The following is a 68,702-nucleotide window of genomic DNA, read 5'->3' as shown; positions in this document are numbered from 1 at the left end:
CTCCCCCTTTAAAAATTGGAACAACATGAGCTAACTTTAGTGCAGATGGAAACTTGCCCTGATCCAAGATGCAACGCATTAAGTACGAGAAAACAGGAGCGAGAACCAGTGAGCATCTCATCAGAAACTGAGATGTCACGCCATCAGGACCAGGAGAGCTCGTGAGTCCCAAGTCCCTGATGGTCTCTAAAGCATCCTGATCTGTGACTACAAGATCATCTAAACGCTGAACTTGACAAGCCTTGCCAGTCCCAACAATCTCATCAATAAAGCAATGGACTGTTGCTCCTAAACTCAGTGGAGTTGAAAACACACTAGAGAACTGATCTCCAAGTATGTTGGCTATAGTCTCTGCATTGTCTATGGCTTCCCCATCGACCTCAAAAGGTCCAACAGAGTGTTTCATTTTTCTCCTAGAGTTTGCATAAGAGAAAAAAAAATCATTGCTGATAACAAGATAAAATTGGAAAACATACCCACTACAAGCAAATGATGGATCGGATATGCCACTGAAATGATTTGTACTCAACTGGCTGAACGGTTCCCGAGTGTTATTCATGTCGGACATCCGAATTAGCCAGACATTCTATTGTTGTTGTTGTTTTCTTGTACTTTTGGAAAGATCACAGGGTGGACTGAGCAAGCTCTCTGAGTCGGACAACTTTCTTGGGACAAAGCGGAGGATTGCACAGTGGCATCAATCTAGTCAAGGTCCCTCCCATGAAAACAAACCATTATGTTTATGGGGTTAACCTAGGGCTCTCAAACCTTTTTATTCCTTAACCATTTTTGACAATGTTTTCGTTTGTTTATGTTTTATTCCTCTACTATACACGAGACCCTAAATAAAGCATCATCATCATTTGAATGCGATTTGCACGCTGAGCCAAAATCAGAGAGGGTTACAAATGAGTAATTAGTTTTTCTCAGTGTGGATGGTTTGAGCTATTGAAGGAAGTAAACCGGCTACAGAAAACCCTCTCGAATTGCTGCTCTACGAGCAAATCAATTTCAAATCCGCCCTCTAGATATTATCTTGGGTTTAGCCTTGATAATGTCACTAAGTACTTCTTTCATTCGTTTGTCCATATTAAATAGAAAAAACTGAAGATTGTGGATATGGTGCTCGAAAATGTGGATTTACTTAAAATCATCAAAATATCGTTTTTTTTCAAAAATGACCGCCGAAAATATCGCTTTCCCAGAAATGAGCACATGGAACAATAGATGGCGCCAGGGCCGAAGTTTGCTGACACAATCTTGTAAATGTCTATTTTTCCACTGTTGTAATTTTTGAGTTGAGAAAACATTTGAATTATGGTTATTCCCGAATTGTTGACAGTCCTGAAGTATGCGGCGAAAATGATCGTATTTGATCGTCTCTAGTATATTAAAGTAAATATTATCTGAGGTCAGATGAATCAATTTAAATATTTATGACGTACATAATTACCTAAGATAGCAAACGAATGTCGTCACGACATCTCTTTTTTAAGCCAAGCCATTCTAGTCTCTCTATGCGAGAGTGGGTGTTAAAGTATCTGAAGAAAACAAGAAAATGTTTGAAGTGCAATCTTTGCGATTTATAGTCCTTTTCCTTGGATCAAGTGCGCTAACTCGAGCACAAATAGATACAATGTGAGTAATTCAACTTTTTAGCTTGTCATTGTTGGTTTTATTTGAATTATCTTGGCAGCAACAACATTCCCACCATATTTGAGGGTAAACTGGAATGGGCCACGGTTCGTCAACCGGATTGCAATTCCTTTGAAGTGACCATGCGATATGATTGCTTGGAGGACCCCGAATATCCCTTTCCCAATGCTTCGGAGTTTAGCCGCGTCTGCGACGGACTAATCTCAGAAGGTAATGATTCTCTATAAGTTACGAACGTTCAAAGCAATCAACTCATAGATTGCAATTATAGTGAGTAACTCCAAGGCAGAAAGGTGTCATAGGCATTATCAAACATTCTTGGCAAATCCGCCCATAGATGGAGGCACATTAGCTGACATCTAGGCACAAATCATAGGAGGTTTGATGTCTTTGGAACTCAAAAACAAAGTACACTGTAATATTTTGTCAAACGTGCCATGTTATATCTGACCACGAGAGGGCGCCATAGGACATTTCTGGAGAGTCTTTAGACATTTCTAAAAAATCAAAGACAGACCCTTAAGGAAATCAGAACATTTTGTTGCATTTGTACTCCGTGTAAGTTTGATTTAGGCACGATTAGTGCCCTCTTTATTGTGAGTTTGGGTTTGGTGACTGTCCCACAAAAATCATGCTGTTCATGCTTTACAATTATGAATACAATTTAGGAGCCCCGCTATTTTTGCGTTGTCATCGATTTTTACTCAATTGAAGTTTCCTGTTGTTAAGTGTTCCGCTCAATTACGAGTACCATTTATATTCTCAAAATTTTCGAGTCATTGTCATTGCTCATAAAACTAATTCCCGCTTTTTTGCGGGCTTATCTTAATATCATTTGGCATTTTAGTGTTAAGGCCTAGGAGATTGATTGATATGGACGCATTTACTAAAAAGGTTGGCGAATCATTGACAGATGATATTGATCAGTTTTTCAGCCAGGACCTCCAATACAATACACTTTTACGATATTAAACGCAGGAAAAAGTGTGCACTTATAGTTCTGCATGTGAAAGGTCGAATATGTATGCTATAAATGGAAAACACACTAATTGATAGGGTCGCATTTCCCTTTTTGCAGGATTAGCTTTCCATTATGAGCAACCAATTTGGCTTGGCGACCAGAGGTATGACGTCACCGTTGTTCCTGTTAGGGCTCAAGAGGAGATCCAACCCATTGTGCTTCCCTACTCATGTGGGCGTGGAAGTAATTTCTTGATCCTTCCCGCTATTATTCCCTTTTGCAACACCAGTTTGGAATCGCATTTTAAACATACTGTGGCCCACGAATTTGGTAAGTTATCTTTCAGGAGAAATCATCTTTTGCATTTACATTTGTCAGTGGAATTATCACTTGGTTAGACTTTCAGGTTAAAAGACGATGTTTACAAAAATGTGAAATTAACCTTTGTAGGTAGGGACACTGGATTCAGAGACGGGCGATGTTTGACAAGTGGCTCCACTTGAAAAATGTAAACGATCAGTAGCACTAAAAAGTTTCCGAACAGATTTTGAACTGATGCGCTGTATAATAAAGAGCCCTATCATGACAAGGATCAGTGAATATTTTCTTCAAGGACACTGCCAAATTCTACTTGAAAACAAGCTGATTCATGGATATAGCATTTTAAATTGTTACTAATATTTTGTTACTCTCTAAATCCTTTCTGGACCCATTTTTCATAAGATTAGATTGCTATAACATTTCATTAGATCATTCAGATTAACATTAGCACATGTGTGCTTCCTGAGTCCATCAAGAAACAAGTTCCATATACTTTACAATGTAATTTGTTGAATATGGTGGTACTTTCTTTTTTGAAGTGCTTTAATCCAACTTGAGACTGACAGCACGCGAAAGAGCAGTGTGTCAACTACATTTTATTGAGAAATAACAAACTAATACCATTGGAATGACAACAGACACTCTTAACCCTGTGGAATGACTTGGTTGAATCCATGGTGGATCAAGTTTGTCACAAATTATTCAAATCTTTGCCCTATTATGAGATGCAAACGTGCGACCTCTTTTTAGAAGCAACTGACTCCCTGTTGCGAAGGTTTCCAAACAAAGCCCATGTTCCTTGAGAATAGGCAGCCAATCAGATTGGTCGAATTTGATGACGTATACTCAACCTCACGTATCTATGCCTAGAGCATCTATATTTGTAGGTACTGTGTAAAAGCTAGAAAATGTAATTTTGTTGGAATCTGTAAGGCGAAGATAATAGACAATTTGTATTCCGTTGGAACGTTGACAGTTTAAGGACAATGCATAAAATTTTGCTTCTTTTGTCTTCGTTTAAGGAAGATAACGTTCAAAATTTAAACTAGGTATCTTTATTTTGCTTCCATCCTAATAATTTTCATGAATCAAGTCTGACTTAAATCCTGCTACAGGATCAACACCTACATATTCCCTTTTCCAAGGGTGACTAATTTTGTTTTTGCCCAATTATTTAGCCCAGAGAAGTTTGGTGAAATCTTGGTTTCTTTTAACCTTAACAACTAATTTTCCTTTGATAAAAGATGATATAAAATCTCATATAATATCTCATATAAAATCTAGAGAAGGGGCAATTTGGAGTTTTAAATATTGAGGCAGTTGTCAGGTTTACAGCACATAAGACATTTGAGGACATTGGTTCAACATTTATGTACTAATCTGGACGATTTTTCCTCTTACTCAAAGTATGATGCAAATAGAATTCTAATTCTGATTGATTCTGAATCTGCCACAGAAATGTTATATGGTGGTAACATTTTTGGACGAAATCATTGACGGGAGCTTCCAAAACTTTGACCTTGAAAATGACTATTTCCGTTGAGTTTGAATTTCCCGCCTCCCTCGCCTTTTTGTTTTAACACAGATTGCATGGTTGGCTTTGTTTGTCCGCACCTTCAACCAAGGGCAGCTTTTGCTTGCACTAAGCTTTACTTTTGTGACAAAACGCCATCGAATCGCAATTTGCTCCTAATATTCAAAACCACACATCTCTATTCATAGGTCATGCTATCATTGCCACCAGTAAGGGTCTCTACCACAGTCTTACCCACAAAGGTTCCAGTACAATCCTGCAAGACTCCAATGCTCGCGCCCCAAAAGCCATTTGCGATGGATCCCAACGGATGGATATCATGTACTACCATGAGAGCTACGATTCCAGTTGTTATGAAGTCTTGGAGAAACGTCGAGGGGATGCCTATTATGAAAACGGATTTCTAACCGAGCCAGACCTCCAAGCTCTCGTCATGAATGCCCTTTATCAAGATGAAGTGGCGTGGGACGATTGCGGTTTGGGCTTGGGACAAAACTGTACTACCACTTTGGGATATCAAGATTGCTTGCCAGGGCTAGTATGTGGCGAGGATTCAATGTGAGCGAAAACTTTTTTGTTTGTTTGCCCAACGCTAGAGGGCGGATCTGTACATCACACTTGAGATCTAAGTTCTACCTGTAGGTTTTATATTTTCTTGAGTCAGGCCTACACTTCTATTTCCTGATGATCAGGAAAGAGATGTTCTGTAAAATATTGCTTTGATCTATTGACAACAAATGGCTATTTCTTAAACCGACCACCATAATGAGTTGCAAGCCTAAATAGAGATTTTAGTTGGAAAATGGAAAGGCGTTAAATTGTTTTTTTGAAAATTACACTCGGTCTCCACCGATCACTTTAGCTTTTACAAAATGGATAATACCTCCTTTCAACCCCACCACAAGATAATTAATCATACCTTGTATTGATGTATTCATACGTGCAATCTCCAGTTCAAATATTTGCCAATAGAGGGCGGCAAAGCAAAGCCATTACATACGTCTTGAGGTTTTGTGGCTTGCGCAGTTTTAACCTGAAACAGATTTCGAAACTCCACTTTATATGCTTTTTTATCAACATATATATTCTTTAAATGTTTATTTGCGAGAATACATCCCAGAGGACATTACATGGCTGCTAAGCAATTTTCATCATCAATCATCGATTTAGATCTTGGTTCCAACGGGTAGGCCGCCATTCGAGGCGTCAATGTCCACTAAAAATATTGGTTGAGACTTGGGAAAGAACCTATGAAACTGAGCATTGCTAACTAGGGTGCGACGAGTTATTCAACTGCGCCATTCCATCTCCCTAGTCTTCCATTAACCTAGTCTTCCAGAATTATTTCGCCAATTGAGCCGATTGCTCCGTACTCAATGCATATGACAAGAAGTGTGTCTAACTCTTGAATTGAGAATATATTGTGGAAAGGGATAAAAGAGGTTTTACATTATCATATTCACTCACAATTCTAACTTAAAAACTACTTTTTGTAAACTGTGCTATTTTCTACGTTTTCATTTCAGGTGCATCGAGTGTATGGCCGACGAGATGTGTCCAGATGACCAGTACTGTTTTGGCATTCATTCAGACTTGATTCACGTCACGAAGTGCGTGGATAAAATGTTGGGTGGGGCAATTTGCAATCGAGACATGGAGTGCCAATCCCATTCCTGTTCCTCCGAACTATGCTTAGATGTAGACACCGCTGATACATAACTTTCCTCTTAGACACTTATTACATTAAAAGATGCTTTTTCTTAATCTGTCTGCTTGTTTGGTTACTTGACGGTTTCATCTGGAACCAAGGCGATTCGCAGATTGAAAGAGCCCGGAAGGATTTCCATCAATCACCAACCATTTTTGCAAAATTTACTTTGCTCCAATTTCGGGTGTTTTTCGGACATTCATAGAGCAGGAATACAAGAAGATAACATAGAAAAAAAGTATCTTAAATATTCTTTGTAGATTGAATCAGAAAAATATATCATTGCCTTGTTTAAATTGCGGAACTACAGTTCAACCATTACAGGAAATGATGTATCTTCATATTTATTTTTCAACAGTTTTGTTCTGTTTACCAAAGAAACTTTGACGAACAGTTGTTCGCCAAGGATGGCCATAAACAGTGTAGTAACAAATTTGACACACCAATCCAGCAAGAGATAATACGCATATTTCCACCAACGTAGTTATCAGACTATCTTGGTTGCTTTGCCACCACCAAAGCAAAAATACGCAGAAGACGTTAAAGCAGAGACTTGTGAGGAAATAGTAGAAATGCATGTCAAAACCCTCCTTGGACATGATTTCCTTGTTGTTTTTCACTTTGGGAATTCTGACCAACAATAGAGAACTGGCAACCACGCCCAAAATTGTGGTCACCCTGTTTTCCCATCCAGCCGTCGGCTTATCATGATTGGTTCTCTTGGTCCGAAATATAAACTTGAGAATGGCCACAATGAGGGAATTTGCCATAAAAAACATGGCCACTCCTGCAATCTTCCAATTTGCAGAGTAATCCTCTTGCTGGCACCAAGCAAAAATCACACTCATTCGAGCCCAAAGTTGAAAGTGGAGTGCGAGGAAAATAAAGGCCAAGTGCTTGATTGTCATGCTCTGTTTTTTTAAGTGACGGTAGCTCCCTCCAACGGTGATAACAATCGACAAGCAAGACAAAAACAGCTTGAGTACAAGCTGAATTTGAAATGAGCTAACCCCACTGTCAGCATCAATAAGGGATGCCACGATTTGAATGGCACTCCAAATGAATCCCCTTCTCAACTCAGAGGCACAGTTCTCTTGGGAAAGGAGCCAAATCTGGAGTCCGAGCTGCACTGTGGCTTCCAAACACGATTCGCCAATGATTGTCAAGACAAATTGCTTATGAAGGTGGTGCAATTGCTTGTTCAAATCATCAAATTGCTCCAATGTATTTGTGGCAAATACCAGTTGTCCTTTGGTAATCACACGGGCAACAGCAAGGCCAAAGATTATCGAGGCAGAAAATATGTTTGAAGTCCAAGTGAAGCTTAATGTCAAGGATGTGCCCCCAAAAATACAAATTACAAATGTTAATGGTGCAAGTAATAATGACAATATGGGGCAAATATGAGGAACAGTCTTTAGAATGATAGCCACGCCTTTTTGGACCCCACGAGTTTGTCTTGTTTCAGGTATGCCAGATGTGGAAGATTCCGTCTCTTCATTTGGTATTTGGCTCATTTCAATAATATTAGGTCTAGTCACGGATGTTGATGAACCTGTTTTGTTAATGAATGATTGTCTCACTCCACCTGAGGTGGGACCATTAGCATCAGAGTTTTCGCTATCCCTGAATCTTTTCTTCCAAAGCTCCTTCAATTTCCAAATACAAATTGGGATCGAAACGAACAAAGTTAGAAACTGACTGGTCACGCTGATTTCAAAGGCTAGTTCAAAATCGGTCCCAATTTCTTGGACTGAGTCATCGTTCCTCCGACGGTTCAATTCCTTGGTCAGGTCCATGTCTTTCCAGATATCCACACATATCAGCAATGTCTCAAGAAGACATGGTATCACGTAAAAGAGCACAAATTGGAAAAAAATCGACTCCACTGTTTGAGGGTAGAATGAACTAAAAGTGTCGATAGTGTAGATGACGTCATTATCGTGCACCAATTGATTTTTCAAGCAGAGAGTGCCTTCCAATTTGTCTGTCTTGTGACAAAGATATTCCTGGTGCAAAAGCTCGCCAATGATTAGCCTGAAAAGATAATCTTAAGTGATTGAAAACCTGCCAATAATTGCGGGTTTTTTATTTATTTCACCTCTTGCCAGAAGTGACAGCTAGTTGCAACAGATTATCCGAGGACGCCATGCAAACAACTTGTTTCTGTTTGTTAATATCCAAAGTGGCCAGAGCGTTGGTGACTTGGTGAAGGATGGAATGGTTAAGAACTTGCACCGCCCATTGGCGGTGCTGTTTTAAGAACCATATTTGATTTGTTTGAGAACAGGGTGCGCATTTATATTTGGGAGAGTGCAAGCTCCAAGTTTTCTCACTCTAGGCAAACAAAATGAGGTATGTCAAGCCTTTTACTTAAACCTTTACGTCACGATAACCAATACCCTTTGATCTATTTAAAAGTTAAAAAACTGCAATTTTACATTTTCCGCTTAAAAATATATCTGCCCACCTTGTTTCTAAGGCAAAAATTGTAAAAGGCTTTGCTGTACCTTTTTCATTTCGATTTCTTTTTCGTCAGTGATCTGTTTCTAAAATCTGATAAATAATCAAAATTATAGTTTCATTTAACCTTGATTGTAGTTTGGAAATGCGATGCAAAACATTAACTTTGCAAACTAGTTGCTGAAAAAATGCTCTATTATTTGCAAGGGGAAATGGCTTTTTTCGGCGCATGAAGATACATTGACGTTATTGCATTTTCGACACTCTCAAGTATAAATGTGCACACCAGCTCAGTTTTTCGATTTTACGATTCAAGGGCGAGCTTCGCATTTGAAACTCAAAATAATATTCTAGAATTTCATCTGATGGTTTTCTTGATCCGAGGCAAAGCTCCACGTGTTGAGGCTCTGCAATTTCTGTGGCATGATGAGCTCGGACTCTTGCTGGACTGATTGTAGAATTTATGGGCTCTGTCATGAGATACTTCCATTCGATTTCGGTGAGGGCTTCAGTCCTTAAAATGTAAAAAAAAAAGAAACGAGAATTATTTTTTTCTCGCCACTCAACAAACACAAGGCTGCATTCTGACCACGGATGAGAAATTATGAAAGACCTATTTCGACCACCTAGCAGAAAATCATGCAAAAAGGTGGCAGAAAATGGCGAAAAAAGATATTATTATTTTTTTATTCGTTTTCACGTCTGAGTGTAGCCATGGCATTCTGGGAAGAGGGTTTAGTATAGATGCAAGACACTGATTAAGAAACCTAACCACAACAGCTTTGTAGATAGCAAAAACGGTAAACTAAACTAAAACGTGTAAAGGAATAGGGGATGTCAAGTAAAGTAAATTCAAGGAAAAATGTGGTCCGGCACCCTGATTTTGGGCATTTTGGGGAGAGAGAACTAAGACAAACATCAGTCAACTCGCACTATCAGGCTGACCAGGTAGCATTTTTCGATGCTAATTTTTGAAAATTAGCATTAATTCAAAGCCGCTAGCATTGCAATTTTTTTATTAGCATTGTTCTGTTTTTTAGCACCAAACTGCATATTTGCATAGTCCAAGCATTGTGAGATCTTGTCTAGCATTTTAGCATTTTTCTAGCATTATTTCACTTCATCATTTCAAAACATGACCAAAAGGGAAGAAAAAGCAAAAGAAAAAAGAAAGTGAACTACATTTGGCGGTGTTAACAATGTTCTTTCATAGGATCCCTTTCCCGTTGAATGAAATTGATACGCTGTAGCCAAAAAGCTAATTCCACTGTTTACTTTACATGAAGGATGCAAAATGATTTATTCTAATTGCTTCTCAATTCAAAATGAGATTTAGCCTAATTTTTGTTTGTAAACAGATTTTTGGCCCACCAAAAGATTTTGGGTTGGCTAACACAAATTAAACAATTGATTAAAATGGTCAGTGAGTGTTTAATGAAGAAGTACCAATCATTAAGTAAATGTAAGTATTGGTTAATTTCACTATAAAATTCACAAAAACATACATGTTTTGGTTAATGACATTGTTCTCCGAAAAGTATTCCCCCCCACATTTGAGGTAAACCAAATCACAAGATTCACAAATAGCAAAAAAATTCAAAATAGAAGAGATTGACAATAATTGAGCTCTATGGATAAAGAAACTTATTGCAGCTCTTCCGCTTTGAAGCATGATGCACGATCAAAAAACATTTTATCTTGTTTTCTTCATCTAATCTCGCCCAAGATGAACATTTTTTGCCGATAAGATCAATTTTAATTGTGTGTAAAAAAACCTTGTTCAAATCCTGAAAATACATTTTTGCTCAAATAAAACTTGTCACTTTTTGGTGTCCCCTTCTAAGTCTCAGGGTTCAAAATTAGGAGAATATCATAAACGCAACTGAATCAATTTTCACTGCCAGGTTTTTCTTTAGATTTTTGCCTTTTTCAAATGCTTTTTTTTCTAAAAGTATAATTTTCAAGATGTCGCCTGAACATATCCTGTCAAAGAGTGCCAAATATAATTGAATTGTGAAACTGAAGTTCTTTATGAGCACCATGAATACTTTGCTTTTCTTATAAAAGAGTAGCATTTTTCTAGCATTTTCGAATTCCAATTAGCATTTTTTTAGCATTGATTTTGCACGAGCTAGCATTGCTGGCCGAAAAAAACCTGGCCAGCCTGCGCACTATCCGCCCATTGAATTTTCAATAATCTTGTGATTGCGAGCAAGTTGTGTTACAAAACCCTACTAAATGAGCATGTTTGGTGTTAATCAGTGAACGCACTTTCAAATTGGCTCAATACCACAATGCTCATTGCCTAGACAAGCATGTAAAATGGAAAAAATGTCAAAATCCAACGCATGCACAGTGCGGTTTGGCTGGGCATGTTGTCTTTGAGTTGACTCCATGGAATAACGTCAGTTGTCCATGAACGCGTTTACTTGACTAGCCCTATAGGCCAAAATCTAATACCAATCCTGTGTTTCACGATTCAGAGGAAAACTAAACTTCAAGGTGTGGGGCTTTGAGACAAGTCTTCGTTTCTTCATTTCTTTCTGAGCCGTGATGTAAAATAACTCTACCTCTAGGTCTTGGAACAATTGTTCTTTTGTGAGGTTGATTTTTGGTGTCTTTTGCTATTGTTTGGTAACATTAATGAAAATCAACGACTTTCTAGACTAAGGATATTTTGAAAATATTTCAATATCATTTACGGCGCCAAAATGCGTGAGCTAATTACTAACTTATGCCATATATTTGCAAGGTTCAATTTTCAAGCTAACCGAGTTTCTTTTTTTTAATTATTCAGAACCTTCATTTCTGAAAACCAGTCATATTTTTGCAAATGATTTACTTGTACGTGTAAATACCTTGATTCCATATTGCAGGTTCAAAAAAAATATTATGAAACAATTCATTTTTGAACAATAAATTTTATAGCACTAGGGGTTACATTCCTTGTACCGGTTAGAAAAGCCCTCGACAGCTAAACCAAAGATAGATTGATGTCTAAATAAATCCTTTTTTTTTTTTATCATTTGAGAATACAATCACTCCTACAGCTCACAACTTTGCCAATGGCGACCACCAAATGCAGATTTATTTTTCCACCAATCCGGCTCTATCAATACATCTCTTGCTTGGTGGGGCATTTCTCAAGTACTAGTAAAGTGGACATAATGCTTTGAAGTATCAACAATTTGTCATTAAACCAATAAAGTTATGCGGGAGTTGCTCTCTTGTGAATGCCTTCATATAGGCACAATGAAACTTACAAGCTTGGAAGATTCCTTTTGATGGTCATCACCAGGGGAGTCATTGTGTGATGGTTTCTTTCAAGGCGTGTAGTACCATCTCCATACAAAGCATAGACAATGGTCCTCATGTTCTTGATTTGTCGAATTTTGTCGCTTTCACAAAATGTCTGATCCAAGCAATCAATGATGCTTTGGGCTACCTCTATCATATCCTTGGCAATGGCCAAGAGAATATGATCTCTTAGATATCTTGCCTTGTTAGCAAGCGCCTCATAATCGATATTGGATTGAAATCTCAGGCATTGTTTCATTCCAGAAAGCCCGATAGCACCAACACTTTGAGAACAAGAAGAACGAATTCAATGGAATTAAGATCTCAAGAATCATTGTGATTGCAGGATTGGAAAAAGGCTAAGTTGCTTGAGTTGAAGGTCAGAAATGCTTTTGTGAAACAAGTCATTAGCAATGGAGATCAAATGGTTTTGACCAAATAGAGCTAAGCGCCTGGCCGGGAGTTCCTATTTTGGAGCTAAAAGAACTAGATTTTTACCTTGAAAATACAGTCTTTGTGTCAAAATTTCAAACTTGCCACGGATTTCCAAAATTCACATAATTACAGCCTTGACAATGTTTTGTTTGGGGTGGCAGCATACGGTAGTGATGGAATCCAAAAAAAATCAAAATCAAGGTTGCCATAAAACTTGGAAAGTGAAAGCACCAGGTGATAACAAGTTAAGTTTGAGCCAACCCTGGTTTGACAGAAGAAAAATCAGGGTTCCTTTTGAGGCTAACTGGTGTTTCTGACATTCCAGTAGTGATGTCATATTCCACTGAAATTGTAAATTTGTAGCCCTTGTCGCAACCTCCCGTGATTATTTTTCTTGATCACCTCAGTTGTAGACGGGGAAAGGTGGTTCAACTTTGTCCCCTTGGCGGTCTGACAACCTCTCCGATGACATTCTAACGCCGGCCTCCCTAGCATATCCTCTCTGTGTATCTCTGTGGTCAGAGCTGGACCGAAAACCTGCTTTGCTAACAATCCAAAATTTCCATTTTTGTCGACGTCAAAGTTTAGTGTTTTTCCTTGCCCAAAATGACGAATCTAGACTGTCGGCCTCACAGTAGAGACGATTTGTGCCATTGAATTTGTTCTTTCTTATTAAAAATCCCTGGTGGCCCTATCAATTGTCGAATTTGACAATCATTTAATTCGTGGTGCATTCTTGCCCTCTCTTGATTCTGCACAGAAACGTGAAACTTTGCAATGTTCTTCCAAACTGTGATATAGTGTGTCTTCAAATCCTCTGAAAAAGTAAAATAAGAATGTGAACACGCTTAGCGTTGGTCAGCTGAAACTTAATCGGTCAAGAGTTCCTTCAAGCTTTCTGTGGCAGCAATTGTTTTTGGAAAGCAATAGCTCCTTAGCTTTTTTTTTTCAATACATTCCATATTCCCATCTTTTGTTATGTGTGGTATTAATGAAATGGTTAAAAGACATCCAAAAGAGTTGGCAACACGCAGCTTTGGCAAGGTTTCAATTTTTGTTCTCAAAAGATTCTACTGGGCATTTGGTTCACAATGTCTTGGATTTCCTCTTAAAGTCAAATGCACATACATCTAGGGCCGAAAAAATTGCAGGATGCCAACTAGGCACACACGCCTAGCTACTTGAGGCATTGTTTTGAGCTATTTTAAACACAATTTGGCACTTTGGGAGAATTGTGTCGGACCGATCTACTTCTACTAGCCATGTGAAGTAAACGAAAAAATTGCAAGAAACAATTTAGTGTTGCACCCTGATTTTGGGCATTTTGTGGACGGGTATTTTAGACAACCAATTTTTTCCCTCACTTTTCTTTACTTCACATGGCTAATAGCCATCTTACCCTGCACGAAATATGGTTTACGTTCTGCACTTCAGAGGGCGCTTGTTGAATCAGCCTCAACCAAATAAAGGGCCGATTGGGCTGATTCCTCTTGATTGAACTGTAATGCGTTTGAGTTGTTTACGGCGAGTTCTTTCAAAATCTTATGTATAATTAGTGACCTGGCTGGGTCACATACTGTCAGGAAAAGAGATCACTTTCATGGCTTGTCACGAGTAGTTCATTTGGCAATCTACCATGCATCTTCCCCAATTTGGTCTTTTCAAATAAGGGCCCTTATGGAAGTGGATCGGGCCAACGCTCACTTGCCAAAGTACCAAAATGTAATCAGAGTAGCTCCAAACAGTGCCTCCAGTGGCTTGGCCGAAGTGACGTCTTTGTACCTAGAACTCTGTCCACAATGATAAAGAATGAATCTGCCAACCTCTGAGGTGATTCCATGCCACTGAGATGATATCAAGCTCACCACAATCCACCAAGTCCGGGACTATTCCCTCAATCAAAGACTCCCTGTCGTCAAAGAGGTCTTCGGCTGCAAACAACAACACAAGTGCCTTGCTGTCTTTCACTCGAATGGCCTCTTGAAATGGGCTCAAGCCTGTGCCAGACGTAAGAACAAATGGCGATGCCTTTTTTCGTCTATGCCACTCAATCAGTTCTTCTAGTCCTTTGTGAAACTTTCTCCGTATTGCAATTTGCAGCACTGGCACTCCATTAAAGTCGTTCTTCTTTAGCCTCCACAACAACACGCTGGTGGCTATTTCGTTGTTGTTAAAGCTGCTTTTAATGATCGGTGATTGGTCCTCACTATTTAGGGGCATCCATCCGTGCCCTAATGTTTCCCACCAGTCCTCGATTTTAAAAGCGATTTTCTTAATTCTGCACAGAGACAAAGCGTGAAGGACAGTATTACCCTCGGTATCAGTCTCGTCCGCATTCACTCCATTGTCAACCAGATATTCGACCACATGCAGTAATTCAGACTCAACGGCCATGTTTAGGATTGGCACTTGTCTGCCATCGATGGACTTGATACTGACTCCCAATTCATGAATGGGCTCAAAGTTTTGGTCTTTGTCGCACTTGAAGAGTAGTTCCTTCAAATTACAATAGGTTTGCCGCTTTAGGAGGTCTAAATCTTGACGAGATATCATCTTCATGGCTTGGTCACTCATTATTTGCTTTGATCCGTCGAGAACAACTTTGTTAGGACAATTGGTACATTTTTTCTGATATTTCTTCACACGTTATTGTCTTCTCGCGATAAAGCAAGGAGCTTAAATTGACTGCCTAATACGTATATAGGCTACTATACTGGAAGATAAGGTTTGACCCTCAAAACATTAACAATTGTTTACCTTTGGATTGTTGAAAGACGTGCGATTAAGATGTGTAACATGGAAGTGGGCGATACACTTGAAAATCCAAATGCTTTACGAATAGTGGTAGACATTACTGGAGCATAAAAATATGTATTCCTTGATTTGGAGATGGGAGTTAAGTTGTTCAAACACAAAAGTTCAGTTGAATCTTTATCAGAGCAAACATGAGTAACAGTTTAACCTGATATCTTGGACCATAAAAGGAGTTTCAATCAACTAATTGCCCTCTTATTTGATCATACCGGTATATACCTACAAACAGATGGAGTCAAATTTGTCAGACCGATTGCGCTATTGCAATTATACATGTGACCTTTGCTATCTTTTTTTCAGTTTAGTTTGGTTTTAGCGGGCTTTTCTAACCGCTACAGGGAATGTAATCCCCAGTATTATTAAAATGAAAGGTTATAATTCGTCTATTTATTACCTTTCAATCCTTATATGATATTTGGTCTACCAACGACTTTGAGTTGGCAGACCGAGCTGGCCTTTGAATGTATTTCAAGATGAAAGGAAATCGAAGACACGTTTTATCTACCGTGTTATTGCCCTGCCCTCTAAAAGCCGGGCACCGAGTTTCAAAAAGAGGCAGGTCAAGTCCAAAGAGGCCAATAAATAAGGGCTTTTAGAGAGGATTGCAACATTTGTGTCTGTCCTCTTCCTTTTTTTCCGTGGGTAACTGGGCGCATAAATTCAAAAAACAATCCTGTACTCTTTAAAGGCATGAGTGTTGTTTGGGTATTATACTGAAACAAGTGAAAGCACTTGTTAGATGAACTTCTTAAAATTCATTTTTGCTAGTTTTCGAGTGTATTCACCATGTCCCATTATAATTGGCAGATGTGATTTAAAAGGTAACCAAAAGTTGAACAATTATAGATGAATTGGTCAATTTGTCAAACGGAGGAAAGCAATAAGTGGAGATGCGGAAACCATCACGACCTTACCTACTGATGTGATGATGTGCCTAAACTGATAGCCCATCTGATAAGAGGGCAACTACTTATTTGTCTTTTTGTATTAAAAGGCAAAATTTGGCGCGTTTTTCGATTATTATATATTTTGTGATATGTGATTTTTATGATAATTTACCCTAAATGAACATTATGATAATAAACTTTACTGCGACTCTTGATCAAGTCAGATTGCAAAATGTATAAAACTGCATGTATAAACATCATATACAAAAATCGATACAAGAATTTAACAAAATCAAGTAGTGGTCAAAGATGGCTTTTTGGACCCATTTGATCCAGAATAAAACCATCATCCTAATCAATGAAATGAAAAAAATGACCACCCTACACCTTGGCCTTGATTCTTGCCTGAGCATTTGTCATCAGAGGCGTCCTTACTTCTGCTTTTTCTTTAACGGCCGACCTTGTATCCCACGCAATTATCAATGTTACTTCATACGATCGGGAGACTTTGGATCTTCTTCTCGGTAGCGGCGCAAATGCAAATAGCCCGTGAGAACGTCAATTATTCGTCAATTCCAAACCGTTCAATGGTCGATGGTTGTTGGATGGTTGGCCGATTGGCTGGTTGAGTGTCCATGATGCTTCCATCTCTCGCCGAGCTCGTTCTCTCGGTCCTCGTTCTCTGTCCGTCTCTTCCGTCTTCCCACAGTCTTCGTCCGCACGGAGACGAATGTGCTAATTGTTATATGATAACCCTCTCAAAGGCCATTGTTCCCAGTTCCAATTCGGCTCTTGAGCTCGTAGTATGAGCATATTGCTTTGATCCATTGAACCCTCACATTGGATATGAATCTATATTGGGTTTTTAGCCTTGCATCGACCCTCTTTTTCTTTGCGGGAAGTGTCCGTTCCTGGACGGTGTCCCCATCTGTTCATCTGGTCAGTCTCCAGTCCACACTCCTGGTTCTTCTCAATATTCACAATTCCATGGCCCGACATTTAGCGGGCCAAGAATCGGCCGAAGCCCTAGAGAAATTCAGACGCACCCTCCAGGCCCCCCCACATAGGCCCACAGCCAATCCGGTTCAGAGTGTTGTCGACTTGTACCACACGGAGGAGTCAAACTTCCACTACCAGAAACACCTCGACCACCTAAAACAGTATCAGTTCCATAACGGGCAACTGAAGAACCGGGATGGTGGCCAACAGGACGCCGTTGTGCCCCTTCCCAAGATGGCCGTGACCAAAAAGCTTCAAACCCACCAACAGCAGCTGTTCCACGAGTCCTTGGCCTCCTCTCATCAGCATGATCAGCATGAGGGGGTCGAGGCCAATGAGGTCAACAAGGAGTTGTCGGACCTTGAGAAGAGCCTCGAGCTTCTCCACCTGCTTGGTGATTTCTCTCCACGTGATGACACACCATCCGTGCCTTCCACAAACAAGAGCAACAAGCATGTGGATCAGCCGACTGATCTGGCCTGCCAAGACTTCATTTGCCTCTTGGCCAAATACGATCTGCTCAAGACGGACAAGGGCTACGTTCTGACCTTGGATGAGCGTCCGTCAAGGTCGAACGCCACGGCGAGATGCGCGGACTTTGCGTGTTGGATGAGCCAGTTCATTGTCAGGAAGAAAACCTATGGCTTTGAGTTGGTCCAGAAGGGCCACGTGGGGTCGGACTTGGCCGCCAAGCAATTCAAAGCCGACCAAAGCGAGGCGGACTTTGCGAAGATCTTCCAACTGGGTGCCCTAACGGGATCCGTGGCGTCCACGCCCACACCAGTCATGCCCCCAATGACCATTCCAGTCCCCGAGTCGGACGACTACTCGGCAGAGGGTTTCTGGTCGTTGTTTGACCAAGCTCAATCGTCACAGCTGATACCTGACAGGGCACCACCACCCAAGGCCAAGACGCCGCCTCAATCGGTGGTAAAACCCTACAAGGTGGACTATGGCTCTCTTTTTGGGGACTATGACTATTCGGAGAACTATTGAATTTCCTGTTTTTTGATAAAATACCGCCTTGTTACATGAACGATTTAATATAATGAATCTTTATATTGGAAATCCATTCTGGTTTGTTTGTCGCTTTGGAAGTAATTAAAGTTCTCACGGGAAACCTTCAAGTGACTTGTGGGTTTGCAATCTCAATTATACTATCAAAGAAAGGTTAACATTGAGTTTTGGGAAAAGGGATCTCGCAAATGTTCAATATCTCAAATTTGCAGTACAAATGGGCCGTCATTTCCTTCAATACAAAGACCATATGTTATTGTAGAGACTCAAATTAGTTTCGTGCCACTGGAGACTTATCAACTTGATTAGCCCTTTTTGTTTCCCTGTCGTGAGATTAGTAAGACAATCTTCTCCCATCCCGGCAACCACATTTCTAGAAGAGTCGACAAAACTTGGGAGTTTCATTCTCACGTTTGGAATTGACATACAGAAAGTGGCAGTACAGGGACTTATTCTCAAAATAGAAGCCTGCGAAATATTTGAGATGAGAGGAATGTACACCAATTCGGGACCTTTGAAGCAAACCAAACCGTCAAAACCAAAGCACGCGAGCCTTGAAGGTTGGATTGGGAAAGGGAGGCTTAAGCAGATCGCATTTCAAAATGATAGGGAAAGGTTCCACATGATGATCATTAAGTGGTGACAAGTGGTTGTTAACAAAATAGACATATCGTACTTATTAAAGATCCAAAATGAAGTGTGGAGGAGGCGGAAAAGAGGAGACAAGCTATTTTTCGATTCATGGAATTTGATGCCAGATATTATACTAAAATGAGGAGGAGAGGGGATTGATTACCCTTACGTTTACGGTTTTAAAAGAAGATTTCCCTTAAGTACTACCATGTCTTAGGATAAGTTTGTGAGTCCGGTTGATGATGAAGATGAAAAAAGAGAAAGGCAGGGACGTTTTATGTGACTTGAAGCGGTTTGACGTGAAAAATTCCTTCACTTGATGGAAAAAGTGTGAAAATTCACCATAATTCATTCATCTTTTGCTTAGAGCTTACTTTGTTCCTTTGGTCTTGGAGATTGCCAAGATTAGTAAGCATGAATTCAAACTCTCCATGACATGGGGTCGACGATACAGTTTTAAGGCAAATTTATTGTTTGTTTTATCTTCCATTTCTTACAAAGTCAAGATTTGGTTCCTTGCAAATGTGCGATTTAATTGCAGTTTTAATTGTTCACTCTCATAACTTATTATTTCTCGCCCTTTTTATCGCATCCCGAGGAGAAAAAGCATTCCATAATTGTCTTATTTGACTTGAAGTAGATCTTCTAAATGTTTTATTGTTTCCTGATTTTCGTCCATTATGATACAATCCGAAAATTTAATCTGGTATTACCTTTAAAATGCAGTTTTTGCCCTAATACTTTCCCCAAGTTTAACTATTAAAAGACTTTTGAGACTCTGATCACATCATTGTCTATTAATAGTAAGATTTGAGATAGTTCGTCCCCGTTGGTTCTTTCTCTAAAAAAGGAATGTTTTTCTAAATATGTGTATGTTACGTTGTGATATTTTCGCTCTGGCTATCCAACCCTTTTCATTGAACATTCATAAAAGAAATCACGGCACAATTTTGTTGTTGACTTTGAAGGCTTTTGGCGCTTTCTCGTGAATGAATGAAGGTTCTCTCAAATGCAACAGCTAGACAAATACTTGACTGTTTTGTATTCGGTCACGTAATTCCTATGGAGCTTAATCAACTCTCTACCCAAGACCATAAAGCCAACTTTCACAGAACTTTCATGAATACTCATTACATGGTACATGTTGTCGTTAGCCAAAAAGTGCGGGCAAAATTTCGCACAAAATTAAAAAGGCTCTTTCATGGAATTGGAAAGAGCTTTAGATAAAGTACTAAACCATTATCATTAATCTGTAATAAAGTGCAAAGTGTGACATTCCATGATTTCAATTGCGGTTGTTGGAATTGATTGTTAATGAAGGTGATTATCCTCTCAAACGTTTCCATGTTTTGACAGAACTGGTGGTTTCTCCAATTATTATTGTAAGTGAAAAGTAAAAAAGTAATAAATATATCAAAAGACAGGCACCTATTTAGAGTCCAATACCAAGTCCCTCAACACTTCTTATTCAGAAAATTTGTTGCTAATAGCGGAAACTTTCCAAAGTGCAAAATTGACACATAACTTATAAATATCTGAAGTACGTGTGTTTTTTAATTGTCTTCCGTAACAGTGCAGAAATAATCCATATTTTTCATTCAGTTCAAAATTATCCGATTCTAAGACTCCAGATTCTTACGACACATGAATAAATAGCACAAAATGGTATTTTGGTTTTCCAAAATGGTTTCTTCTATTACCAAAAAAAGCTTAGCTTCACCCAAACCCTGTCAAAGTCCAATTCATCGCCTTGTAGCCTTATTCAGGCGACCTTGCCCATCCAAAACGAATTCTGTCCTTTTTTTTGGACCAAAAATGTGCTTCAGACTTCCTACTTATGAATAGCTGGTTTGGATCAGTCTAGAAAACTTTTGTCGTGCAAAGACTTGGAAAATGGTGCGTACAGTAGAAAGTATCTATCTGAGATTTTGCCACTAACGCTCACTCCAATCAAGACTGTAAATTGGGACTTAAGCTTGAGCTTACCTCGGTTCTGACAACCTGAATATGTAGGGGTTTAATTGACGGAAACCTAAAACGGTAATACCTTTCCAAGTTGCATATATCTTCTGATCATCCGCGCATCAATCTGATTTGGACATAACGGTCCTTGACCTTTCTCGATCTTGTTTTAACCAGTTCTTGTACGAGGCTTTGGTATATTTCAAATATTTGATACTGCACAATGCTTTAATCATTCTGGATTAAAGGCTGATCTTGGCATGATATTCATCTTATGTAATGGCCACTTTTTTCGAGGTTATCTGTTGATCACTTGGATGGAGTGAGTAGTCCTAGCCACTCATCTGTTGTTCCATTATAGATTCTTGACTAGGTTGGACCAGGGCTTGACATATCTACAAGAAAACAAACTGATCATTCTTTTTTTTTTTTTCATCTTTATTGCGAGTTTGGTGCTCGGTGCTTCAAATCCAACAGGGAATCCGTGTTGTAATTGGAATTCGTCAAGTTTTGCAAAATCAAATCCGAAGGTCAATGCGAAAATTATAGCGTAATCCAATCAGATCCAAAAAGTGAAATCCAATACTCGGCCCTTGGCTATAGCCGCAGACCCTAAATAATTGGGCTTGTGAAGTAAATAAAGACCTGAAGAAGAAAAATTAGCATTGGAATTGTTTTTGCTTCTTTGATTTGCCTTGCTCTCCTACTTATAAAACACTTGACTTACTAAAAAAAATATGAACTGAGCCCCTTTTCAATAAATATGGGTGCTTTAAACAGCTGTCGGATGACTCACGGCCATTTTTGGGGGAGGTCACTGGCCTAATTGTCAATACAATGAAGGTAATAAAAAACCAAAATACAAGTCATCAATCGAATTGGGCAAAAACTTTCCTCCGATTCTGTAAAATATTTGTCAGAATAGGAATGTCAAAATAGAAAAAATAAGTCCAGCTTTAAAACACGTTTTTGTATACTTATGACTAAATGTATTCTTAATTAAAATACACTGTTAGTTGAATTGCTCCTTTCAATAATAAATGATCCGGAACTGCAATTCAATCTCTTTACATAGATTTATCAAGCCCCAGAGATCTAAGTTCTAGTGACCTACCCCAAAAATTTTAACGACCTCGTGAACTTACCATTAAAGTCCTCAGAATACCGTGAACTCCGTTTACTTCCTTTACCCGAACTGGATCGAATTGTGGTAAGTTCCATTTGACTCAATTGCTCGGTGGTTGTGATGGCTAAAGCCGGGAGTTTGGATGCCGGTTGCAGGATGAACCTCTTGGTGACTTTCACCATGCCTTTGAAGCAGATACTCCGTAACACATTAACTCAAAAATTATGTCCAACAATATCTTCTTACCTGGATAGAGACTGTGACTCAACATGAAGATGTAACAAAGATTTTTCACCACGAATAGGGACAACTCGTAGTTGAATACCGTCCTATGAATACAAATAGATGCCTTCAATTCTAGATCAAGACCATCTCCAAAAAAATTGAATGTATAGGACCCCCAAAAAACAGCAACCTATGTCTCCAACCCGAATCATAAAAGTACTTATTTCCACCTGAAGTCTCATTTGCGGCTTATGATCATATTCTTGAATACCTTTTGGTAAAGAGGATGGATTGCCAACCAATTAGCTCTGTGTACTACTCAGAACCTACTTTTGAGATCTCATAACTTGGCTGAGATGATAATTGGTCAACGTATTCTTCATGAGAAAGTGCTTAGCTCTTGAGATGGAAAACACAAATCCGTGATTGGAAATGAATACAAAATGCTCCTTGTTAGGTAAAATTGTAATAATGAAATTCGTTTTCTTTTATGAAAACCGGCTTTCACGGGCAGAATCTTTTGACTCTCCACAAGGAAAAGGAATCTCATTGCCACTGCTAGAAACTCTATTTCATGGCTGTCTGTTCACAAGCAGCCGGAGAGTAAGTCTCCAACCAATTGTCAATAGAAAGCAGATCAAGATTATCCCTTGAAAACTCTTTACCACAAAAGAAAACTGGCCAACACTCTCTATGAGCGAAGGTAAGGCAAGGTTGGATTTTGAAAAGTTGACGTGTTTTAGGGCTCAAAAGTCTTCTGCTTTTTCCTGCCCTCTATTAGAAGAGAACTCCAGGCAAGCCTTTGCTCTTTTCTTCAAACTCAATAGTATGAAATGGCAACATCACCATGTCAACAATTGTTTTTGAGCCTCAGTTTCATAAACTTCATGTCAGGAAAGTAACTGCCATTGAATAAATAGCCATAGCCTACCAGAGATAGATTCTGACTCCGAGGAAAGGAATGTTGATCAACAGCAAGAGAATAAGTTGGTGTATGACTTTGATTGGAACAATCCGTTCCAAATTGCGTCCAAAGTCGCTCATGGACAGTCCGTACAAGGCAAGTGTGGGCAAGATGAGATTCAGCGACGAAAGTACAATAATCACTCCGTCAAAGTTCCAGATCTTGGAGAAATGCGAGTCCTTGTCCTGGACAATGATCAAGCTCAGCAACGTCACCTTAAAAATGAAGAAAAATGCGCGCTGAATAAGGGCCTTACTTCGCATATCAGGCCTATTTAAAAGTAAAGGAACCACTCCAGTGACATTTGTCACGGAACGTTGAACGATTGACCTAACTTGCTCATATTTGTAGGAGGTGAGCACATTGAAACTTAGGGCGGCTTCGCACTAGGGTGGAAAACCGAGATTGAATCCGGTTTAAGGATGGAAGTCGGACTCTGACTCGAGTCAGAGTCCATTCTAACAGTCTCAAGTCAAAATTTGTGAAAAAGATCTCATTCCCAGCACTAGTCTTACCGGATTCAAATTTGGTTTTCCATTCTAGTGTAAAACCGCCCTTAGAAAGCTGAGAATCTTAACCGTCTTTTCGGTCAGAGATGGGTCAAAAAAATGGCAATGGTGATACTTTTATTAACGAGCATGAGTAAAAAATTCGGTGTTAGAACATTAAGGCAGGCACTTTAGAAGTTGTAATCCCCAAATAAGGAGTCATAGTCCAATTTGGTCAAGGACTTTTGAGGCGGTTCCTTCACACTTTCGTCCTTGAGGTTGTTCAAGAAATCCTCGTAGGTATCGTGTGGAATTGGTTGAGGTTTTGTGGTCGAGACCGTAGGGGCCTCCTCGTCCTCGTCCTCGGACTGATTGAACTTGAAGGACGACCAAAAGTCCTCCGGCTCGTCCAATGAGTCCTCCGTGGTCTTGTCCCAATTGCCAAGGGACAAGGGTGACTGAGTGGACTGAATCGATGACGAAGGCGAACCAATGTCGGGGACCGAATTGGACGGTGTGGCTCTCAGGCTTGAGGTGGGCATTCCCAGTCGGAATATGTCGGTCATCTCGCTCAAATCGGACTTGCTGGCCGGCGGCAGCGTCACGGACTCGGGATCTTTCCGGACCAATTGAAACCCGAACGATTTGCTTTTAATCTCGAACTGGGACAACCAACACAAGAAGTCCTGGCACTTGGCGGCAGCCGAGGAATCCTCGTTCTTCCTGCCATCTGTGGTCAGGAGATATCCTGAGTCGGTCTTGAGCAGATCAAAGTTCCCCAACAGGCAGATGAAGTCGTGGCAATTTGGGCCCGGATCGGGAGCAGTGGTGGCAGATGTGGTGATGTAAGTGGTGCTGGGGGGCGTCAATATGGAGGCCGTAGGGGTTGGAGTGGAGGCAGAACTGCTCATTGTGGAGATGGGTGCTGCCTTGGATTTTCGTACGGCCTGCAGCAGACTGGCGTGGTGCACCTGGTCGAGGTCTTTGTCATTGACCACCTTGGCTGGTTCCGGTCTGAAGGCCGTCTCCACTTTGGATGTGGGCCGTGTCCTGCCAATGTTTACCATGGCCTCGCGGTGCCTTTGATGGCGTAGATGCTCGTGTTCCTCAATTTCCTCAAACTGGTCCGAGAACTCGGGTTCGTTGCGGGCAATGCTGAGCCTCTGGTGTTGAAGGTATTGTTCGTAATGCAGGAGATGTTGTTTGTAGTGGTATTCAGACTGGATCTTGTGGTAGTAATGGCGTCCCTTAGCGTCTGCCATCGTGGGGAATGGGCGAGTGAGGTGAGGAAAGGCCACAGGGATTTGGATGGGATTGGCCACGGCCAACTGGAGCAGTCCTAAAGTCCACAATATTAGGGTACGTGTGGGTACTTGGTTCATAGCCAAACTTGGACACAAGGGGTACGTTTGGTGGGAAGTGTCTGCGTATAGACCTTCACTCTCGCAACCATGCAACTCGTGGGAAAGACTTCAGTTGTTGAAGGCTCTGATGATCAAGTGGTACTGAGGAGCTGCGGCTGCAAATCTCGCTTTTAAGACCCAAAAATCCACCGGATGAGCGAGGCGTACATGTTTAACAAGCAATGGCATTGGAACCGTATGCCAATTAAATTGCCTAAGTAGTGCGGGGAACAAGACGAAAGTGGAAAAGAAGTACAAATTGAATCATAGCCACACAAGCGGTGAAGTGGTTGTCCGGCTGGTTTCCGGCCAATTTACTATTTCCACAACGCTCACCCAATGTCCGTACGGCATTTTCTATCCTCAAAACCGTTGCTCACAACCCCCACAGTACAATATGAATACGCTCAAAATATATATTAACCATATAAATATCGAATGTCTTTCAACGTCGCATAACGAGTGGAATGTCAGCTAAAGATCAAAGAAAAGGGTTGTATTAATTGGCATCAAGAATGACGCACGAGTGGGTGAATTCTCAGTTACGAAAAGATAGGAACTCCATTAGCCCACTTCAATCAGGATCGACGTATTTACGATTAGTTCAACAAATGGGAAACATTGAATTTCACTTTTTGGACAAATAGTCATAGTTTATGCATTTTCGTGCTATAAAACTCCCTTGTAAGTGGTCCTTTAGGTTGTTGTGGTATTTTGATGTCCAATGTTCAATGAGAAGGTTGGGATTGGAACCTCATTGATTTGGATCATGTCATGGGTGTAAAAACTGCGTTACAAAAAATGCTGAAGGTCCCAAGTGATGTTGGGTACTAGATATTAGGCAAAACGCAAACATAATCCCATGTAAAGGCACTTTTTACAATTAAGAGACCAAAAGAAGCACGTTTTTTTTTGGCGACATGTTCTATTGTTGTTAAAAATATGACATAAAAACTATTAAAATTTTAGCTCCAAGTTTTATCATGGGCCCTTGTTGCTTTTAAGTTGCTAAAAAATGTTTTAATAGCATATTGTGCTTTTTTAAATTGCAAAGTTCGTATTCTTGGTCCTTTGGTTTGATAAAGTGTCTCAATTTATCATTTTGATTTTGGCCCAGAAAATTTCCGTTTATCCCAATTGTCAATAGATTGGTCGTTCTTTCATGGTTCAGTAGGGATGGACTTGTTTGACTTCCTCAAAAAAGAACTCCATTACTGTAATTTCGTTGCAAATGCCCTACGACTGTCTTGTTGTGATGCGCGTGTCATGCGAGCACTCATAATGGCCAAATCATCTGTCACAACAAATCAATTATCTGCTAAAAACTATTCAAAATGAGATGTTTATGATCGTGCACCAAACTTATCACTGAGCTCTCAACAACGTATATGGCCGATTCTAAACAGCAATAAGAATGTACCCCGAAAAAAAAAATGAGAACTGATTATTTGACAAGAGCCGACGATATTATGAATGAATATTCTTTGGTATTTGAGTGTCCGAAAAAGACCCTCTGATTAGCCTTTCATAAGCTTTGATGCCCACAAGGTATCAATCATTCCTGAAGGTCCAGCAAAAAAGTTGTGGATCAAATGCTTAAGAGTGAGAACGGTTGAATCCAGTATTGTCCAGTTAAATGAGGTTTAACGGATTAAAGTGACATTCCTTTGATGGTGTCATTCCTCCCCTGAGTTTATTCTGATCTTGAGTACGTTGGATAAGGCAGGTATAAGCGAGTTTCCGGGAAATGACGAGATTACCTTAACTCATCTGTTCCTATGTGACATTTTCCAGTAAGATTCTTCGACACATCACCAAAGAGAGGTGTAGCTAATTTAGTAGTTTTAACCTGAAGAGTCATTCCTCCCTTTTTTCAGTCAGTTAAAAAGGAATTTTCTGAAGTCACACTTTTTTTCATGTTTAACCATTGCTGGCCGATTTTTCAGTACTGATAATTACTTGCAATGTTTGGGCAATGGATTATGATACGAAACCAGATGGAGAAATGTTCCACTCAACCAAGGGAATATTTGACCACAATGAATAGCAAACCAATGCAGATTACGGGACACAAAAGATCATTCATAGTTAGCAAGGGGTTAAATCGATATAATGATGCAGGTCTGGCGCACTCTGTCTCATTTAAGTGTGGGCAAAGTAAGGGATTCTGGCACTTTAACCTTTCTTTTATTCGTGAAAAACCGAACATTACGCTCATCTCAAGGTTGACGTGAATTGGCGCATTGCCAAAATATATTTTTTGTAGGTTTTAATTGCATCATATCAGACATATATATGTTCAAGGATTTCTAGAACCGTGCTTGGTAGTTATCAATGTTCATTATTTCATTTTAATTATTAATTAATAGCATGTCATTTCCTTAACTTTGAATTAACCAGCTTTTTTTAGTATGTGCTTATCAGGCAAGCTTTTACCCGTTACCTTTGGACGGTTTTAGTTTTAGGTGCTATTATTGTTCCTTAAAAAGGTGTTGTTTCTTGAGATGTCTTATCTCAGAAGACTTTCAAAGTTGGTGATAAACAATTTGATGCAAATTTGATGAGAAACTGATGAGTCCGAACTTTCACGGCGCACTTTCAAGCATGCAATGTATAACTCATTGTTTGATTCTTATTTGAATCGTACCTTTGTGGGAGTTTAAAAGTGTCCCCGAACACTTGGAGATGTTATTGATGTGTTAAAATGCTGTTGATGAATTAGTTGCTCAGTGAATGATACCTTGATTAAGTCTGGCATTTTAGAGCGTATTTTATCGTTTCTACGCTTGTTAGTCTGACCCTGGACCAGATAGAGGGCGCTACCTCCGCCCAATAACAAGGGCAATTCACCTCGAATCCATGACCTCTTAGTACCCCTCCAAAAGTGGACTGAAAGGTCATTTTGGACGCGAATCATCGCTTTTGGTGTTCAATTCAACCCTAAAATGTGTCCTCTATTGTGATTGTTAAAGCGCACCAGATCCTTGAAAGATAGATGACGGTTTTTTTGACTTAAAATGAATGCAAAAAGCATGGGAAAGAGCTAATGTCCACTCACAAGTTGTCAAAAACTGCACTTTGGGTACAATTAATTTTCAAAAGAATCAACCCACCCTTCTGTTTCAAACATTGAGAGGGTCCCTTTCAGTCAATTAAAAATGTCTTCTCTGAAGTTATATTTTTTTATGTTCAATCCTTGATGCTTTTTCAGTTATTGAATTAATCTTAACTAAGTTTATATTTCCCTAAGTTTAATTTTGCTAACAGAACTCAATTCAGCTTGAGTTTTAATTTTTGATGTACTGTACATGTATCAACACTTGTTGTAAAACTCGCACTTTGACCGTTAGATAGCGAACACCAAAATTGGGAATGAACTATTGTCAAAAATTAGAAATGATCGTCTCTTGCGTTTGTCTTGAAGTAACTGACCATCGAGAACAGAGAGGATCTTATTGACTCTCCTGTTGCCTAAATTAGCATACTTCTTCCACTTACTTTGTAGATATTAAAAAAAGTTACTCTAGCAATTTTACCCTGACCAAAACTCACCGAATCGAACACTTCCACCGCAGTGTTGTGACAGATCCCGGAGATGTATCCGCTGTGCGGTGAATCTGGGTCGTGGTTGTGATGAGCCTGGAGCATGATAATGAAGACCAAGGCTGACAAGCCAATGGTCACCTTGAGAAGATTCGAGCCCAAGTTGTTGGCCGGGTCATTGGTGAAGGACACTGAAATTGGAGACCAATACTTCAAGCGATACGACACCGGATCCAGGTCACAATACGAAGCAATCCACTCGAACTAATGGCAGTACAAATAGGGAATCCCAGTTCAATTGATGATCCATTGTATGGCATCAGCTTGACCAGAAACACACATCATGCCACATTAGGTACTCATGCATCGGTCAATCGGTGATGCGATGAACCACATTGGAAAGCATCATTAGGTAGAAGTGAACTAGTCCGGAATCAAAGCCCCGTTTAATCGCTTCGAGGATTATGAAACACACAAACACACAATGAAAGAGGAGAACTTGAGTAGGGATAGCTCGAAATTAAACCGGTTGATATTTGCTGGTGACGTTGAACAAAAATATTCACCGGACCATTGAACTAAAACTTGTCAGCCCATTTTTTTCTTTGGTTTTAGCAGAGAAAATATTTTTTTCTTTTAATCAATTCTCATATAGCATTGAAACTATTATTGAACATTGACTATGAGCTAAATGATTGTTAATTTCTCATTTGGTCTCTCAAACAATTGTATGGTAAAAAGTAAAAGAACAAAAATATTTTTCGTCAACATCCAGCGAGTCATGATGCATTTGACAAGAAAATCATGCCCACTCATTACTAACCGCTTTCTCTGTATCCCTAGTTTAGAGACAAGAGAAGCAAATGAATGGTGTGGGCGGTTGGTTTCCCTGATGTCACTTACGTTCAATCGCGGTGAAATTGGTCATAAAGGCAGGGATCTCAGAATTGAAGATCACCCCCACTTTTCCCACCAAATAGACGGAGTAAGCGAGCCACGAGAGGAAAGCAAACGGAAGTGTCCCACAGTAAACGGGAGATAACCCTATTTTAGTCGATAAGTAGAGCAAGAAGAAGAACATTAAAAGTGCGATATATCTGAAGGCATAAGCTTGACTAAACACGAATATTGAAATACATTGGCCCAGAGACCCAGAGGCCCTCCTGGACTGTTGTCATGATTGGCTTCAAGGCTTCAAGACATCCTGGAGATTAAGAATACTCACAAAGAACGTGCTTGTAGATGGACCGTCGAATTTTTTGCTGAATATTCTTCTCGGATAAAGTACGGTTGCCTGAGAATTTCCGTCTCATGTGAATGTATCTGTAGGCGGTGGTGAAGCTAATAGCGAAGAGGCACACGATGAAAAGATCTCCCAGGAACCAAAAGTATGTGGCAACCTGTGAAAACCAGACTCTTGAGACACCCTAGTCGTGCGAGGGGAGTGTCAAAATAAACGTGAAACTTCATAACCTCATCCTTTGTTAGTCTTTCTCTGGGCTTGAAATCGTATCATTGATCCTATTGTATAACGATCAGAAGACATTGACGCTTTATTCTTACTCTGCTTGAAAAAATGATACTCCTCTAATTTAAGATATTTCGTTGACTTTTTTCTGTGATGGAAATATGATTAGATGGGAAAATCGATATTGACAAAGAGACCTTATCAATATAAATATTTCTTACAGTGCAACTGAACAGCCTTATTGGGGAATTGAATATGATCCTAGTACAGGGCACACGAGTTTTGTTTTTGAGGCTCATTGCAATCAACGTATCGAATGTCAAACTCAATTTTATGTAATTAATTCCATGAGTTTCCTCGTTTTTTTACGCAAATATGGCAACAAAATGTTCATCTTGAACTTCTGAGGGATCACATTTGCAAAAACAATCAAAGTAAAATCTGAAATGAAGTAAGCTTTAATAGACTATAGAAAAATAAACAGATGATCATAATTGCAATGGATTAGATTTAAATTCCAAAAGGCAAAGTGGTTTAATCAGTAACAGCAGTGAATATAATAAAAAATGATTCAAATTCGTCAATATCAAGGTTGTGCTGAATTCACCCGCGTAAAATGGTCACACGTGATTTTGATGCTTAAAACATTGTTTAGAACAGTGATGGCCAAACATACAAAATTATTTCGACTACATCAATAGCAATAAAACGGATCACGCTTTTCATCTATTTTAATTGATTAGGATCTGAACAAGGGCTTCCAAAAAAAAGGTTCAGAACCTTCTTTTTGCTCATCAATCCGCGTTTCCAGGCGATTGATCGTCAACAACCATTCAAAGAGCGACGTTTTAATAAAGCTTGATGAAGGTTATATTCCACGCACGAAATTGCATGGATTCCCACTATAAGCACTATGAGTAAATAATCATAAAAATGTTGACCATTGTACGAGTGTTGATCCATTCACTCCAACTCATTAGCTGAAGAGAGCAATCATACATAAACATAACATCAATTATTGCCACTTTTTTAAAGAACTCGTGACCATTTTTGTCTTCAAATTTTGCGTCAAAACTATTCAAATCGTTAAGATTAAATATAAAAAAATCATAAACCTGTACATCGCAAACTGTATGTATTTGTAAGTAAAACTTCATAATTTTACCGAGACAGTCTCTCATCAAAAAATCTCGTAAAAGAAAAACTAGCAATTAATAACCCACATTCCAACGCCAATCAGGATGTCCCTCTTCTATAAAAGGGTTGATTAAAATAGGAATCAGGATCAAATATTAACATCTAACATTCACGTGTCCAGCCAATTCCAGTAAATCCCTGAACTACCAAACTTCACCAAATAGATAAGACCCCATTATATGATCTGGATTGGTAAATGTCAACAGAAACACACTCAGTACTACTCAAGAGACTTCGTATTTACATGATGACGGTATCCCCTGAAGAAGGCAATGATGTAGAAGTTGAGGATGGTGGCCTGGGTGATGATCACGCCAATGGCAGAGACACAGAGCATCCCATGGTACAGGATCTCTCGATCACAGAGCACAAACACCGAATTATCTTCGCCTTTGGGAGCCATGCCTCGTTCAACATGTAACCAGTCTTAATTTGGCCACCCACACATTCCGTATTCAAGGATTAGTAAATTAGTTGTTCTCAAAGGAGTCCCTTGTTATGACAGGCTTCGAAGGGGGATCGTCATTACACATCAGCTGACTTGGCCAATATACACACACTCACAGGTGGATCCAGGTACTTGAGAGGGTATCCAACTTATATGCCAGAGCACCTATGCAATGCTGATCTGGCCAGAGGGCTTGGTGTGCTTCTTCAGGACACGAGACCCTCAGCCTTCCTGCGCCATCTCTGGGCCGGATTTGACACCGAGATTCATAAATGACCGCCAGAAGTTAGATAATATCATTTCTATTATTATTCATTTTTTTACTAAGTTCTTTACGGCTACTGGGAATGCTGTTCCAATCGAAAAACTCACTTGTTTTACTGAACTTTACATTCATGTCATATCTGATCTAAATAGAACCTGAAATAAAGTGTTGGCGACCAAATAGTGTTTCAGAATTAAAGCTCTTAATTCATTTGTATGTTCTTGCAAAAGTAGACATGACATTTACAAAAAATGGGAGCAAGCCAAAAGAAATGCCTTTGGCAATATCATATGATGCTTTTTTTGGACTTCCTTACCTCTGCTGGGATTGGAATCCCAGTAGTTCAAGACAAGATATTTATTCATTTATTTATAAATATTGTTTGATCGACCCACAGATTAGAGTTGGCGTATCTAGCCAGCCCTTGAATGTAGGGTTGATCAGGAATCTTGGTCAAAAAATTGTCCAAGTCTGACTAGAAAGATGCTAGTGGATCAATACGTACATATTAGCAAATTGATCAATGAAATAGCCCCAGAAAGAAGAGAGGTGGACGGACTTAAATGTTCTGGCTAGCTTGCAGTACTGAGGCGAGTCCTTTTTTCCGAACTCGAAGCCGGATTCGCCCCCAGAACTACTAGCTTGGATGCCAAAGGGCTTGAAGGGGCTCGCAAAACGCACGGTAAGGCTCCACAGTGACAGCGAAGATAGATTTAGCTAATAAATAGTGCTATCTCTCTCCTTGGAAAACATCTATGAATCTTGGTGTCAATGTCCCTAGTTCCGCCCCACGAACACTAGGGTGATGTGTATCTAGGCATTTCGCAGCTTCTATCTATGCTCTGGCTTTCCTGGTCTGCTTTCCTTAGTCTCCTGGCGGTTTGCTCGGCCAAACACGGCCTCTGTGCTTTGAAGCGAGGAGGCGCTCCTTCACTTGCGTGCAAGTACTTATGTTGACTCATGCCTCATTAAGAGCACGCCTTTTTTTCACCGTCAAATGGAAAATTAGTATGGTACAAACAAAAAATTTGTCCTTTTAGGTTTTAACAAACAATGAATATCGCCCATCGTCCAGGCTCTCAGTTTAGGAGTAAACAGTTATTGTTCAAAAAAAATCAAGCGTTTTCCTGAATTTGTAATATGTAGAAAATGTGCGAGTATTTCTAGTAGCAGGTTCTTTTAGACCTAACACCATTTATTGAGTTGATTAAAAGACCGAAAATTCTAGAGGGATATTCTTTTGCAATGCCGGATTTCATGGCAAAAATATGAATGGCAGGAATGATTTCACTTAATGCAACCTGATGCCATCAATTAAGACACTAAACCAGTAACTGTTAGGCTTGCAGTTGTTTTAGGCATTGGGCTATGATAATAATGGCGTGTACGCTGACTGCTCTTCAATAACATACCGTTTATCTCAAGAAAGAAGTCAGCCCTTGACAATGAATTTTCTCGCAATTGGAAGTGGTAGGCTCATTCAAACAATAAGGATCAAATATGGTATTGTATACAGAACATCCCTCCGAAATGCTGAAGAAGACCAAAATCGGCACTTACGGAGAGCGTGAGAACATAACGATTGAGTGAACAATAGTGAGAAGTGCTGCACTGGCGATATTAAAATACCCTTCGTAAAATTCCGTAAAAAGACCAAGATGGTCGCATCAACTACATTTCTGGGGGAGTATTAACCTTCTGATCAACGGCTCTTTTATGATCTGAGAGGACAGTTGAATCAGCATCACAATCATGAGATGAGTCTAAATAATTCATTGAGAACAAGAGGGAACATCGTCTTTGCTGAGTGGTGCAGAAGTTCGAAAGATTTTTGTGTTTTGGTTGTTCACGGGCTTTTACAATCGCCACAAGAAACACAATCCCCAGTGCTATTAAAATGAAAGTTTGTAATTCGTCATTTATTACTTTTCAATCTTTATGTGATATTTGGTCTACCAACGAATTTAACTTGGCAGACCAAGAACAAACCAGTCCTTGAATGGAGGGTTGATCTGGAATGCTATCTAAAAAATTGTCCAAGTCTGACTTGAAAGAATCTACCGGATCAACAACAAGGCCTACATATGCCCTACGAATATTAGAAGGAAGCAAATTGAACGGTAAAGAACAAACTTTGACGAATTTGTCTTTTCATGCTTTTGTGTTTGAGGGTTTGCCCGAGCTCCTTTGTGAACAAGCGGGCATGTTACGGCAAATGAGTTAAAGATGTTGACCTCTCAACTCTTTGAAATCGGAAATAAACTTTATACAACCGCAAAAACCAATGAATTTATAACGATCCCCTTTTCCTGGGTTTTGAACTATTGTTTAGAAAACGATTATTTTGCGACGGAAATTGGTGTTACAAGTCATAATTTAATCTAACCTGTAGCCAATTTTTTTTGTCAAATTGTCCGTACTACTTTAGACCCGACACTCATTGAAAACAACTACAAATAAGATACTACATAAAACTATGTATTTCATTAGGAAAAAAACAGAAAAGGCAATATATCTCTGAGGTAATAATCCACTTTTTACCCTATGCACCAAATTCGAGGTCAAATGTGATAAATTGCGGTAGCTTGGAAATAGAAAAGCTATCTAGTATGATAATTTTATTTTTTTTGTGCAGTGGTGCACATCAAAACTATAATTTTATGAAAGAAGGTGGTGCGCAATGTATCAGTGCAATTACACGTAATGGTTAATTTCTACAATTAAATAAAATTGACATGAGTTGTGACGACTCATCGAGAAATTTTCCCACAAACCTCATAATTGGTCTAAGTACAGATCAGATCATTCCGGCAAATGAATTATAATTTATTAGTCATTTTATAACTTTATCAAGGTTATTAGACAATAGGTTATGACCAGGATCATTCTATTGCACACCTCCGCGGTTATTTGCAATCAGAGGTTCATCGATCATCTGCATCAATGGAATCGGTCGAGTTAGATCTTCTGTCCCATGTTCCATTTTTCATCTTGAACCTCCCCATCAGCGGTCTTGAAAGTGGCAGATCCATGCCAGAATCCATTCTTCCTCGTACCACGCCTTTGTGCTCCAGAAGCTCCCGTCAACACTGAAGGGCCATTTTTGTTCCCATTGTCGTATTGGAACTCCTCTCTGGAATCAGAGAAAGTCATCTTCAAGTGATTGTATGAAAGCAAGTGACCTCCCAATGATAGAAAGATTGCGTGAGCATTAGCTCCTTAAGAGGTTATGAGGTCTTGACATTATGAAATCCAAGCAATGAATAAGGGATGTCGCCATTAATTTTGTGAGGAGGCTTCTTTCACTACTCGAAATATGGTTCACGCACTGAACTTCAGAGTGCGCTTTGTAAGTCAGCCTCTACCAAAAATTGGGCTGGTAGGGTCAATTTTTATTAATTGAATTGAAATGGGTTTGAGTTTCGTAAATAAACTTTTAGAAGCTAACCACACCCACATACGGCGAACCAATCTGATGCGGACTACTACTCTGCCTATCGGAACTACATACGGATGATGGGACGGCTAACTTCACTAGCCGGGCAAGGTTCACCACCTCGACCTTAGCACCATAAATACAAAAGAGTTGTTTAGGCTATTTTTTTCAAAATCTTAGGTGACCCAGGTCACATACATAATCGTGGCATATTACGAGCAATCTATTTAGCTCCGTGCCTCTTACGCATTTCGTTTGGCCTGTCTGACATTGCAAATAAGGATCCCCATTGAAATCATTTGTAATGTCGAGAGCTTGAGTCGGAAGAAGCCTATTGTATCTGCCATAACTTTAGATAAAATAAAGATGAGTCACTAAACATGTATCAGAATTCTCCACGTCATTGTCATGATGAAGAACTTCCTAAGTTTAGTACTTCAATTGGAACCTGAAATGACGTTCTTCGATCTTCGTTAAAAATGATTTGCCTTCTGCTAAAAGTGATTGAATTTAAATTTCCCGCCGAATTCGAGTCAATGGGCAGAATAGAAAAAGAAACAAAAAAAAGGAAAAGTCGAGTTTGTTCTGGCTTTTTACTGCGCCTGAATCGGTAACTGGAACAGTGCACCTCCAGCCGATAGAAAGCAGCGCCTCTACAATCAGAAACTATACCCTAACAGCCGGTCAGCTTTCATTTATTCGCTCTGAAAACTAGTTCATCTGGCTAGACATGGAGGGCTAGATCGCAGGGAACTCTGTAGGTTTTGCTTCCTCTATAGAGACGTGTAAAGTACCGGATCGGATTTCAGCTGTGTGAGCTAGCCACATCCGCGGAAAGAACTAGCATGATTTTAGCACATCCAGTGCTTCCAAATTTTCAGTGACAAAGTTGTCCGCCATCTTAGGATACCGTTCGACAATAATTTTGAACCATTTTAGTCCAATATCTATTTGATAATGTTGACATTACATAGCAAGTGACAAAAAAATGCAGAAAATGAGAAAACTTATTTGGTGCCAACTTTTTGTCATCAGTAAGAAATGTGGTGACACTTCCTTGATGCTAGAACCAGAGGGCGCACTTGTATGAAATCCCAAAGCTTTACACTTCTGTACAGTGGGCAGTTTCGATAAGCGTACTTTATGAAATAAGTCAGAAAGATCACGACTTTCCTTCTAGTGAGACAATTTCATAGATTCAATAGCCTCAAAGCAGAGAGATCTAAACAACCCGGAACATATTTTTTTAAAAGCCATTTCAAGGCACTAACTGGCAAATTATTGACTTCAAAAGAAGTTTGCTTGATTAAACCAAGTGGTTTGCACGGTCTGTTGCCGTCACTATCCTCTCCCTTAGTAAAAGAATTAGAGGATGTTATTTGTAGATATTTTTCTTGCCTGGAGCCCAAGATGCAGATATATATTCATTGATTATCTAAATGTCAACGATTAAGCAAACAATGAGTGGAACAGAACTCAAAATTGTCGTTTCCATGTGATTAGATATCTAATTCACGCAGGTATTTAGTCACCAATTATTGAGTCTATTTTTACTTCCCCATGGTTTCAATTTACTTGTATGAAAAAATGAATAGGCCCACTGATTAACGTTTCGCAAAAGGCAATTTGAAACCTAGACACTCCAGGCATGTATATAAGTAGGCTGGCTGCCACATGTTTATTGGATCCTCAATGAATCTTCCTTGTCTCAATGAAGTGCAAATAGAAGTGTCCCCAAGCGAAAAACTCTCAATATTTTTTTTTCTGTACTCTTCGAAAGCTTGAGCGCAAATACATTTTCTCTTCTTTCGAACAAGCATGAAATCCAACCCCCATTAGTTACGGTCTCTGCTCTGACGTGCGGATTCTCTTCTAAGGTTTCAAGAAGCCTAGCTTCTCCCCCGTGTAAAGCTAGCCAAAAATAGAACCATAATTTTGTCTGATTATCCCAGGTCCGGTTGGAGATCTATCATTGCAAGTCAGACTCACTTGTTTCAAAGAACAAGTAGAAGCGTTATCTTTATGCATGAACTACGGTTGTTATAGGGGAAAATTCATACAATCAATCCGAATGCAAGAGTTGTTGGCTGGGTTGGTAAAGTTGCTTTCTTGGGCTTTAAAGATTTCTTTAAATAAAGGCCGTACAAAATAATGATGGGCAGAAAATTGCGACTCATTGAAACCTTCAGCGGATAGTCATTTTGGAGAGAAATTCAAAATACAAGTGGAAAAATCGTCTCCTCGAACTTTTTTCCTCCACGAAAAAGGGCAAGTCACGTCTTAAAGATTTAGGAAAACTAACCATCAAATGAGAGCATACATTAATGCCAGTTTACGAAGCATAATAGAACTAAACACCTCATTTTCATATTTTACGTGACTTTCTCTTACTTTTACTTAGATACATTATTGAAATATTTTTTTCTGGCAACAAACTTCAGAAACTAGATTACGATAATATAAGAAAATGCAACTGAGATAGACACTGCAACATGCAACACTTTGTGCCTTTCGTCATCCAGATGAAGATCAAAACTCTTAACACATTTTTAAGGGCAAGGTAGGTGCATCTTGTTTAATTCGTATGATAATCATATTTTTATCAATCGTCCATATAAAAATGAATAAGGACAACCAACTTTTTATATCATGGGTTTGCGGTTAAAAATCTATGACACGCTTTAATAGTCCGCAAACTAGTAGCATTACAATTGTATATAACATGTCCAACATTGCAAAACTAACTCATTACTTAACGATTAAATGGTTTCAAAAACTAAATCTCGTAACTAGTACCCAAAGTCAACTGGTNAAACTAGATTACGATAATATAAGAAAATGCAACTGAGATAGACACTGCAACATGCAACATTTTGTGTTTAATTTGTATGATAATCATATTTTTATCAATCTTCCATATAAAGATAAATAAGGACAACCAACTTCTTATACCTATCATGGGATTGCGGTTAAAAAATTATGACACGCTTTAATAGTCCGCAAACTAGTACCACTGCAATTGTATATAACATGTCCAACATTGCAAAACTAACTCATTACTTAACGATTGAATGGTTTCAAAAGCTAAATCTCGTAACTAGTACCCAAAGTCAACTGGTTCTCTAGGATGGGCTTTTCCATCCCATTTTTTGCGTCTCCAAATTGGGACAAAGGGCCAAACTTTTGGTTCAATATCCAAGGGAATAAAAACGCCTCGAAATGTCCAAATCGTGTCTGAATCCCTGATTTATGAGTGACTCTTCCACTTTTAATCATCATCGTCATCATCATCATTATTCAAACACATGCATTAACCACTCACTTGTGACCTGCTTTCCAGATGTACGTGGCGGGTCCGTGTTTTACTCCACGAACATACGTGCAATGCTCTTTATCTCCATTGGCACCAATAATAGTTGCTTTGCCACTTGGAACTCCATCTTGGTAGTTAAATTGGACACGGTCGCCTTTGGCAGCAAACAGGATGGCCTTTCCGGTTAGAGCATTGTTCTAGATGACAACATCGAGAATGATCATTCTTATATATTCAAGGTTCCTTGACAATCAGGGGTGGATCTTACTACATAGGTCCTAACTTCCTTGGAACTATCTGGGAAAACCACGGTGGCTTGTCCCTGTATTTGTCCGGACTCATACATGCGATCTTCACAATCCCCATCTTTGGTTTGAATCACAGCCATTCCTAGAATCATAATGAGTGGAAGTATGTTGGTATAAAACGATTTCATCAAACTTGTACTCCATTTCCTTTTCGAACCGACCGACCACCCACGCCTAAAGCTCTAAAGTGAAGACTGACACATGTGGAGTACTTCAGCTTACTTCTTAATGAACTCATTTAAGGCTATCAGAAGTTGGTGGTTGTTGTTGTTGTTATTATGGTTGAAATGTTTGCTTACCATTTGTCCGCAATACTAGTGCTAAAAGTGGCTTTTTATCCTTCTTTGATAACTTTGATTGACAGCAAAGAAAAATAAAAAGAAAGCTGAATGCATTCAATTCTCTTCAATTAGAGTTTGATCCTAACCAATTGACACGTAAAAAGTAAATTGCATGAGTAGGTCAATTGGCCACACTTGACAGAATCAAAACAGTCATTTAAATGTACAATGTTGGGAATCGGTTTTTGTTTAGAGAAACAATAGAAAAGATTTCAGTCTTTGATGCCCAGCGTGGTACTTCCAGATCTTATTATGTTAGCTTTGATACACAATCAAGTACTGGAAATGAAAAAAACAGCAAAGTGCTGAAGTTTGTTACTTCTCTTCGTAGATCTCTAGCCCCTCGTCGAAAATACTCTGTGTCTAAAATAAGAAGATCCCTAAATAATGAAAGGAGGGATTGGAAAGCCTCTTCATTTGACTCGATATGTCAAGGATGTCTCAAATTGTTTTGAAACATTCCTTGACTCCACAACATCTGTGATCCAAGCTTTTTGCTTAACTCGCCTTGTGGGTTTTGTTCAAAGGATCTCAGTTCAATGAAATTCCCCACTTATAAATATCGTTTACGCGACAGAAGAAAAACACTTCCAAATAACTGACTTATACAACTCATTACAAGTGTTCTATACTACTTCTAAGATGAAGGAGACTTTGGGAAAAAATGCTGGTCATAAGGTTTTTTACTCAGCTTTTAACAATGGTCAAACAATATTCAAATGATTTGTTGACACGACATCATGTCTGGAATAGGGTTGATTAGATGGGATAAATATTGAATTTTGGCTCAATATTAAGCATTGAGCATACCATTTCATGGTATGTATTATGGCTTCATCAGAAACCTGTAATTACACCTTTGACTCATTTAAAGCTCAGACAGACGGTAAACATAGACCACCTTCAGAGTCCATGAATCCAAAGTGAAACGGAGTCTAGCAATGAAAAAGCCAGTGACGGAAGATATAGAAGAGAGAGATTTTTCTACCTTGTAAGACCCCTTGCTCATAGATCCGGGTTTCCACCGATCCTGTAGGATAGAAATATTTGGCTGGACCATCTAACCGTCCATTGACGTAACAACGTTCTTCCCTGTAATTAGAGGACATAATCAGGATCGATTTCGGAAAATAAGAGTCGCTTTCTGGGTATTAGTGGGGAAGGTGGAAGAATTCTCTTCGTCACTCACTTTCAATAAACAAGAAAACGCAAAAACGTTCCGTAAAAGCTTTCATTTATTAAAATTGAACACTGGCCAATTGGCAATTCATGAAATTGCTTTTTAGCGCATTTTAAACAATTAGTTGAAAATGCCTACTTGATATACCCCAAGCACATATTGGCAGCTACTTACTATATCTTAAAACCTTTTTTTTGCATGGTCCAAGTCTGGCTCCGACCAATAACGTACAAGGCTTTGAAATTTGTCAAGTCAGCAAAAAAAAAAAGAAATTCAAAGAATAATGGAGCACGACACCTTAATTTTGGGCATTTTGCAGAAGGAGAACTTAAACCAAGATCACAACCAACTCGCACCGTGATACAATAGGGGGTGATTTTGAAGGGTTGGGTGATTCCATTATCTTCTTTCCGCTAACAAAAAAGGCGTGTTATGGGCCATTTTGGACGGCTGGGGCTAGTTTGGACAATTACTGATGTTTTGCTTTTTTGGGCATTACCAAGGTCTGAATCAGGAATTTTATAGTTTTGAATCAAAGCATAGACATCCAGACATAAATTTCATTTAAAAATTATCAATTACTTGTTATAAATATTATATAAATATTTTTGTTTCAAGGTGTTGAATCAATTGATCTGAAAGTCCCTGGCCCGTATTATCTCAAGCTGCAAAACTGAACTCTATGTCGTTGATAGTTCCGTTGATTTAACAAATTTAAAGTACATTCATGGTTTAGGCCTTGGTGGTGCGAAAAAGAGCAAAAATTAAGTAACGGCCCAAACTAGTCCCAGCTACCCAAACAGGCCAAAGGGCCCATGACACGCTTTTTCCCCTAGGGAAAAGATGAGAATGGAATCATCTAAATCTTTATGAGCATCCCTGATTGAATTTTCTACTATCGAGTGATATGTGCTGCAATTCTCAAAAAAAACGACCTTTTTTATTTAGTTGCATCAATATCTTGACCCAACATCATGTTGCTGTTTCCTGCAACTATCCGGCAAATTGAACTAAATGACAAATTCGGTCTTGTCCAGGGTCAGGTTGCTTGTGATTTTTGTTTAAATTCTCCCCTCACAAAGTGCTCAAGGGTCCTGGTTTTTCAATTACTCAATTTGCAATTGTTCTTAATCAATTGTCTTTAATCACTTTGACATCAAAAGTCTTTTAATCCCAATTGCAAAATTAGAATTTCAATTACGATGTAAATCTGACTTGGGTCAAAATCCAGCTAAAGGAAAAATGTCGTGTACCTGTCGCCACTTCCACTGATAAAAGTGGCAATACCATGAAGAATCCCGTTCTCGTAAGTGCGTTCCTCCGTGTCTCCATTGGGTAAATGCAGCTTGGCGGGGCCTTGGGGAACACCATCCACGTATGTCTTCTCCTCCCAGAGGCCCTCTCGGTTCTGGTAGATACCTGCTCCACTGAACTTGCCGTCCACGTAGCTAAACTCCAATTTATCCCCGTTCACACCATGAACAACTGCCGGACCACTCAGCTCACCATTGCTATAATTTCTTTCCTCTTTATTGCCACTAAAAGGAAAACACCAAGTGTTTTGACATGCTCATTGATATAATCGGCCATTTGTGGAATCATGCTGACACCTTGAGGACAGACAGGAAAACAAAACGCCTTGGACAAATGTCATGCTGCACCACAATTGCTTCAAAATTGGTCATGTTTGAAAACTAAGGTGTGTAAAAATAGATAGCCAATTGTATGAGTTACGTGTCAAATTGTGGTGAAGAGGACAATTCACAGAGACACTCTTAACACTAAACAAAATTTCGAAACAAGCTATTTTTAAGTCACGGACTGTCAGAGATGTGAACTGCGAACGGAAATGAAAGTTCCTCGTATCCTAAACCGTTCTCTTCATTCCAAACAGGCACTTCATACGACATCATTATCTGGTTAAGTGGATGAACTTGTCCAAGTTTGAGCCCAAAACTATTCTTAAGGAATTCAGGAGATACGTCCACAGTTACGTATATAGGAAACAAAACATAAAATTTAAATTTTCTATCTGCTCTTGGTCAGCTGAACAAGCTCTTGACTATTTAAATTTTGAAATGAACACTTTAAAATGATCCGACTTTAATTGAGAAGATCTACATTCCTAATTCTATTACTTTAATTCGAAAAGTAGCTCAGAGCCGCCATGACGCAGAGCAGGCCGATTTGTCCGAAAGCTCGTTCACAGTCAATTATTTCTAGCAGTTCGTGACCAAGTCTTGACATTGGCGCTAAGTTTACCTTGTGAAATGAACAACAGATGGGCCATTTTCGTAACCCTCAATATAGGTGGCTTCTTCTTTATTGCCATCAGGCTTGAAGTAAGTGGCTGGACCATGTCTGAGGCCTTGATCCCACGTGGCGATATCATAGTCTCCGGATGCAAAACGATGCTCTCCTTGGCCAACCTTTGAAAGAGATTTCATTAGGGAGTGAGCTTGGTTATGTAGTATGAAAAACCTTTGAAATTGTTGGACAAAAGTCATGCATTCAAAGCTCACTAAACTCATCTGGTAAGTTGGTCGTCAGATGTAGACTTCTTTTTTCGAATTTTTTTTTCAAAATTTATCAAAAACTGTTTTTTTCCACTTTTTTTCGAAAAAACAGTCTTAACCAAAAACCGAAAAATTATTGTTGCACATTTCGAACTTCCTGCCCATTTTGACAGGCTTCAACGCGGTGCATAATAAGTTAATATCATACTAGAAATTAAAATTTGAAAAAGGATTTAGAACATGACTAAATGAACATGAACATATGAGCATTAATATATGTATGGTTTTGCTACGCAAGCCCTTACAAGACAAATAAAATTTATGTTTCCCAAAAGTATATTTCAGTGCCCGAGCTTAGTATGCTTGGCAAAAATATACGCTTTCAAGTTAAGGATCTATGAGAGTAGAGTGGTCTTTTATACCCAATAGAGGGTGACATAGTTCCCCAGAGGGCATGGGTTCAAATCTCGCCATTGGAAGTCACCCTTATATGGTCAGCAAAGATTTCTTAGATGTGAGAGTTCCCGGGTTTGATTCTCTTGGAGACTTTGAGCCGCTGACCACGCTCACAGATGGAAAATCAAATTGGAAATAGTAAAAAGACGTTGTTGATGGCTGGCTTCGCTGGACGGGCGAGACTCAGCCCGCCTACCCCAGTACTCAAAGACACTTTCACCTACTTTGGTCCATTTTTCGGTAATTTTTCGAAAAATTAAAAAACGCCCCCTTTTTGTTTTTTGTATTTTTCGAAAAAAACTAAAGGTCTTGTCAGAAGTAAGGAAATGGTGACCAAAACAAACGTATAGAATGCATTCCACAGTTTGCAGTGTTGCGGCCTTCCAACAGGACAATATATGTCTGCAAAATCCTTAAACTAGTGAAGATTGATTTGTTTCAGCTTTTCAATTATTCACATTTACTTTCAAAAAAAGTTGTTTTACAAAATAATTTGAAACCAATCTGTTAGTCAAGGGTCCTGTATTTGTTTTTTCGTCCTTTTAGATCCGCTTTTCATGAACATCTTGATCATAGTTGTTTTCCTGTTAATATTGATCGTTTCTCGTTGCTATTCGAATTATCGTCACGATAGAAAAAACATTAGGGTAAGATTCCAAGCTGATCTAATCAAAGTCACAGTTGCAAAGGCCAATTCCATTGTTCTCTATTCAATGCCTCAGTCTTCTAAGTTGATATAATACTTTCCTCCCATCCGTAAAAGGGTTCCTACTCTCACAACATAGTAGCTCTCACAAAGGATATTTTTAGAACAAAGTCGTACTCTGGCGTTAAGTTATGGATAAAGGAGCACTTGGGGTAGGAAAGGGCAAGAGTTTTCTCTATTTGTCTTCTACCTGAAGGTTGTCCTTCCATTCTCCGTTGAATTCCTCGCCCGTGTTCCAAATCATGCGACCAGGTCCATTTCGTCTTCCATTGGACCAAGTTCCTTCGAAGTATTGGCGGCCCTAAAAAAAGATTTCTTGATAAGTTGGTTTCTTACGCAACATTTCCTCGCGATATTTTCGAGTAACATGAGTCCTAGTAAGGCATCAGCGCGAGAGCTCTGGACAAGTGTGCGCCGTTTGGTCAAGATAGATAAGCAATTGACTTGCGACATCTGTTGGCCAAATTTGGGTTTTCATTTTGGATTCACGAGGGAGTTAAGCTTTAGAGTGAGACTGAAGAATTAGCGACACAATGATATCGTCAAAATATATTAAAAAACTCCCTCACATTGAAGAACGTGAGAGCTTAAAAATCTGTTTTTTTTTAAAGTGAACCATAAAGTCCTGAAAATGTTATTAAGTTTCAGAATTTTTATTTTTCTAAAATCAAGATCTTGGGGGATAAAATTTTGGGAGATGCCGGAATAGTTTTGACTCCCAAAATGATATATTTAGGTTTTTTTGGGTAGAGCCATTGCCTTAGAAGCTACTATGATTAGAACTCATATAGTTTCAACATTTTTCTATTTAAAACATATGATATAAAGTAAGTGAAGATTGCTTATTAAAAGGGAAGTATTTCTATAAATTCCAGGAAAGCTTAAGACAGGGATTAACATCAATTACCAATAACTTGAATATCAAGAGTGAAAACTGGATCAAATCAGGATTACAATGAGTTGGATATTAACACTTGCGAACTCATTGATGAGCAGCATTGGTTTTGAGTTATTTCATGAATATTAGTAAATGCCAATTAATTAACTTATGGGGATGAACATCAAACTTATCCTAATACTTGATTAATGTCCAAACCAATTGTTCAGCTTTGCAACTTGTAGTTAAGATGAAAAGTGATCCTAAATTCAGCATCCCACCTCAAGCAAAAGAACAATAACAAATGCTGTCTTAGTGCTAAAATGTGGTGTAGACACCTGGCAAAACGAGAAAGCATGGCAATATATGGCATATGTTGCTCACTTGATTGATGTCTTTACATTCTCAAATCTCTATTTATTGCTTACGTTAAACCTTTTCCTAAAGTTGATGCTTCCACATAGTCTCCAAGCCTAAAGTACCTTAGCAAATTACTGGAGTCTGTCTAAAGAAGAATGATATTTAGACTTTGACAAAATATGCTGTTTCCACTTCCATCAGAAATTGCAGAAGTTTGACGATTTGGAGGTGTGAAAAACACTTAAATTGACGAAGGAACTGGGAAGGAACCAGTAGGTGCTTGAATTTCTGCTCAACATATGAGTACCATTTTTTGTTGGAATCTAATAAGGATTGGGGTGAAGTTCGTGAGTCTAGAATGCCCAGATTGGTTGGACTTGTGTGGTTGGTCTTTAATGGCCTATTCCATAAAGAAAGTGATATGTATGTTGAGCAATGTATTGTTGAGGAAGGGGTTCATAAGCCCTTTCCAAAACCTTTGTTTGAGCAGATTCTTCATTTATGTTGGCCACAGATCAGTAGAATTCTCTTAATTTGGCTAAAACTGGGAAACAGGATTGACTCAAAAGACAAGTGTTTCTTCAACTTTCTTTTCACTATTTGAGTATTGGGTGATGAGATGGTTTGTTGCATCTTTTTCATTTCTATTTTCCAAAGCCTACATACACGCTTTTTCACACCTTGTGCTTTTGACCGGAATTTACAAAATTACAATAAGCATTGTTAGGTCTTGATATTCAGTGAAAGTTTTAAATTTAACAATGAATAATCCAATTTGAAACACTTGCAATATGAATGAAAACATGAATTGAGCCAAGATTCGCTCTTCGGAAACTGTAATTGCTTCAAAGAAATTGAGAAAAATGTTTGGTTTCTCACAAAGATGGCTCTCCGAGGAGCAGAAACTATCTGCTTTTCTGTATCACATTACGTACAGGTATTGTTGCTCCTTATTTTTGGATCGAAGCATGTTAAGAATCTAATTACTGATACGTTTAATTATTTAGTGTTCTCCAGAAAAGAGAGAGTATGATTATTAGCGGTGGCTTTAAACACGTGTTACAAATGTCAATTTTAAGACCTCCTTTCCCAACGATCTCTTGAGTTGACAATCGTACCATGTCATATGTGATCAAGATTTTACGATTTTAACTCAATTTCTATTATAGCGGTTACCTGATTAACATTTGTCGAGAAATGGTTTACATCCCTTCATTGAGAGGCAACAATACAACTTCTGACTTTTCTTGTTTTTCTTCCAGTATTTGTGCTGACTTTTTCGAAGACGCGGGTTTCATGGGAAATCTATCTCAAAATATTTTCGTTGTAAGAATACAAATTGAAGTACCATACATTGAAACTAACACGCAAAATGATTTTTTTTTTGAACGTATGTTCGTGTTTTATAGTCTATGACAGGATATGTAAAAATAGAGAAGTTTTGTGGTATCCTTCAAGGATTTTGACAGCACGTTTAATTTGTCCTTGTTTTAAGCTTAGTGTTACGGGACTTTTCTTCAATAAAAACCAAATATAAAAGGTGCAGAAGAGCACACACAGCATGTAGAAAAGCACAAAAAGGGGGAGGAGAGGGGCCAAGATGACGCGGGAGATAACCAAAAGGGTAAGAGAATAAAATAACGTTTTCGAGCCTGGGGCCAAGATTTGAAATAACAATTGCGTTAACATATTGCGACTAAATTGTCCCAGGGTCAATCTTCATATTTTAAGCGTCTAGAAGTGGATGATGGACGACCGACCGGTTGCTGGGTTGACTTTATAAAGAGTACCATCGGCTTGAGAGGAATGCCCAGAAGAGCATCATCCATTGTTTTGGGCGACCATAAACCACTGAAATATAGACGGGGATGCAAGGGTTGTGTTGTACGATTTCGGATTCGAAAGCACACAGAGTAACCCATGTCAAATGCCCTTAGCTTATAGGATACCCTCATTTCGCCATATTTGATTTATGCTCTCTACGAACAATTTCAAATTTGCCGCCTGAGTTTTCTCTCCTGAGGGAAAGTCAACCAAGAAGAGCAAGGTCAACCTAGAGACCCTGGTAGAGAAGCGCGAGGTTTGACATGTGGCTCCACTTCAAAAATGTAGGCCATTAGAAGAATTAAAAAGTTTACAAATCGATTTTGAATTGATGTGCTGTATAAGACGAAGTACTGTCATGACGAGCATTTTTGAATATTTTCTTCGAGGACATTGCGAAATTTGGCTTGAAGACAAGCCGATTCATGGACATGGCATTTAGGTTATTGGAAATAGTTTTGTTATTTTCCAAATACTTTCTAAACCCACTTTTTCATCGGATTAGACTGCTAAAATATCTCATTCCATTATTCACATTAGCATTATGGCATGTGAACTTCCTGAATCTCTCAAAAAAGGGTTGTACTCTACCTTATGTAGCGCTGTAGTGACTAATATATTTTATTGAGAAATACCATACTGATGCAATTCTAATGGCAAATGACACTCTAATGTTGTGGAATAAGTTGGTTGAGCCCAAGGTGAATCAAATTTGTCATAAACTATTCAAAGCTTTGTTTTCTTATGCAATACAAACGTGTTAGGTCTCTCTGGAAGTGACTGATTCCCTGTTACGAAAGTTTCCAAACAAAGTCAATGTGGCAGCCAATCAGATCGATCGAATTTGATGACATATACTCAACCTCGCTGGTCTCTGCACCCAGTTCCCAATCGAGATTATTTACAAAATTAAAACAAGAGAGTGCCTTTTGGTACAAAAATCTGTTGATGTGTTGGAAAAAGGCGGTTTCCAAGTTTGTTGCCGTTTCATGAGCTTCTAAGCACTCTTAAAATATACATTCAAAATGGGCCTACCTGAACACTGCGTTTTCGTGAAATGAGTACGCTTATAGTACGTATTCAAATTTTCATCTCAATCAAAGGTTGGGATCAAAATCCATACCTTCTCAAAACTCATAATCATAACTTTGCAAAGATTGAGTTAGCTAGCTCTCTTGTGGTTATTGATTACCACAAGAAAGCAAATAGATATTCATTTTATACCCTATGTGACATGTACTGCGCTTTATGAGATCATAGTATTTGATCCAGTTGTTTGATTGAGCTGAAATTTGTAAAATGTCTTTGGAGTGACCAGGGGTCTGACACACTTGAGGAAGATTGTAATGAATTAGCTCCATTTGGAATTGATTATTTTCAACCTCAGCGTCGCTGCCTTTATTCTAGTGTTTTATGGTTTAGCCAACCGTCCCGTCGGTCGTCGGACAGGCATTCTTTCTTCTGACACGTGACTGCAAACCTATCAGGCCCATAATAGATGAGCACATTTTTTGATTGAATAACATATTACACAATTGTCGGTATGGTTATTTTTGGTAAACATTTGATTGACAGGAACGTACAAGGGAAGCGCCTGAAACTTGGGCTGATTTTAAAATTAGAAATGCACAACAGCTTTGTATAATACCTCAGCCAAACTTAGCAGGTACATAGCGGAGCTTTCGGTATTCACCCACGCTTCATTTTGTCTTATAAGATCCACCCACACTCGACCTTTAATCCAAGTGATCAAATTTGTTTGATAATTACAAAAAAAGATAATTTGAAAGCACCTTAAGGCTCTTTCAATTTCAACGACCTTGACCTTTTGTCAAATTCCATACAACAAGGTTACTAGGTTTGCGTGAGTTCATACTGATATTTCCGGTCACATATTCACAACATTGACAATATTACTCCCCCGAACCTAGCTTGAGTCTCTCAGGTAAATAGGGACCAGCATAAAAACCATTCAAATATTGAATATGTGATAGAAAATTAATTCGATATCAGTACCTGCTCATCCTGTGATTGGAATTGGACCTTTCCATTTCCATTTGGTTTCCCATCACGAACTTCACCTGAGTAAACTCCATAAGGCAACTCAATTTTATCCTGTTTAGTGGAATGAACCATTTTTTTCAATGATCACTGGAGCACACCTGTTTTAATTCACTTTGTGATTGTGTTAAAACTTTTAGCTTTAATCAGGAAATCTCAGGACTTGTGATGAGAGAGAATGGTCAATGTTTCAAGCAAAAAACTCTCACTCTCTTAACCTGAGCCAAACAAACGCACAGTTCCGTAAGACAGACTGACAGAAAAGTGAACTAAAACTGTGCCTGCCCATGTTTGCTAATATTCTCGTCAGATCGTCACAAACGCCTAGTCCTAGGGTCACGGTACCAAAATCTTCATTGTCGCCATAGTTTGATATAATGAGTGGATTGCACCCAAATGGGAAAATGAAAATTTCCGACGAGAATCCGGTTTTAAGGCCTAAAAGAGAATGCATGATGTCAGATCTCAAGGTGGAGGGTGTTCTACTTGAATCGGTACATCAGGATAGAGACCTGTAGACTGTAGTTGTACTCAATCCCTCGGTTCGCTCGCATCGTGAATCTTGAGAGTTTACGTGGGCAGTTCCTTGTGTTTGAACCACATCTGGACAAATAATGGACATTTTTCGTACCGTTCATTCTAAGAGGGAGGCTGCAAATGGAAGAAATGTTGTTTTTTCTGTGTTTATACTGCATGCTTTTGGCCTTGAATTTTAAAGATCAGGAGGCTTCAAGGTCTGAGGGCGCGAGAAATGTTGGCAACTACTTCGTTTTTAGGCAAGCCAGTTGCTTTCGTTTGAAAATTTTAGTCCTGTACGTAATGTAATTGAATCAAATCACGCAACCTTTGAAACTATTGTCTCAAAACGACCTCATTTTTTCAACTTACGCTCTTCTTCTACTTTCATGCAGAAGACAACTCTGTATCATCTGGTACTTTATTGGGTGTGGAGATGAGAAAAACGTATTTGTGTTTCTTTTCATTACCACCCAAACCATCAATTTGTATAAGGATATGAGTAGGGCATTAGTAACGAAATTACAAGTGACGAAATTACAGTAATTAGTTCCTTTTTTCGAAAAAGGAACTGTAATTCAAATACAAAATTTCAAAATTTAAAATGCTGTAACTGTAAAGACCCAAAAACTAAAAGAATTACTCGTTACTAGTTCCTTTTTTAACTTCCAAATTGACCTTTAATTTTCCGTTTATCTTATGACCGTTGAGGAAACTTAAGGCTCAACAGAGCCTCCATTCATCTAGAATATTATAAGCAATGGAAGTCAGAGTTGAAAATTGTGCTGGCTCTTAACTAATCTGAGGGTGTTCTTGGTTTCAATCTTGTCGCATTTGCTTCTACTTTATTGTTCACATATTCGGACATTTAGGCAAGCGTTGGTACTAGGGACCCTGGATGCAGAGACCCGCGAGGTTGACTATACGTCATCAAATTCGAGTGATCTGATTGGCTGCCAATTGTCAATGAACATGGGCTTTGTTTGGAAACCTTCCCAACAGGGAGTCAGTCATTTCCAAAAAGATCTAACATGTTTGTGTTGCACAAGAAGGCAAAGCTTTGAATGATTTATGACAAATTTGATTCACCTTGGGTTCAACCAACATATTCTACAGTATTAAAGTGTCTTTTGCCATTAGAATTGCATCAGTATGGTATTTCTCAATAAAATATAGTTGTCACGCTGACTTCTCGCATGCTGACAGCATCAATTTGGACTAAAGCACTTGAAAATAGAAAGGACAACCATATTCAATGAATTAGATTGTAAAGTATAAAGGACTTGTTTCTTTAGAGACTTGCATAGAGTTTGCATGCCATAATGTTGATTTGAATAATGGAATGAAATATGTCTGCACTCTAATCTTATAAAATAATGGGTTCAGAAAGTATTTCGAAAGTAGCAAAAATATTTTTAATAATCTAAAATACCATATCCATGAATCAGCTTGTCTTTGAGTAAAATTTCGCAGTGTCCTTGAAAAAAATATTCAATGGTGCTTGTCATGGCAGTACTTTTTCTTATCTAGCGCATCAATTCAAAATATGTGTGGAAACTTTTTAGTTCATCTGATTGCTTACTTTTTCGAAGTGGAGCCACTTGTCAAACCTCGCGCGTCTCTGACTAGGGTCTCTAGTTGGTACCAGCAAACAAACGAACCTGCCAGAGCTTGCCTAAACGTTCCCATAGCAGCATAACAAAAGCGCCAAAGAGGCCAGATTATCGTGTTTTCTTTTCCCCTTGAAGCCATAAAATGCTGCCTGGCCAGCCTGATTGCATTACATTATAAATTTGTGTAATTGTAACGACCCAAAAACTACAATAATTACTCGTTACTTGTTCCCTTTTAAGCTTCCAGAATGGCCTTTAAATTTTCGGTAATCTCGTGATTGCTGTGGAACCTTACGGCTCAACAGAAATTGTCATTTATTGCTAATTCCATTTATCATGTTACTATCAAGGAAAGTCAGAGTTGAAAATCTTGCTCTTAACTACTCTGAGGGTGTCCTTGGTTTTAAATCTGATATAGTACTTGCTACTTTATTGTTTACATTTTTTTCAATCAAATTCCGTTGGACTTAAGAGTTGATTCAGTCCAATTGTCAAGAAAGGAAAATCTCTCCGTACATTGACGATGATACATCAAATTTCCAAGGCCTCCTCATTTCCACAACTTAAGGCATAGACCTCTTATAGGGAAGCTTTACCGACTTCATAATGTCTAATACTGGTTTTCCATCATGACTTTTGAGACATTGTTTCAAACCTTCAACCATCATTACCCCATCAAGGGTCCCAATCTTGACTTCTCAAAGTATTATGGTGCAATACACTTTGAACAATTATGCCAAGATTAAATGCCAAGGTTCTTCGTTACTAAAAAAATGCTGAAACGAAATCTTTAGATGATACTCATTAGGACTCCTTGAGACAAAAACACTTTAGAGAAGAATGATGTTGATGGGACAAAAACCATAAAATATTGGTTATATTAAATTCGTGTAAAAGTAATTGTAACGAGTAACGCCATTACATTTTTTTCGAGTAACAGTTGTGTAACGAATTACTATTTTTGACCAAAGTAACTGTAATTATAATTCGTTAATTTTATTGAGGAACGAGTAATGCCCTGTTAATACTGTTTTTCCATCTTGACGTTTGTGACTTTGTATCAACCCTCAACAATCATTTCTTTAGTGAAATATAGTCGCAAAAACCATAAGATATTGGTCACCTCAAATTTTAGTAAAAGTAATTGTAACGAGTAACGCTATTACATCTTTTTTTGAGTAATGGTTGTGTAACAAATTACTATTTTTGACCAAAGTAATTGTAACTGTTATTCGTTCCATTTATTGAGGAACGACTAATGCCCTGGATATGAGGAACCCAATCTCTGTGTTATAGAGAGTTCCCTTAGATTCTGTTCATTTTGAAACTCTGTATTTCACTTCGAAAATTCACCAGTCCTGAAGGACTTGAACCGATACAGAATTTGGATTCCCTGAAATAGTTCAAAATGGTAAATGTGGGCATTGTCGAATAAAGTGCAGCTTCAGTAACATTTATTTCGCGAAATTTGTTGAAATACCAAACATCAACCACATCCAAAATAACTGGACAAAATATCCGTTTCTAGAATCACTTCCCATCCTTGTAACGTAAAAGAGTGAAAAAGGTAAGTAAGTATCAGTTTGGTCAAGAAGCAAAGTCACCCACCCTAAGACATATTTGAGAGTTTTGCTTCTTCGAGGTTTCAGAAATTGTTTGACAAATGCGGTTCGCCTAAGGGAGGAGATTCAAATCACCAATTCATTCAGCAAAACGGCCCTCCTAAATGCGTCCCTCTTGAGAAATGTAAAAATTGTATCACCATGATGGCAAATTATTTGCAAAACTGTTGGTTTTGTTCTCACGTTTGACCTTAAAGCTCAACCCTTGAATTTGCCTGTCCATAATTAGGTCAGTGCTTCCACATCTTGCATATTTGCGCAAATTTTTGGCACTTTTTCCCGCCAACCATCAGGAAGCACTGACTAAGATGGACAGGTCTCCTACAAAGCTAGATTTTAAGGCCAAACATAATAACAAAGCTTACAAATGCAAACAACAAAGGAAATATTTTATCATATTTCTTTAGTAAAGCAATTTATTCAACAATGTGGAGCAGTTGCGTACCCCCAAAACTATTACTTCACGGGTTTTGCACTTCGCTCCATTGAATTTTAAACTAAGGAGTGAAGTTTAGTTACAAGACTCAAATAAAGTCATATTTTGATGCATTCTGCCATAATACTGCCCTACTCTTTTGGCTCAATAGTAGAATACTAATTGCTAAACAAGCCGCTAAATTAAAATTTTATTTGAATTGAAATAAATGGCAAATCAAATATATGCATGGTCCAAGTTGACTAGACATTTTGCTTATAGTTTTGGCCCAATGAATGGCGACAGCTATTTATTTTCCCTATCTCTTCTCAAGGGGAAGGCTCCAGTAGCTGTAGCATGGAGTCCATGGCTGAAGTGGCCCTCGTTTCCAACGTCAGACAACCCAAACGAAATGGGGAAGATGCACGGAAGATTACTAAATAAACTACTGGTAACATGTCATGAAAGCAGTTTCCTTTCCGGACATTATGTGACGCAGGCCACTAGTTATACATAAGATTTTGATAGAATTGGCCCAAAATAATTCAAAACCATTATGATTCAATAAAGAGGAATCGGCCGACGCCCTCTGAAGTGCAGAACCTAGACCATGTATTGTGTAGGGTAGGAAGTTTATAATATGAAGGAGAAAATCCATTCCCGAAATCAGGTTTGCAATTCATTTCGTCAACGGTTTGTCACTCGGCCATCTGGGTGCCAGATTACGTGAGCTCATACATTTTGTAACCTTTTGTTAATATTTGTAATAACAATTTTAATCAACAAATTAACGATGTTAGCTCTCTGATTACCCATGCCCAACATGACCAATCAATACAAATACTATTATACAAGTTCTTGTAACACTACAGTTAAATAAATGGAACGGTCCAAGAGAAGAAGAGTAGCCGAATAACGAACCAGAATCCGGAGTCCATTACTGCTTGAAGGTCTTCTGTCCGCCGCTGCAATTATGGCAATGGCGGCATGACCGGTCTTTGCGGAAAGGATTATGTTGCGATGGATTGCCGCTATGTCCTGTGGCGTAAGTTGAATTTTGCCGAATCATTGCCATACGATGATATCTAATGTCCTGGACCCTAGATATCTTCTTCCAACTCTTGAGGAGGCCCAAGTTTGCGTCAGAATATTCAGCATTACCGCCCGAAGTTCCAGGACTGCCATTTGGTACCCCTGCAGGTTTTGCAGATATTTGCGGTGGTGTCATTTGCTCAAAAAAGGTGGCCAAAATGCTCCGGGTTATTGCTTGTTGACGTTGTTGATGAAGTATGTTGAGAATGTGAGCGAGCCAGACCTGGGTTTGATCGAGTTTCTCAATGAGCTCATCAACGTGGGCAATAGAGACTGATGTTGCAGATAGCAGAGCCCTTACTTGGCGGAAACTTGTAATTGTAGCGTCTATTGAAGAGTACACCCACTTCGACATATTTCCAGTCTGGTTTCAACGAGGTCTTTTAAATGACTGGTAACCTTCAGTGTTGATAGATAAATCCCCGTCTAGACTAGTCTTCATTTGATTGAAAGCTTTTCAGAATTACTTCAAAGAATGGCTTTTGAAGGGCAACAAACTGTGCTTCCCTCGAATAACATTTCATGAGCAATCGACCCATGAATATTGAACAGGATTTAAAACATTTCTAATCTTGTATTTAATGGCCATTGATATTTTTTTCATGAGATTGATAAAAGTTAAGATAATTTTTACTTAACGTTATAAAAGAATGGGTAATAGTACAGCAGGGGGGGCAGGGGGGTACCAGGGGTGGAATCACCAAAGATCAGAGAGAAATGTTTTTGGGGCCACTTGATTGCTATAAATCTTTGAATGATAAAATGCATGAAATGGGGAAACTATTGATACTTGCTCAACTTGGTGTGAGCAAGTAACAGAATGATACCACATTTTTCTGAAAATCCTCAATTTCCAAGGCGTCTAGAAGAAAATAAGTCAACAATCGAGAACTTCTGCAATTATTCCAAAAGGCTACAAATTTAAAGAATGTTTAAGAAGCTTGGGGCAAATATATGTTTTTGATTTGTTCTGGTAAATTCCTCTTTAATAAATGTGCTTTTGTGGCTTGCTCTTTGGCCATAACAACTTACGCTTATTGAGTAGCTATCATGGACTTACAGTATTTCATAAAAGTACAAATCCCAACAACGATATTTCCAAGCAATTTGATTGGTCAAAAGTATGCAACCGTTTCAGGGCAAGCTGATACCGTGTAACAAAAAAGCCTCAGGAACAACCTGATGGCTGGGATGGTTTATCTCGAGGATCCCTTTCTTGACCATCTCTTGTCTCATGGTCTCGTTGTCAATACAATAAGCATGAACCTACAACACACACACACACATAAGAAAAAAGTGGGGATTTAACTTTAAAAGAAACTTGTCCTCATCAGCGTTCACAGACTCACTTTTGTAGTTGGTGATCGGACAACTCGACCCAACGGACAACTTGACTCAGCGGACAACTCGACCCAGCAGCCAACTCGACCCAGCAGCCAACTTGACTCAGCAGACAACTCGACCCAGCAGACAACTCGACCCAACAGACAACTCGACCCAGCAGACAACTCGACCCAGCAGACAACTAATTAAAACATTATCAAACTTGATTTTTACACCTTGATTGATGTAAACATAACTTGCTTTTAAAGATCAAATGGTGAATTGTGTAAATTCTTTAAAATTTTGAAATGTTTTACATCACAGTTCCAAATTTTAGATATTTATTGTTCTGTTGTGGAGGTATTTATAGTAAGGGAAAATATCTTTGGCGAGTATGATGGGGGAGTATGAGTAATGGTAAAAGTAAATTGATATCGGTGACTAGAATATGATTTGATTTGAGTTTTTTTGTTTCAATAATACTTCACAATATCGAGAAATCTAGCCTTTTTCATTACGTTCAAGAGCATTGCTAATAAATGAAATTGACAATAAAAGGTTTGTTATCTCCAAAGTCACTCTGTTGAACAATCATTACAAAAGCATAAGATAAATGGCTGTCTAATAACGACAATTATGCCAAAACATATGATACGGATCTCACAGTAATAAAAGGTTGTAAAGGGCAGGCTCAAAAGTGGAATCTGTGACGTTTCCACCAATGTTTTCCTTGAAATGTATAGTCTTTTTGGACCAATTTTCCAAAGCAACCTGTTTCCGAAAAAAAAGATTAGTTACATTTTAGGCTAGCGTTTTTAGTGTTTTGAACTGCCCGTCTTTCTTTTGTGAGCAACATTTGACCTTTTACTTAAAACTAAATGTGTCTGTTTACCAACTAGAGCGTGGTCATGAGAGAGAGAACACACCCTGATCCAACAGACACTCTTTGTTTCATCTCTTGCGACAGACTTGGAAGAAGCGCAGTAAGCGCACACTTTGGGAAATATTGTTCTCAAGGGAAGTTGCTCACGATATCGTAGAAAAAGAACTACTGAGAAACCCATCCACCCATACCTGCACACATTCCGCAGTTTGTATAAACGACGATCACAATGCTAATGGTGCAATTAGACGAAGACATTTTCAACAATGCAACAAATTTTCTATTCACATCTCACATGCTGACCCTTGTCTCGTTTACACAGCAAAGGCTACTTCGATCGAAGTTTTTGAAACGTCCTCGACCCAACGGTTAGTATTTCCAAATGATTATTATAGGAAACTACATTACAGCCTTTAAGTCAGTACTGAATATTCTCTGAGGTTGACGGCTTGATCGAGGTCACCCTAATTGAAATTGAACTACACATAAATTAGTCACAAAATGATCAACTAGTTGGTATTCATTGCAAGACCTTAATTTGTGGTGGTGGTTTGGTTGGTACTTGATGAATCGTCTGCCGTATTTACGTGTAAATATAAGTGCTCCCGTATTTGCTTATCCCGATTTATTTCAGATTTTGATCTCTTATTCTCTAGATAGAAATCGGTCTTTAAGAAAACGAAGACTTCCTGCGAAAAGCTCGAGTGGAGATCATCATACTTTATTCGGAATGAACCTGCAAGTTTTAAGACGAGCACATGTCAGTCTTTTATTTTAAATGGTGGTTTTGAACTAGATCGATTATGTGACCCGTTCAGCTAAGGAAAATAACATATATGCTCATTCATTAACTTATCTAGCATTCATTTTAGAGTTGAAAGTGGGCCACAAGATTACGTGATTTCCTTGCTAAAATTAATCATTTCAGATATGAGGGACAATCGTACGCTTTCTACACCAAATTGTAATAGATTCACTGCTCGTCACTCGTCGCCCGTCAGGGAGGCCGTATCTGACATAACGAAAGTTCTCATAAGATGTGTTATCTCAAATTTTTAACACAATCATCAAATTTTATTGTTTTTTGTGTCCTATTTGAACTCGGGTTTTTACTCATTCATTAACTAATTGAACCCAGAAGGATAGTTGATTGTAAAAGAAGTGCTCGTTACAATTAACTTAGTTTGGTCACGTTCAATTTTGCGTTTGACGATGATATCGACGTCGAATTGTTTCACATATCGCAGAAACTTGGAGCAGGTTCCTACTCAAATATGTGGCAAAGTGGTCGAGAATATGTCATGTGAAAGCCGAATGTGACCACAATATGTGTCACATTAAGTATGCGCCATAACTCTGTACAACCCGATTTTCCAGCCACGTGTTGCTAATGCTTTTCTAATTTGGGCTCCAATTAGCTCGGCAGGTTTGCAGAAAGTCGAATTGGTCCAAGCATGTTTCAATCAGAACATATCAGGAATGAGAGAGCTCTTGCATTGCAATTGGTATAGAAAAGAGAGATTGAGACTGTAAAATCATTGAACAAAAACACAAAAATGAGTCTACTGTAGATGAATCGATAACCATGTAACAGAGCGACTCCAACTGATTGAAGACAGTGGCTCTGCAATCAGAAACCATACCTAACCGATTAACAATCATTCAGCTGCTGCCCATTCGCTCCTAAAATGGGTCTACCTAAGGCCTTGGTTCGCTCGCATTTGCAGGTATTCCCCAAGCCTTGCTTCCTCTATGCTACAATGTTCAAAGAAGGTAAATAAGGCACTTAAATACCGTACGTTTTAATTGCATATAATCGCCTCACGCTACAGGAAATATGGTTTACGTTCTGCACTTGAGAGGGCGCTTTGTGAGTCAGCCTTAGAAAATGAAGCGCCGATTTTTATTCATTCAATTTTGTGTTTGGGTGCTAGGGTTGGATGGATAGGCCTCGCTCGGCCAGTGAAGCCAGCCATCACATCGTCCTTACACTTTTTCCGATAGGGAGTGTCGTAGTCAGCATCAGTTTGGTTCTCCGTCTGTGGGCAGGGACAGCGTCTAACAGTTTCCTTGGGAAAGGTCGGGGAGGAGATTCGAACCGGGGACATCTCTCGTATAAGGACACAGCGCTAACCACTACACCACGTCTCCTCAATTATAATGTGTTTGTGTTGTTTTCGCCTAACTCTATCAAAATCTTATATATCATTAGTGACCCCAGTCACATAATGTGCGGAAGAGATAGGAAGAGGCACGGTGAATTGATAAAACTACTAGTGATATGCCATGAAAGCATATCTTTTTTTCTTTTTGGCAGTCTGACGTTGCACATAAGGGGCCCTATACTTAATATGTGCGTTTTGAGAGCACCTTCAAGCCCTCATAAATCCAGGTGAATCAGAACAATGAAGGCCTCTTCTACTCTTTCTCGGGCTCCTTCATTGTGCAATTTACTCTCCACAAATATTCGTTGAAACTTTGAAAGATATGATCTAATTGAATTATTTAAGTTAGATTTGAACAAGTCTCTGATTTAATTCCTCATCAAGCAACCCTAAATTCAAAGGCTTGCTAGCCAACTGAAATTCTCTGGTAGATCAAATATTGTAAGAGTGGATAAAGTTAGATAACATGTAGAAATTTGTTATCTCTAGTGATCGGAAAACCAGTTTGTGGTTTTGGTCAAAATGTTTCTTTAGGTTATGAAAATCTGCCAAAATCAGTTGCGAAAACGTTAAAGTAAGTTAAAAAAGGCGAAAAAAATGTTTGATCTAAATGGTTATTCATGTTGTATCGTGGTTTTGGAGGCAAGACTTGCTTGATAATTGTTTTTCACGATCTTCTTGCTCTTTGGACTCAAAAATATAGTCTTGCCTTTACCTTAACAAAAAAATTGAGTGTTAATGAAGGCACATATGTATGACTTCTGAGTTAATTTCATATATTGAAGCATCCTAAAATCATGGTCCAAGATGTCATAAGGAACTGTACTGTACAGGTGGAAAGAAATTAAGGGCCACTCTTTGTACAAAGCCTTCTGAAAATCCTTCCCCACCCTCAAAAGATATTTTCATCCAAATGGACTATTGAAAATCTAACACAGTACCATGAATGATCCAATTTTAGTCTAATGGAGATTGGCAACCCTCTGACTTTTGGCCACCTGAAGACTGCAACAGACCAGACCAAGGGCGAAGAAGATCTGGTATTACAGAAGTCAAAGGGATTCACCGTTCTTGCAAGAAGTTCTTCACTCCTCAATGGTTCAAGAATGGACACCAAAGGCTCATCCATTTCCCTCGGCATCTTATCAGTCTTGAGCAAGCCCTTAGCTTTTGTTCTGGCATCAAGATTGTGCTCACTTGCATTTTCGAACATTGCTTTGGGGAATTATTTGGTAAATTGTTACTAGGTTTCCACTCGGCTTTGGGCTTAAATAAAGTCATTTGCAGTGTAGCATTACTGTATGTGTTCAACACTTCCTCTTAATGAAAGCTTGGGGTCCAAGGTCAAACAAAGCTTTGAGCGGGGGCAAGCATTGTCAGACACAACCAAAGTAACCCTGAATATCTTCCCGCACATTATTATTCCCGTATAAACATGACAAAAGTCCTCGGTTTAAGATTATTCTATGATGACAATTCGTGAAAGAAACGTTTTCCCCAAAATAGCCAAAATAGTTAAAACTCAATAAAACCTAAAAATAGATTTCTGACCCTCGAACAGCGGGGATTTCCATTCCCTGTAAACGTTCGCAAAACCCCTGAAAATGGTCAGTACCTAATCCAGATGGACAAATACTTTGACAAAAAAGCAGTATTTTTGTTTTGTTTTGTTTTTTAATCAAGTTTGATTATCACATTTGAAAAGTTACCTAGAAGGCTAAACCCCTAAAACAAAGATGAACTAATAAAGCTAAGCAACAAATTTGTAAAACGGGTAAAACGGGTTTTGTCAATGTGCATCTTAGAGAGTTTTAGATTATCGCCATCAATACGAAAGCGCAGATCGGACTTATCTTTGAATTGTGCTGAAACGACCATTTGTGGCTTTCCAAACTTAAATTGTCATTCTGGAAGTAGAAATATTTTGCGTTTGAAAGCCATATCTTTCCGCACTCTGAAGATTATGCTCTAGCCTCATATCATCTACCTGATTTTCGATGAAAACAACGTCATAAGGTAGACTCCAAGTCCAAATAACTTTCAGTTCTTCTATCTGATTTTAATATCTAGTGAAGCTAAGTGATTGATTCAGTTCTTTTCAAATTGTCTGCCATTTATTTCTTTGTCCAATCTCAAGTGCACGTCAATATACAGCCAAGGAATTGAGTGGGAGTTTACTGGGGTTAGTGAACTGGGTGTTTTGGAAAGAAAGGAGGAAAAAAAACTTTGAATACAATACAGAAACAGAGCATCATAATGGGCAAAATGATATTTGGGGAGAAAAAGAAACGTTTGGGTCATCACTTATCAAGTTATAAGATTTGCAAGTTGGTCTTGAACGCCCTCCACAAACTAGAGATGTCATCAGGGCAGTGGCTGAGAAAGCTTGTACATATCTTCGAAGCCTGGAATCGAACGTCATTTCAAGTGAGCCGAGTATCAAACCATGGCAAAGATCTATCCTCAGATACTCACTACGAGATGGCGCTTCAATAGCTTGGTACATAGTCGAACAACGACGGAGCAGCGTGCTCGTACTTGATCTTCTTCTGGAGTTTGGTCTTGATGTCCTTCAGAGCCCTGGGCTCCGGATGAATGATGGACAAAGTCCGGAACGGCTGTAATGGAAGATCAACGTCAGTAAAAATTCTTGTACATTAAGAAACAGCTATCAAAAGCATTCCAACCAATGAGGTACTGTATTTGGCAAACAGGGGTTAATAGTTTTCAATCACATTGCTCTTACAGAAGATGCTTTGGACAGTCTAATCAAATGGAAGACTTGATAAACTTAGAACTTGCCAGTAACTTCTTTTTGAATGATATCGAATAAGCAGAAAAGTCCAAAACAAAAATGGGACAAAAAACAAGGGTTATCACTCACTGGTTATAACTAAAAAGGGCTTGACATAAAGAGATCTTCTGAACAGTGAAGCTAGTCAATCACAACTTTGGCAGGGGAAAGTCCTCAGCAATACTTTAAAAGGAAACACAAATTTCTTACAATTTTTTGGTGGTAAATGCAATGTTAAAGAAGCCATGATATTTTTTTTTTTTTGTTCAGATGCCAATCAATATTCACGCTACTTTTGTCTGAGGATTTTGCAAATCAATGTTAGCAAATTGATCGCGTTTGAAGTCATGTTTTGTTTCCAATATTCGTATAAATCCTGTTTGATAATGATGTCATTATGGCAAATGGGGTGAAACGCTGAACATTGGACAAATGGGGGGAAAATTGTTCGCCAAAACATATGGAATTGTTTTAATTGATTAAAAAGTCAAATATCAAAAACATAAATATATTCCAACTGAAGTTCAAACTTCATTTGCCAAGCCCTAGTATTAACCAAAAGACAATTTGCCAAATTGGAAGAGGGTTGAGTTGCTCATCACCTGTTTCTCAAGGGCCTCTTCCACCTCCGTGGCCTCAAATAGAGGAGGGACGGCAGACTCAAAGTTGGACTCATCGTTGAAGTTGGCCTTCACATCATTGATGGACCGAAGAGATGGACCCAACAATGGGGCTGTCCTGAACGGCTAAAAGTACGAAAGGAAACGCGCCGCTTACAACGCCATCTCGTGTTGACGTCAGGAATCAAATTCCCAGCACTCGTACCTGTTTCTCAATGGGTTCGGAAATGATTTCGTCAGTGTCGCCACGTTGCACTTTAGCAATGTCGTTCTTGTCCAAGATGGCCTTTGAACCGGCAAAAATGAGTTGTGTAGTCCTGAATGGCTGGAATGCAATCACACCTGGATGTGAGATCTCTTCATCATATACAATTCAGCACAAATGGACACCCTGCTTCCGCAACTCAACCCTCTACTAGTCCTGTTAGTGAGTCATGGGCTCTAGTACACAAATAGATGGACCTGTTTCTCAATATGCGGTTCCATGAGCTCTTCAGTGTCGCCCTTTTGAACGCGGGCTTGATCGTTCTTGTCAAGGCGACCGCGAGACCCGGGGAAAATCAATTGAGTGGTCCGAAATGGCTATTGAAGTGACTCAACGGGTTTTAGGTCTCGCTTTCTCACTGGATAGCTGAATTAAGAATGAAAAGCTTACCTGTTGAAGCTTGTATTTCTTGCCATCCTTGACAGGGCAGATGCCACCGAAGGACTTGGAGTCCATGGTCTCGGTCATTCCCTCCATTGCGTTGGTGATATTTGAGTCTGGGGACCTGAAAGAGGACATGAGGTGAAACGTTTTAGCCGTTATTGGCTCAGGTCCCACGTCCTTGGAGTCCCTCTCCAGATCCTTGATTTCAAGCCTAGTGAGCTGGAATAGTTCCCAACTGCTTTTTCTCTAATTTTATTATTATCAAACTCAATGTCTTTAACCCCTCTTTTCCATGCATCCCAAGGTGAACTTCATAGAGCATTTTGCATTAAACTACAAGTGTGTTTGCTCAAGTACTTAAAACAAGTGGACTAGGTCGCACTAAGTCAAGTAACAAATTTAAGCGCAAATTTTTGCTCCTAGACAACCAAGACTAAACTGTTATGTTTAATCAAGCTCACCAAATTGAATGTGCCCAACGGTGCGCGAAAATGGTATCTTTTTGGCAAACTTTGATTTTGAGCTTCTTTTGGTGACTAAGACTAGATAGACTTTTCAGAAATGGTAAAAATATAGTCTCACGGACTCTCAGTGAGAGTGACCCAATATGAAGGTGCTTGTAGTATGGATAAGAGCTAATTTTAGTCAGAGTTTTTAATTACAAATAATTCATCCTCAAAGTGACCAATAAACAATCCATGAGAGTTAAACTCAAGTTGTACCTTGCAAGTACCAAGTATACCTGTTCAGAGAGATGTAAGTTGGACTTTTTGAGTCTAGGTTGCTCTCCTGTTGGAAGGATGTGCTCCCACTTTGTCGAAGATCGTCTGTCGAGACCTTAAACACAACTGAGGTTGGGACTCAATGGGGAAGACGCTTCAAATCTTCCTCCAAGGACTGTCCGATGCCTCAAGTGAATCACCAGGCTCTCCAGCCAGGCTCTCCAGCCAGGCTCTCCAGGCTCTGTGGATCTGGCCTCCAACCCCCCTGTCTATTATCGGATCTGAGCCTACACAGTACACACCCACATGCTGATCAAGGCGTACAATCGTAGTACTACGAAGGGGACGGCTTTCCTGGAATGTGATCCATGCTTGGAGCAATGGAGTGAAAGAGAGATCAAGGCTTCGAGAATGCTCTTTTGGAAAATCCTGGACCGTCTGAGTTTTTGGTGTATCAACTGGGGACTTCTTGCTCCGTCCAAGGAATCATCCACGAGTGGGTTTGTTTGTTTCTAAGGAGAAGCAGACTGCTTTTAGAAAGACACCTATTCTGTTTTGCCAGGATTTACGGTTTGCATATCGATGCAGATGGAATTCTTATAGTAGATCACTATTGGGAGACAAATCTGGATTTTGAAAGTAAAATCAGTAAAATCTTGAAAATAGAGATGGTTGAAAGAGTTTTTTTAACGCTCTATAGGGGATTTGTCAGCGTGCAACAAAGGCTCATCGTTCAATCAAATATTGATGATTCTAATCCATTGGTTGGACTGCAGTTTCCGGTTTCTGTTCAAAACTAACTTGCGAGGAGATATTTAAGACAAATGGATGACATAAATGGTTATAAGAAGTAATTGAAATCACTGCAAGACTTGGTTTCCCATCCCATTGGACAAAGCGATTAATAGGTAACAAAACAATTCCGAATAAGAAATGTACTGGCGTTACTAGTTACACATGCTTTGATTATAATGAAATTAAAAGGGGTATTTCTTTGCCAAAAACATGAAACTTTGTGTTTTTTGTCGTAAAATGATAAAAAATGCTGAAGGGTTGGTATAACAATACAGAAATATTTATAAAATGTCTAAAGAAACAAATATTTCTTGCCAACTAACGTTGTTCTGACTGAGGTTTGGTGCTCCTATTATATTTAATTGCAGAGATGTAAACATTCGAAAAGTCTCTAAAAGCAAGCACAAATTTTAGCCCTGGTGTTTCTCATCCAAAATACGTTGATAAAAAATTCATCATTTCTATTATTTGCCATTCCAATGTTTCGAAATCTCACAGTTTTTGCATTTTTTTTGGAGAGATTGCCGTAAAAGCTTCACAATTTCTAGACCTGACAATAGAGTGTGGTTTTGTTCCTTTACTCGTTACAATTACACTATTTACACCATCTAGTCATCAGTTGGTTCTTTCGCCTTCAATTGAGGGGTCTTGATCAATCAAATTAAAAAAAATCATTTTTTAAAAAGTCATAAAGTGATCAGATTATCAGCATTCAATGTTGATATTTAAAATCCAAAAAACTATCAAATATCTTGGACAATTTATGCTTCCAGGATATGCTTGTCAAGGGGGTCTAATTTTTCTATTGATAAAAAGCAAAAAGCTAAATGTCCATAGTTTCTTAACACGTTCAAGAATATTTTCCCTACTTTTAGCCACTGACCATTAGTTGCTTTAATCTTTACAAAAAAGATGTACTACGTGGACGTACTTTCAAAAAGTGTTTATTTTTCGACAAGAAGTCCAAGGTAGGGAACTGCAATGTGACTACAGGTCTTTTCAAAGGCCACCAAGGACTTGCCGAGAGCAGAAGACAGCATTGGAAAGGTTGCCAATGCCAAACAGGGTTAAAAAACGCAATCTTTGACTGTATACCTACATATTCACCGTCTTTTAAAATGGCAATGGCAATCGATTCAATTATTCGAATCGTATCCTTCCCTCGGTTATACTGAAGCTCTTGTTTGTTTTCCATGCGATCCTTGACGATGATTCGTGTTGAAAATAACCTTTGGCGAAGACGCTGCTTGGCGATCCTGAAGGAATTCACCAGAGAATTATTTGTGGGAAAGTTCACGCTTTTCAAGACGAAGAGAGGGAAAAAGAAAAGAATCTCCATTTGGCCTGCTCAAGGTGGCCTCAGACGTCTCCGATTTGTATACAAATGTTCCTTGAACAAATCCACGAGGTTTGGAATACCCAATACAGTACATCCTTAATCCCCAAGTCCCTCCCTGATCCATTGTAGTATCGGAACTCAGTTGTTAAGGGGCTATCGATGATTCTACTAAAGCTTAACATGGAGAGCTTCACAAGCTTTACTTCTGAAGTTCGTCCAAAATTACGAAGTGATCTAATAATGTGCGGAAAGAACTGCTGGGGAACGTAGACAGACGATCTGACATTTGGAAGTAGGCTATGAAAGTTTGCCTCGTGTTCTTCGAGCACGTTCGATTTGTTGCACGGTTCACTCTCTCTTTTTCTTTCTTTCTTTCTTTCTTTCTTTCTCAATCTCTGTATTTATTCAGTGCCGAACCAAGAGTGATTCCTTTCCAAGAATGAGTACAAACAGTTTTCCTAGGTGTAGGCCTTTCATCTGCAAAAGTGATGCTTTAACGTACAATTCATTATGACTCGAGAGTAAATTGATACGAGTGGAAAGTAAAGAAAAAGCAAGCAATATTTCTCCGGTTTGGGCTGAAAAAGTTCGCTATCGATTCATTTGTCTGATTCATTTAACGAGCAGCCTGTCTGTGTCATGGAGCTTCTATTTTTAGGACAAAAGCGTATGTGTTCGCCAAAGATTTTTTCCAAAATATCATCTGTATTGGCCAATTTGTATCCCTTTCAAGCATGTAGGAAATAAGGAGAATCAAATAGCATATTATAAATCAGACTTGGGAACGTCTTTGCCCAATACTCTAAAACAACCCTATGTTCGGGGGCTAGCCAAATCTGTCAACTTCAAATTCGTTGCTTGATCAAATATTACATAAATATACTGACATTCATTGAACCTTGCATCTGCAGCTGTTGGAGATTACAATCTCAGCAGCTGTAAACTAGAGCTCAATTGTCATTCCCGGAACAACCAACAACTTTTTGCACGTTAGCAACCGTGGTGTATATTTAACAACTGTAATAACCAAGCCTGCGGTTATTTTCTAGTTTAAGGTATAGTGATGGGGCGAGTTCGAGAGTTTTTGACCAATTACCGGACTCGAGTCTTTTACTATAGTCAGTTCTGGTAAAAAGAACTCGTCTTGCAAGATTCTAAGAAAATGATGAATATTTTTTTTTTTGACTCGAGTCCTTCTCCAAAATCTATTAAAAGACTCGAGTCCGGACTCACCTCAGCACTATTAATGTAAGAATGAGGGCTGCCAGGTTGGTGTCATCAGCTTGTGAAGCTATTGCCATCTACCATTCCAAGGTAGATCATTTAAAATTACAAATTTGGCATCTTTTCGAATGAATTTGGTATTCAATTCCGTATATTGCGACAAGAGATGGTTAAGCCAGCATATTCTTTCACTTGTTTCGGCATTAGGACATTGCCATTGATGCCTTTGACATATCATTTTTTTTTTTTGGATTTATGTAGCAATCCAGACATTAGGGTCCTAGGGGGGAGGGGGGCAGAGAGCAGACTTCCCGCTTTCTCTTTTGGCTTCTTTCGTCTTGNTCTATGTAGATTTAAACTGCCACTTTCTTTAACTCAGAGCTTGACTCTTAGATGGCGGGACAACAGCACCATCAGAAAAGCGCCATCGCGGCCAGGCTATCATGATTTCTTTTCACCTTGAAAACGTTAATTAATATGGGTTGTGATAGGACAGGGAATATTTCGAATTTGGGACATCCATTACGAAATGCCAGATCAAGCGAGAGTGCTGCCATCTGGTTTCGTAACAAACAAAGAAATCAATCAACTTATGTACATTTATACAAATAACCAAACAAACTCGGGCTCCTTCATAATTAATTTGATCCCCTCAAATAGCCCTGGTGAGTGTGTAGGTGTTGTTGTTGTAGCCTCCTTTAAGCTGAATTTGGACTTTTTAATAAGAATTCCTATAACCCGGGCTTTATATTGTTTGCAACGGTTGATAAAACAAGTGAGATCCCAAGCCAAAACAGAACGTTGCAATAAGGTTCTAGCAAAAGATTTCATCCTTGCTGTGCTCTTAATGCTGCACAAAAGTGAATAAAAAGGTCCCAAACAAAATAGACAAGTCAAGAGGGAAGCAGCTGAGGACCCAAATGACAATAAAAGGGGGAAAAATACCCTAAAACGTGACAAATAGTATAAAAAAGTGGAAAAAAGAATGAGAAAGGGGGAAAATGGAAAATATGAAAGAACTAGACATTTGGTTGTGAAATTAGTTCTGCCAAAAGGGCCCAAAAAGCTAAAAAGTTTTTTTTCAAGTCTAATGATAGTCTTTTGACCGAATGTCTTTTGAATCCTACAAATATACCTACAAAGAGCGTTAGAATATTTGAAGAAAAACATACCGTTTTGGAAACCATAACATTGTCATCAAAAAAAGATTCTGATCTTTGCACAATGCATGACAAATTCTACAGACGTTTTCAAGTTGGCGTCGTCAAAGTCCGGAGTTATCGCCATCTACCGTTTTCTTTTCTTTTGAAAAAGTGGCTCGTTTAAAATTACAAATCTGGCATCATTTTGAGCGACTTTGACATTCAATTTTATTCTGCTTGCTCAAGGTACAGTTAGGTTCATACATGCTTTCACTTGTTTAAGCATTGTACCGTTGCCATTGATGCAATTATTAAATTAGTGGATTTTTTAGGGTCAGCTGACGCCTCGAATAGTGGACGTTCCTTTTTTAATCCTTCGACAAGAAATGGATTTTTTATGGTTGTAAGTAGATAAAATAGTTCCAACAGTGATATCAGTCAGTAGCCCTCGTCGGTGCAAAAGACGAGAGGAGGACTCAAGGCCCACAGGTTTACCTCATACCATCAAGAGCTGAGGAGTCAAATGCTCAAAAAGCGCCAGAGACTTGGGAACAATATGCGATATCAAAAATTCCCTTTCACAAGTCTCTGAGCAG

At 38.9% G+C, this 68,702-nt stretch overlaps 6 protein-coding genes across 10 annotated transcripts in view; 2 read left to right on the top strand and 4 right to left on the bottom strand.

Moving 5' to 3' along the window:
* The first annotated feature begins 1,498 nt into the window (after positions 1 to 1,498).
* LOC131891931 (uncharacterized) lies at positions 1,499 to 6,236 on the top strand. Its single transcript, XM_059241626.1, has 5 exons — positions 1,499 to 1,638; positions 1,697 to 1,866; positions 2,735 to 2,947; positions 4,661 to 5,030; positions 5,999 to 6,236. The coding sequence occupies exons 1-5, from the start codon at positions 1,559 to 1,561 to the stop codon at positions 6,189 to 6,191; spliced, it is 1,026 nt and encodes a 341-aa protein (XP_059097609.1). The 5' UTR covers positions 1,499 to 1,558; the 3' UTR covers positions 6,192 to 6,236.
* Positions 6,237 to 6,441: 205 nt separating this feature from the next.
* On the bottom strand, positions 6,442 to 15,074 carry LOC131891930 (uncharacterized). 4 transcript variants are annotated; one of them, XM_059241622.1, is made up of 5 exons: positions 14,158 to 15,071; positions 11,907 to 13,534; positions 8,933 to 9,157; positions 8,282 to 8,470; positions 6,442 to 8,217 (listed from the first exon to the last, which is right to left on the bottom strand). In XM_059241622.1, the coding sequence occupies exons 2-5, from the start codon at positions 12,197 to 12,199 to the stop codon at positions 6,525 to 6,527; spliced, it is 2,400 nt and encodes a 799-aa protein (XP_059097605.1). In that variant the 5' UTR covers positions 12,200 to 13,534; positions 14,158 to 15,071; the 3' UTR covers positions 6,442 to 6,524. The 4 variants fall into 4 exon arrangements, with proteins under 4 accessions (XP_059097605.1, XP_059097606.1, XP_059097604.1 ...); XM_059241623.1 differs by having other exon boundaries at positions 11,907 to 13,192; XM_059241621.1 differs by having other exon boundaries at positions 11,907 to 13,192; positions 14,199 to 15,071.
* Positions 15,075 to 20,864: 5,790 nt separating this feature from the next.
* Positions 20,865 to 31,683, bottom strand: LOC131891977 (uncharacterized). 2 transcript variants are annotated; one of them, XM_059241686.1, is made up of 8 exons: positions 31,346 to 31,683; positions 29,662 to 29,836; positions 29,340 to 29,480; positions 28,446 to 28,627; positions 22,970 to 23,217; positions 22,060 to 22,142; positions 21,833 to 21,997; positions 20,865 to 21,097 (listed from the first exon to the last, which is right to left on the bottom strand). In XM_059241686.1, exons 1-8 carry the CDS (start codon positions 31,502 to 31,504, stop codon positions 21,057 to 21,059), a joined length of 1,194 nt encoding a protein of 397 aa, XP_059097669.1. In that variant the 5' UTR covers positions 31,505 to 31,683; the 3' UTR covers positions 20,865 to 21,056. The 2 variants fall into 2 exon arrangements, with proteins under 2 accessions (XP_059097669.1, XP_059097670.1); XM_059241687.1 differs by having other exon boundaries at positions 20,865 to 21,082; positions 31,346 to 31,675.
* A 2,936-nt stretch (positions 31,684 to 34,619) lies between these two features.
* On the bottom strand, positions 34,620 to 49,626 carry LOC131892074 (MORN repeat-containing protein 1-like). The gene is made up of 8 exons (XM_059241808.1): positions 49,148 to 49,626; positions 44,261 to 44,371; positions 42,655 to 42,821; positions 41,646 to 41,930; positions 40,201 to 40,304; positions 38,832 to 38,953; positions 38,573 to 38,760; positions 34,620 to 34,947 (listed from the first exon to the last, which is right to left on the bottom strand). The coding sequence occupies exons 1-8, from the start codon at positions 49,265 to 49,267 to the stop codon at positions 34,773 to 34,775; spliced, it is 1,272 nt and encodes a 423-aa protein (XP_059097791.1). The 5' UTR covers positions 49,268 to 49,626; the 3' UTR covers positions 34,620 to 34,772.
* Positions 49,627 to 57,750: 8,124 nt separating this feature from the next.
* LOC131891943 (small ribosomal subunit protein uS11A) overlaps positions 57,751 to 68,702 on the top strand; it is a 104,569-nt gene continuing 93,617 nt past the window's right edge. The window contains exon 1 of the mRNA XM_059241648.1: positions 57,751 to 57,761. The gene's annotated coding sequence lies outside the window, so the exon portion shown is untranslated. The remainder of the gene's footprint in view (positions 57,762 to 68,702) is intronic.
* Positions 60,914 to 63,626, bottom strand: LOC131891942 (uncharacterized). The gene is made up of 6 exons (XM_059241644.1): positions 63,607 to 63,626; positions 62,891 to 63,005; positions 62,441 to 62,560; positions 62,218 to 62,361; positions 61,297 to 61,439; positions 60,914 to 61,226 (listed from the first exon to the last, which is right to left on the bottom strand). Exons 2-5 carry the CDS (start codon positions 62,975 to 62,977, stop codon positions 61,311 to 61,313), a joined length of 480 nt encoding a protein of 159 aa, XP_059097627.1. The 5' UTR covers positions 62,978 to 63,005; positions 63,607 to 63,626; the 3' UTR covers positions 60,914 to 61,226; positions 61,297 to 61,310.

This window comes from Tigriopus californicus, chromosome 12 (genome assembly GCF_007210705.1).
Source record: "Tigriopus californicus strain San Diego chromosome 12, Tcal_SD_v2.1, whole genome shotgun sequence".
Taxonomy (NCBI): domain Eukaryota; kingdom Metazoa; phylum Arthropoda; class Copepoda; order Harpacticoida; family Harpacticidae; genus Tigriopus; species Tigriopus californicus.
Note: the sequence above shows the minus strand (reverse complement) of the source record. Positions and strands in the feature narration are given on the sequence as shown.

Bases quoted from the DNA above. Each gene is read 5' to 3' on its own strand.
- LOC131891931 (XM_059241626.1), top strand. From the start codon at position 1,559: ATGTTTGAAGTGCAATCTTTGCGATTTATAGTCCTTTTCCTTGGATCA. The intron at 1,639-1,696 runs GTGAGTAATTCA...TTATCTTGGCAG, and splicing joins CGAGCACAAATAGATACAAT to CAACAACATTCCCACCATAT. The intron at 2,948-4,660 runs GTAAGTTATCTT...CTCTATTCATAG, and splicing joins TACTGTGGCCCACGAATTTG to GTCATGCTATCATTGCCACC.
- LOC131891930 (XM_059241622.1), bottom strand. From the start codon at position 12,199: ATGAAACAATGCCTGAGATTTCAATCCAATATCGATTATGAGGCGCTT. The intron at 9,158-11,906 runs GTAAGTTTCATT...TTACATTTTAAG, and splicing joins AAAAGGAATCTTCCAAGCTT to GACTGAAGCCCTCACCGAAA. The intron at 8,471-8,932 runs CTGGTGTGCACA...TAAATGCGCACC, and splicing joins CGTAAAATCGAAAAACTGAG to CTGTTCTCAAACAAATCAAA.
- LOC131891977 (XM_059241686.1), bottom strand. From the start codon at position 31,504: ATGGCTCCCAAAGGCGAAGATAATTCGGTGTTTGTGCTCTGTGATCGA. The intron at 29,837-31,345 runs GTAAATACGAAG...TGGTTTTCACAG, and splicing joins TCAGGGGATACCGTCATCAT to GTTGCCACATACTTTTGGTT. The intron at 29,481-29,661 runs GTGAGTATTCTT...CGACTAAAATAG, and splicing joins CATCTACAAGCACGTTCTTT to GGTTATCTCCCGTTTACTGT.
- LOC131892074 (XM_059241808.1), bottom strand. From the start codon at position 49,267: ATGGTTCATTCCACTAAACAGGATAAAATTGAGTTGCCTTATGGAGTT. The intron at 41,931-42,654 runs GTAAACTTAGCG...TTTTCCTTTTAG, and splicing joins TCTGTTGTTCATTTCACAAG to TGGCAATAAAGAGGAAAGAA. The intron at 34,948-38,572 runs GTGAGTGGTTAA...CTCTGATTCCAG, and splicing joins ATCTGGAAAGCAGGTCACAA to AGAGGAGTTCCAATACGACA.
- LOC131891942 (XM_059241644.1), bottom strand. From the start codon at position 62,977: ATGGAGGGAATGACCGAGACCATGGACTCCAAGTCCTTCGGTGGCATC. The intron at 62,362-62,440 runs GTACGAGTGCTG...TCGTACTTTTAG, and splicing joins CCGAACCCATTGAGAAACAG to CCGTTCAGGACAGCCCCATT. The intron at 61,440-62,217 runs GTGATGAGCAAC...CTTCCATTACAG, and splicing joins AAGAGGCCCTTGAGAAACAG to CCGTTCCGGACTTTGTCCAT.